At 41.4% G+C, this 60,948-nt stretch overlaps 3 protein-coding genes across 11 annotated transcripts; 1 reads left to right on the top strand and 2 right to left on the bottom strand.

The window, feature by feature from the left end:
* Window positions 1-2,923: 2,923 nt before the first annotated feature.
* LOC138064686 (small ribosomal subunit protein uS12) lies at window positions 2,924-5,117 on the bottom strand. The gene is made up of 4 exons (XM_068928413.1): window positions 4,941-5,117; window positions 4,588-4,747; window positions 3,544-3,664; window positions 2,924-3,121 (listed from the first exon to the last, which is right to left on the bottom strand). Exons 1-4 carry the CDS (start codon window positions 4,942-4,944, stop codon window positions 2,975-2,977), a joined length of 432 nt encoding a protein of 143 aa, XP_068784514.1. The 5' UTR covers window positions 4,945-5,117; the 3' UTR covers window positions 2,924-2,974.
* Window positions 5,118-7,212: 2,095 nt separating this feature from the next.
* LOC104152972 (small ribosomal subunit protein uS12) lies at window positions 7,213-9,975 on the bottom strand. Its single transcript, XM_068928411.1, has 4 exons — window positions 9,780-9,975; window positions 9,338-9,497; window positions 7,749-7,869; window positions 7,213-7,408 (listed from the first exon to the last, which is right to left on the bottom strand). Exons 1-4 carry the CDS (start codon window positions 9,781-9,783, stop codon window positions 7,262-7,264), a joined length of 432 nt encoding a protein of 143 aa, XP_068784512.1. The 5' UTR covers window positions 9,784-9,975; the 3' UTR covers window positions 7,213-7,261.
* Window positions 9,782-34,627, top strand: LOC138064685 (V-type proton ATPase subunit S1-like protein). 9 transcript variants are annotated; one of them, XM_068928408.1, is made up of 9 exons: window positions 10,125-10,208; window positions 10,532-10,595; window positions 12,362-12,455; window positions 21,742-21,782; window positions 22,568-22,629; window positions 24,401-24,642; window positions 28,552-28,602; window positions 30,009-30,252; window positions 31,797-32,413. In XM_068928408.1, the coding sequence occupies exons 5-9, from the start codon at window positions 22,588-22,590 to the stop codon at window positions 32,097-32,099; spliced, it is 882 nt and encodes a 293-aa protein (XP_068784509.1). In that variant the 5' UTR covers window positions 10,125-10,208; window positions 10,532-10,595; window positions 12,362-12,455; window positions 21,742-21,782; window positions 22,568-22,587; the 3' UTR covers window positions 32,100-32,413. The 9 variants fall into 9 exon arrangements, with proteins under 9 accessions (XP_068784503.1, XP_068784510.1, XP_068784506.1 ...); XM_068928409.1 differs by lacking the exon at window positions 12,362-12,455 and having other exon boundaries at window positions 9,937-10,208; XM_068928406.1 differs by lacking the exon at window positions 12,362-12,455 and having other exon boundaries at window positions 10,102-10,208; window positions 10,532-10,614.
* The last annotated feature ends 26,321 nt before the right edge of the window (window positions 34,628-60,948 follow it).

Genomic DNA, 60,948 nt, shown 5'->3' with positions numbered 1-60,948 from the left:
TCAGCTGCTTAAGAATAAGCAAACTGACCTGAAAAGCTGTCTAAAGCAGCATGCAGGTAACACTAAAGAGGCACTGAGCTAAGGCCTCATTCTGAAAGTTATTAAAGGGTATTAAAGTCAGGTTACGATAGAGGGCGTCTTAATTCTGGAATCATGTATGGAAACTTTTCCAGTATTCCCCCACAAAGCTGAAAAGGAACTGCAACCAAACTTACATTCATTTTGACAGTGGCTACAGCATTTACAAGGATAGGGAACCCCAGATTCGATAACGCTTCTGTGTCTGATTTGAAGCAAGGATTTAAAGCCAGATCTCACAATTCCCTGATGACTAAGCTACAAAATATTCAGTGGTAGAGATTCTCAATCTGTTCTTGAATTTGTTCTGTTTTCATATAAATTAGTTGAATACTAATTGGAGCAGAGCCTGTTAGATGAACACACAGATAAATTGTGATTATAATGTGATAATTGTTTACACTCTAACTTCAGCCAAATAAATATTTTGAGTATTTCATTGCATAAAATAGCTCTAACATGAAACAAAAAACCCAACCCTCCACTGTAAAAACTTTGTGCAAAATCTATCTTCAACGGCCCAATTCAAGGTTAAAAAAAAAAAAAAAAGAATGCCAGTATATCAGCAGAATGGAGGACCTAACAACGATTTAAAGGCTAAGTTAGGGAGAATTTGGCCTCTTTGTTGATGAGGCCCAATTATTATTGTATGTTATGTTAGTTCCAGCATCCGTGTTTTAGGTTAATGTTGAAAAAATGGCCAATACCGAGAGAAAAATCATTCAAGATATTAAAAAAAGTCTTGTGCATCTTGATGAAAAACTCAAGTTTTTCAAGTAGTTTGATTATGGTACAGAAATCCTTCAAAAGAGACACACACACAAAGATGCTATTTACAGGACTTTTTCATCTAGCAAAGATAAAGCAAAGAAGCCTTCCTCAAAATTCAAGATGCATTAAAGTCAGTAACACAACAGTTAGATGAGACAGGTAACACCTGGAATGAACTAAAAGAAATGGGTGTCTTCACATCAGGAAGATGTCAAACTAGTTAGTCTTAATTAACACTTCATATGAAAGCAACTGGGTAAAGTTCTGCATGCTGAGTCGGGCAGATCAGATTAGATGGTTTAGTAATCTCTTCAAGCCATAAATGTGAAGAATTGTGTGTCAGGTGCCGTTGCCTGTCTTCACACTAGAAGCTAGAATTGCTATTGTCATTTGGATACCATGAATACGTGTCATTTTCAACATTTCCAGTGACCTTCTTGAATTTGAGGAAGGCTGTTCTCCAAAAATACATCTAATTTCTCCTCCTTACAGCTTTGCTGCTTGAGGGGATATTTTGATTCCTGATGAATTAAGTAGTCCCACAGAAATATCAGGGTTTTTCTGGGCTGACCTAGAAGTAAGAAATTTCATTTCTGTTCCTATAGGAACAGTTTTGTGACTGACAAGATGACTCAAGATAAAATTCCAGCTACACTAGACTGGTGCCTGTTTGTTCTAAAAAAAAGCCTGTAGTCTGTAATTAAGTTCCAAATTACATAGTACAATTTACAGTTAACACAGACATCTCTCAAGCAGTATCTACGTTCAGCTGCTAAAGGAGCAATATATAGTACTTCAGACTTGAAATAAACCCAGCATCGCTATCTGATGATAGCGAAGAACTATTTAGTGTCCAAAGTAGTATAATTATCTAGAAAAACAAAAAAACAAAAAACCTGATCTTTCTTTGTAGAGGTCAGTGATATTTTGCAAAGCTGGAACTCATTGCCTCTCTTTAAAATAAAGTTAAATGACTAGTAAAACATCACAGTAGATATCTTCTGACAGACAGATCTGATCTTGCTGCCTCTCAGAGAGATTACATTTTCTTTTAAATGTTAAGCATTTATATTCCATCTATAGGTATTGGACTAATGCTAAAAGAGGAATATCCTCCCTCAAATGTTTAAGATCTTGGTATAAGAAAATAAAGCAATGAAACCTGTAGAAACCACCCAAATGGGATACTGATTCATGATGATATAGTCCTTTTGGTGCCCCAGGCTTATGATTCCAAAGATATCATTTAACCCACCACACATGATGCATACCTCGACAGTGTCTCAGAACTTGTTAGTGTCAGCTCTGACATCAACACTAAGTTGTAGCTGTTGCAGATATTACTATCACTGCTGGTGCATATAGCACCTGTCAGCTCTGTACTGGACCATATGATGTGTGTCAGGATCATATGATGCCTTCCTTTTTGAACTCTTACAGCAGTCCAGCCCTTGTAAGTTAGTAGACAACGGAGCAAAATCTGGAGACCTTTTCATAATCCTACAGTGTAGCCTACTTAATTACATCAGAGTCCGAATTAGTTCTGTACTACAGTGTCCTACTTGGGCCCCAGCTTCAAAATCTTTACAGTTCCACACAACTGACAGCATAAGAACTCGGAAGTTTAGTTTCATAGGGCCCTTTTAAGGGCAGCTTTTAGGAGGCAGGGTCTATGAAGGGCAGCAGGACAGTTACTTCTTCAGTTATTAGGCAGAAGTAGCAAGCCTTCATGAAGATGCTGGCAATTGTAGATGGTGCACAAAGCTATAAATCACCTTTTATTCTATGAAGTAAGTCTCTAAAGTTCCTGACAGGTAGGTGTGTTATTTCTGCCAAACATAAGGTAAATTTACAAAGGGCTTAAGCTCACCTACTGGTTATAAAGCTGCTCTGGCCTTCTTCTGTCTACAGCAAAGCATTTCTTACAGAGGAAAAAGCTAGCTGCAAACAAACAAAAACAATTTACAGCGTGCCCCAGCATGTTTGAGGTACGTTATTTGCAGCTACCACATAAAAAACAAACAAAAACCCAAACACACACACCACAAACCACCATACATATCAAGCACAGGAGTTTTTTTCCAATCAAAAATTTTATTGATATTCCTGGCAAATCAATCTCAGTTTATGATCTTGGTCTCTCCTTCTTGCCCTTGTACAAGGCCAAGAGAGAAACATTGGCTACTTTGACAACCTTGAAACGAACTCCAGGAATGTCACCAACAGCATGACCCTTCCGACCAAAACCAGCAACGAGAACTTCATCGTTTTCCTAGAATGAAAGACAGTTACCGAGTTATAAACATTCTGAACACTTCTGAATTCATTTACATTAAATTTGAGCCAGGGTGAAAAGGTGAAAGAACAGGAAATACTGAGGGCTGTTGATTGATATACATAAGTTATAGAATATTATCCCCTTATTATCCCGTTCAGTATTTTGGAGAAGGGAAACATAAGCTGAGGTGTTCTTTAACTTGCAGTAATGCTGCTGAGGGCTGGTTTAGCTTAGCAAGTGCAAAGTACAAAGCCACCTCTGGCATTTTTTTCATCTCCCTCTGCAGATACAGTATTAAGATACACACAATTGAAAATGCCATGAACCTAATCTGGTCATTGCCTGATTCCATCAGCTATGCGTTTCTTTACTTTCATGTACAACTTTCTAGAGGTTGTTTCTTGAAAATTATTCACCTCAATGAAGTTTAAGCAACCATCGTTGGGAACAAACGCTGTTATTTTTTTGCCATTCTTGATCAGCTGGACCCTGACACATTTCCTGATGGCAGAATTGGGCTGTTTAGCCTCTACTCCACTAAAATGGAAGCACAGAAAAATACATTAGCAAACATCTATTTCAATAATTAGCAGACATTCATGACAGCACTGTAAATTAGTGTATTATTTTATACTAACTCTAAGTTGCATCTGTATTTCAAACCCCCAAATTATTAGTGATCTACTTGAAGTTATGCAACATCCAAGACTTAATTAGTTGCTAAAGAGGGGAAAATTGGAAGGTGAGTGTCCTCGAGACAAGTACCAGCTCAGGAAGTATAAATTTGAAAGAGAAAAGAAATAGTTTGGAGTCCTCAGCAGTGGTATAAATCATCATCAAAACCTGGAAGCGTCTGAACAAAGATGAAAAACTTCTAACAAAAAGCCAGAACACAAGCAGATACATCTTTGAGACTTGCTGACTGCATCAAACAAACCACACTCAGAACTCTCCCTCCGCACCCAGTAAACTAAATTGAAGTGTTTGGTAAAATTCTTATTTCTCTTTGCATAGAGGATAAAAACAATTTCAAAAACATGGAAGTGTATGAGAACAAGTACCTTTCTAAATTGTCATTTAGGAAAATAAATTAGCATACAGCAACTACAAAATAACTAAAATTGGCATGTTACAGATAGAAAAACTCTAACATATTTAGGAAAAAACCAGCTTCAAGGTGTCCCTTTCTTAAGGTCCCATGCAAGACCTTTCAAAGGTCCCATACTGCCAGGGCTTTTCCTGGTGACGGCAAGGACCCCGGCACTGGGCTGCGCCGGGCCGCGGGTCAGGCACAGGCCCGAGGTGCCTGGGGCACGAGCTGAGCCCGCTGCCCCAGGCCCCCAGCCCAGGCAGCGGCAGGCGGCTCCCCCCTAATCCCCCCCCCCCGCACTCCCCCAACCACCGCGGGGCGCTGCCCCGGGAGGCCGCCCCCGGCCCGGCACCGGGGTAGCTTTACCCACACTTTCTCCAGGACGATGCCCTTGGCGTGGGACGCGCCGCCGAAGGGGTTGGCCTTCAGCGCGGTGCCCAGGTGGGCCTTCTTGTACTGCTTGTCGTGCCACTTCTGGTCGCGGCGGTGGCTGCGGAGCTTGCGGGCGGTGCGGAGCCCCCGGCACTTCCCTGGAAAACACGGGGCGTCCAGAGCGATCAGGCCGCCGCCGCCGCAGCGCGGCCCGCCGGCGGCAGGGCGGCCCCGGGCCCGCTCGCTCCCGGAGGCCGCGAGCGCGCCGGCCGCTCGTCATCGTCGCCGCCACCACCCCGCTTGCCCCGGCCCCGGCCTCGCGCCCGGCCCCGGCCGCGCCGCAGCGCTCACCCATGCTGCCGCCGAGGCTGCCCGGCCGAAAAGAGAGAGGCCCGGCGTGCACCGCGCCGCTTAGCTGCGCCGCGAGGCCCCGCGGCGGGCTGCCCGCGCCGCGCCTGACTGGAAACTCCCAGCGCCGCCGCCGCCGCCGCCGCCGAGGGGGCGGGCGGGCTTGGTGCCGGCGCGGGGCGCCTCGCCGCGCGGCCCGCTCGCGTGTCGCCGCTAGTCGCCGCCGCAGGGCCCGGCCGGCGCCGGCCGCTGTGCGGAGGCAGCCGTTAGCAGCGGCGCGGGCGCGGGCCGCCGCTCCCCCTCGGCGTGAGGCGAGCGCCCGCCGCAGCGGTGACTCTCGTTTCCCGCCCGCAGCCTCTTTACCGGTTTAATTAGCCTTTTTGTTTTTCTTTCTTCGGTCCGGTTGCTTTGGGAATTCCAGACGTCGCTGGGGAGGGGAGCAGGTGAAGGCACCGTTTGTAGTCGCTCCTCACTTCTGAGGTGACAGCGGAAGGTAGTAAAGCTTCTCTGTAGAAACGGTGCAAGAATTAAAGCCGTCTCTCCTGCCTCGTCACACAGAGCCCAAGTCCCGGCCCTCCCCGCGCCCTGGGGAGCTGGAGCCCCGAGTCCTCCCGCTGGTCGGCCCGTACCCCGCTCGCCTGCGTGCTTCAGGCCACCGGCCGCGCTGCCAGGGGACGCGGCTCTTGTCTTAGGGTGAAAGCCGCCCGCCGCAGGGGAGCCTCAGCTCGGGCTCAGCCTGCCGGTTCAGCGTGAGTCGCTCCTGTAGCCAGTGACCCAGAGATACAAAAACGCCAGTTGTAAAGGAGACAGGAGTCCCGATGGCCTTAACCGAGGCTACTCGCGCTCCCCTTCTGTCGCTTGTGGCGTTTTCCATAGTTAAAGAGAAATGGAGAGTAACTCCCACACTCCGTATGAGTGTGGCCTTTGCAGCATTTTTAGGCATGAAACACTTGAAAGTGAAAGGTTTAGCCCAATTATTAGCCTAAGGAAAGAAGTGCACGTTCGATGCCCTTCACTGGTTAGAACGGCATGGTGGCATCACTCCCATTTGGAGTAAAACAGCCTCAGCTGGAACTTGAAAAGGCCCTTATTTCTGCCTTAATGTTCTTACAGTTCATCAAATCGCGCATGCAAGGAAACCCTTAAGTTCTTCCACAGCCTCATCAGATTTATGCAGCAGACATGCACCAAGCTGTTCACAACATGAGCAACAGCAGAAATCTCCAAGAATGGTATATTTAGAATGAACTCGGAAGATACACAAGCAATTTAAATGGTAGCTGCACAAGGAGGATTTCTTACTGCACTTTTTGACTTAAATGCTTGCATTTCTCCTAAATTTTTATTGGATCTAGACCAGAGTATAACTCTGTAACAGAAACAGGCATTTATTAATTCTGAAAGCTACTTTGAGTCAATTCCACCAAAATTTAGCAGTCTGCAGATGCCAAGCATACAGGCACAGCTGCTTCATCAAGGAATCCACTCCCTAAAAGAAAAAGCCATGAACATTCATTTCCCTTTTTGGAATTACTGTGAAGGGGCAATAATTAGATCTAAATGTATCTTTATTAACACAATGTATGTTTACAGCTTAAACAGAAAATACATACTGTGTGTGTTTACGCAGGGCTGTTTTGCTTTTTATATTCAATCTGGACAGAATAAATAAATTAAGTCAATAACAAAAAAACAAACAAAACCAGAAAACCAAGCAACAGTTTCAGGAGCTAACAGAGTACTACTATAAACAAGTATCTTCAGCAAATGCAATCCCAATTTGGTAATTTTAAGAATAGGGAAATTAAGCTAGTAAAAATATTATAGTTTTGCTTTACCATTTTAAGAACATTAGGAACTTTTGATATTTAAAGGCTGACTAGGAAGGAAATAGATGAATTAATAAAATGAATATATTGAAACAGACTATGCCGTTCAGTGCACAAAGCAAACAAACATTCACTAATGTGTTAAGATCTTCCAGGAACAGAGATTTGAGATGATAGTACCGTAGGTTTTGCCATTTCTTGTTTTGATTTTTAAACTTACGTAGGACTTGTGAAAATTCTGGTATAAGGTTTTTTTTTTCCCTTTTGATCATATTCCTCAAAATAAGTTATGCCTCTCTGATCCAAAATCAGAGAAGCACTCAGTTTTAGCGTCATCTATAGCCAAATCATTCACTCAAACACGTCACCCAATGTTTAATAATACACAGAGTGAAGGGTTTGTATATACAAACCCTTCATTTATGACATAGAAAGCCACACAAATATTTATCAAATTAAAACGTTTATTAGTACTCTAGCTGGCACAAAAGGAATTTATGATCTTGGTCTTTCTTTCTTGCCTTTGTACAAGGCTAATAGAGAAACATTGGCTACTTTGACAACCTTGAAACGAACTCCAGGAATATCACCAACAGCATGACCCTTCCGACCAAAACCAGCAACGAGAACTTCATCGTTTTCCTAGAATTAAGCAGTTATCAGATTGTTAAAAACAAAAACTGACAGACTTCATTGAAGTAACAACTCAAAAAAGAAGTTTAAGGCTAAAGTCAAGACTTGCTTTCATAAATTTACATGCATATGTACAATATGGTGTAACTAAACCAAGAGTTTGCTGAAGAGGCCTCAAGCTTGAAAATTCAAGCTCAATTATTTCACAGTCTACATGACTAAGCAGAAGAGCATGGTAGCTTCCAGATGATTAAGATCCCCCAAAGTGTAGGGCCAATAACTTAACTACTTCTAAGCACAGTTGCACCGGGACAGTTATTTGTACTAATTTTGGATGAAAGTTACTCACCTCAATGAAGTTCAAGCAACCGTCGTTGGGAACAAAGGCTGTTATTTTTTTGCCATTCTTGATCAGCTGGACCCTGACACATTTCCTAATAGCAGAATTGGGCTGCTTAGCTTCCACACCACTGAAATTACAAAGGAATTGCTTTAAAAATCGTCAATATACTAATTCACAAAGCTCTAAGAAACTCGGACGGGTTCATTTGACATAGCAGTAAAACTGTACACCAGCAACAATTTCTTCAGGGAACTACAGAAAGTCCTAGTCATCACAAGTTTTGTACAACTAAACTGTTAGTCCCTGCAGGCTGCAGTTAGGCACTGTTTCATTTACCATACAGGAAATTCCCAGGCCCTGGAGCACCACTGTCTTTAATGCTAAACTGTCAGAATGGTCCCTAGCATGCTTTTGACCTCTCCCCACTAAAATTCTCCCAAACAATTCCTCAGCAGAGCTAGGGAGTCCAAAGATTTCAGGGGCTACTTTTAAATGGGGTCTGCACTAAGTGCCCTCTGAGACCCTGGCAAAGACAGTTTCCTCGCACAGCTATGGCTGTTCCATGCCAGTTAGTCTCCGTGCCAAGAATCTCCCTGGGCAGTATATTACTGCGTAAATGTAGCCGCAACATACTACTCTCCTCAGCCTACAGACACAGTTGCAATAATAGGTTATGGCATCCATCTTCTACTTTTTCTTTTGTTGTCATGTTTCTGGCCCCACCTAGGTTAGGTGCTTAGCACTGAAATAAATAATTTTGCAGGGAAGCTGTCATCCATCCAGCGGTAGCTGGGTGGAAACTATTCTTTTCCTTTGGAGAACTCTAGTACTGTTACATAACCACTTCTAAATTTAAAATGTTTCAGTTAGCTTAGCAGATAAGTCCACCAACCCCCTCCAAAATCCCACAGCTTATCTTAAAACTCCCAGTATAATCTGATTTGTTTTCTGTGAAATCTGATTTCTGACATCTGATAAAACCAGCTTAGCTTGGAAATAAAAATCTAAATGTTAAAATTTCAGTAACCAACCTCTTAACATTTGTAATTCTTTCCATGTATCATTAAGTCTTCCCTCACCAGCTCTTCTCTTGTACAGGTCTAAGATTGTAACTACTTTCTAGACATCATATGCTCATGTTAAAGGTGTCATCTGCTTTCTAAAGAAAAAAGTACTTCTTGAGGAGATGAATCAGCATACCCACGGTTGTTCTAAAGTAAAGGTACATTCAAAATAATCCTTGAGAACTACAGTAAAAATTCACAAACATGTAAAGCAACACTTGTGTTTTTTTCAGAGACAAGTTTAGGATTCAGTGAAAAAGACTACCTCACGGTACTGTTCGAATTAGGAGGATTGTAAACAGTAGAAACCAGGTAAAGCACTAATATTACTGTGCATACTTACCAGAGACGCAATGGGAAAGTCAAATTTTGTTGGGAATGTTTTCAAAGAAGCACCCAACAGAGCCAATATTAGAGGCTGTGACAATAACCAGTTATGGCAGCTAAACTGACTCGGGTTGAGAAGATGGTTGTCAGTGGTGCAGCCCCCACCTCTTGGTGTCTCGGGTGAGAACTTAAGACTTCACTTACACCTTCTCCAGGACGATGCCCTTGGCGTGGGACGCGCCGCCGAAGGGGTTGGCCTTCAGCGCGGTGCCCAGGTGGGCCTTCTTGTACTGCTTGTCGTGCCACTTCTGGTCGCGGCGGTGGCTGCGGAGCTTGCGGGCGGTGCGGAGCCCCCGGCACTTCCCTGGAAAACACGGGGCGGCAGCGGCGCAGCCGGAGTTAACGCGGCGACGGGCGGCGGGGCACCATAAAGCGGTTGGGCCGGCGAGGACAACACGGCGCCGCTAACAAGCGGCCCGGGGGCAACTCTCCGTACGCGGAGACGGCCGCGAGCTGCCCTGGGCCCCGCGCACCCCGCCTGGCGCGGCGGCGGCGGGTGTCCCCCTCCCCCGCCGGCCCGGCCCGGCCCGGCCCGGCCCAGCCGCCGCCGGGGGCCTGGTCCCGGGGCCCGCGCCCGCACACTCACCCATGGCGCCGCGTGCTGCTGCCGAGACCGGGCGGAGAGCGCCCACAACGCACCGCGGCGCGGCATCCAGCTGCCGGGCCCGCCCCCCGAGCTGTCCCCGCGCTGCCCGCCCCGCCGCGCCCGCCCCTGCGCTGCGCCGCCGGCACCGGCGCCTCCAGAGCAACGCGAGCGGGCAGCCGCCCCGCCACGCCGCCGGTAGTTCGGGAGGCCGCCAAGGCGGAGCCGCCTTCGAGGCGCGCGGGAGGGGGAACTACAGATCCCAGGATGCCTCACGCGGCACCCGCCATTTTGGCCCCATTCCTCTCTGCTCTCCCTGGGAGGACGGTGACGTCAGCGCCTCGAGGCAGGCGGAGAGGCTGGGGCGCGACCGTGGCTGCCTCCTCCTAACGGCCGCCTCAACCGCCGTGTGGGCGCCCGTCGGCTTACTGGGTAGGGGAGCCAAAGGGGACCGGACTGCAGGCACCCACCTCCCGAGAGCGGTCCCTCTGTAAGCAACCATATTGGCAGCTTTATCCCCCAGCCGTGTCCTCCTGAGAGAAGGGAGCTGCCCCTGGCTGCCCTGCGCGGAGTGGCGTCCTGGCTTCCTCACAGGCGCCCTCCTTTAATTGCTGGAGGGAATGAGTGTGTCTTGTCATTGCTCTCTCCCGCTACTAGTTTCATAGTCCCAGAATTTTCTTAGCAATTGGTATGCAACATAGCCTGTCTGGTAACGTGTAAAATCATTTCGGTGTTTCCTTAAATTCCTCTTCCAGCTGACAGAACAAAAAAATAAAAGGAGCGTTACTGATGTGACTATGCTGGCTCATATCTAAGCATGTGAGTCGCCATTTCAATGGTAAATACTTTTTTTTTTTCAAATCACTAATGGATGTGGTACAAACGCACCAATCTATAACTGCTATTGTTATATTTGCTGAGGGAGTGGAGAAGCTCTAGTGTTCGGCCCTACCTTTGCAGTGGTGTAATAGAAACTGTGCTTTTTTTTTTTTTTCCTCTCCTTCTGAAAGCAGGCCAAGAGTAGGTCTGCCAGTCTGCATCCGCACAGAGCAGTTTGCCATAGAGCGTGACTGTGTATGGAGATTTCTCAGGAGAGGATGGGATTCTTTGGGTCATTAGGAAAGGAGGCGGGAAAGAGTGATTCATAACAGGATTAATGTCTGTAACATCCCAGACAGCATGGTGGAAATTAAAGTTGAAAGGCCTGTGGGCAGATTTTGCCCAGGGAGGTGATTTTACTAGAACTGAGACAAGCTTCTGCTCTATATAAAGACCCACTCTCTATCTATCCATACTTGCGTTGTATTTCAGGGATAAGTTTGTTGCCTGTATCTGCACCAGATGAACATTGAATGTCTTGAAGTACGAGAACAGTAATGATGTATTAAGTGCTTATACCTAGCGCAGTGGTTACCGTCTACTTTGGTTGAGGCATGTTATTTTATGAGCTGCTCAGTTCACGGTGACCTGATGTGTCGTCTGAAGGCAATGGTAAACAATGTTGAAAATAAATCATGCCATTGTCTGCCTGAGGAGATGCTAGCCAAAGAGATAAATTATCTGTATTTGAAATTATGTCTGCAGTCTCATTTGTTGCATGCAAACTCAATGTGTGTATAATCATTGCAGCATCAGGCAGAACAGTTGTCATCTCTAGGTCTCCATCAACATTTATGTAATCATTCTGTTTGACAGAGGGTTTGCTGGACTGTGGTGACACATTCAGGGATGTGTGAGAAGCCAGGAATACTGATTGGCTAACCTGTCAGTTTCTATGATCTTTTGCTTCACAGACCTCACAAAATTGTTAGTCCCTATACCAAAGATAATTGCTGACTGCTTAACTACCTTTGTGCAAGATAGAGTGAAAAAACAAAAAACCTAAGGTTTTAAGCAGAATAAAATTTCCTACTGTATCTCCTCTCTGGCTGTAGTACACTTTGCAATAGAAATGTTTTAACTACCACTGTCTTCAGGAAAAAAAAGAAAAGAAGTGATAGCTGCTTTATCATCATGAGACTTAAGCTGTTCATGAAGAGTGGTCATTAGTGAAAACTTATTGCTAGATAGGGAGAAGATAGTGATAAAACAGCTGTTTAATCTAATTTGAAATATTAGCTAGTTTCAAACTACCCTCCTCTTGTAAGATGTAAACACAATTTTTAAATTCCTGTTGACTATGTCCTTGAGGAAGTTCACAGAATGTATTTATGGACTTGAATGTGTCCCCGTGTGTTCCATAGCACAGTGTTTAGGCTTTGCCCGTGATCCCAAACTCTTGTCATCCTTTGTCCACTGTGTATGTATATAGTTGAAGCATAGTAAGGGAATGACCAGACTTTGCTAGCCTGTTTCATTTCGGTGCAAGACAGGCAAATGTAGGTGGTAATTGGTCAACTGAATCTCAAGAGCTCCTTAAATTACATCTTGTCGAGTAACCTCTGTTCAACCTTGAACCTCTGTTCAAGAGGTTCTTTTTTATAAATTCAGTAATGTTGTGGAGATAGTTGTTTTGCCGTTATTTTTTGCAAGAATGAAGTAAACATTTGGGATGACTTATTTCAGTGGATCTCATTTCTCTTTAGATAATCATACAAATCTGTTCATTTCTGAAGCTCATAAAAAGAACATTTTTAAGAACTACATCAAATGCTTAATACTATCAGCAAGTGTCAAGAGGTAAGGAAAGGCTTTTTCTTCATGCTCTTTTTCTCAGTATTTCAGGTTATGGCTGCTGATTAATGTATTACTGTCAGCACACATAACAGTAGTACTGAGGAAGTCGTCATATTTTCACTGATTTATCCTGGCTTAACCTAGGTTAGCAGTTTGGCATGCATTTTTTCTTTGTTGTCTGCAAAAAAACCCTTGTTTTTGAGCAAATTAACATATACTACGGATCAGGAGTACTGAAAAGTTTAATACGTTAGTGGCTTGATGGCTTAATAATTTTATAAAGGTGTGTGGCCCTTCTGCCTCCTCCCAGGGCTGCCTAAAATTCTTACTTGAGCCATGTCTATTTACTGATGTAATTATTCTGAATTCAGCATCATACATTTCTTGTGCTTCACAGAAATTTTAGAGATTATTCTCAAGCAGTACTTGTGTATCACTGTACTCCCTCATCTCATTTCTCAGGCTGGGATTCTCAGATAAGTGTCTGGATTCCTCCTTAAATTGGATAGAAGGAGTACTATTGAAGACAAGCTGTTGAGAGATTTTAAGACTAGTGCATACTCTGTATTAGTAAAGAGAAATTAATTAAGATGGTAAATCCTTTTTAACAGTTATGATGCTAAAGCCCCTATCTTAATCTTGCATCTGGAATGCAGTAGGCAAGAGCTCTTAATCAGTGAAGTAGGGCTTATGTGGTCACATCAAGCAGGTATCTGACGTTTGCTGACAAGCAAGAAAGTAGTGTGTGTGTCTGGGTATGTATGTGCATGGATATGTGTATATGTGAGCAGACAGCTGTTTGCAGGAGCAGATTGTGACTATCTCCTGTGTGGATATTTAAATGGAAAAGGGCACAGTGGAAAAGGGCACAGTGCGGAAACTCAGCTCAGCTAAGCACTAGCCTGAGCTTTCTTTCAAGTGTAAGCTGTCCATCCTGAAGTCCTTTACTAAGAACCTAATTCAGCCAGGGCCTTGGAGTTTCCTCCAAACCCGGTCATAGGTTCATTGCTCTATTCGTGCATGTGGTCAGGCTGGAAGTGAGCAGGCTAAATATCGCTAAAGTGGCACCTGACCCACAAGCCAATATCCCAGTCCTGTGCAGATGCTTTGAGTTCAGGCTGCAGTTAGTGAGCAACGTGTGGAGAAAGCATGTTGGGTCATAGGATATGGCTTGCTCCAGTCTACCCTCCACATTGGTGCACAGGCAAAGCAAATCCTTCCTCAAGGACTGGGTCATGGACTGTGGAGGATCTAATTTCTTCCTGGTGAAATTAGTCATTGGCTACATGGGAAAACAGTGAGACCTGGGGGAGTGAGCTAGGAGATCCTGGATTTTGCTTTGATTTTGCTATTCATAACATGATCATTTTCTCACAGATAAAAAAGGAGAAAATTTGAGGTTGGAAAGATAAAACCTAATTAGAAGTGTAGCAGCATTTTGCAAGCTAGAATAAAGTGTTAATTCAGAGATGAAAAGGAAGGCAAAGAATTCTGGGGCAGAGGGTGTGGAAATGGAGCGAAAGACAAAAACGCAAGCTCAGGAACAGAAAGACATAAAAGGAGAGGTGCCTTGGAAAGATCATTTGAGGCCAGCTAGGAAGAAAGGAAGTAAACTGAGAAAGTAGCAAGGACTGACAAGTAGGGAATGATGTAGAATATGCAAGTCAAGGCCAGCCTTATGATTTCAGACGTTTCAGTCAAGTGTGTGATTTGAATTTCTGGAGAGAGACGTTTATAGAGAGTTTATGCCTTGCCATCATAGAGCAAGATACAGCTGATGTATATTTTGAGAAGGCTGAATAGGACAACGAGTCTATAGAAGAGGTATCCATGCCTGCAACCCAGAATGATGCCAGTTCCCAGGACCAACCTGCCGTGTTCATAGTGATGCGTATGGACCTTTCAGTTTGACAATCCGAAAACCAAAGTGCTGTAATTCGGACACTTAACAACTACTGTCCTACTTAGAGTTAAGTATAAAAGCAATTGAGCATGAAGTTGAACACCCACAAACTAAATCAGCTCTGAAAAAAGGAAATGGCTTTTGAATATTTGACTTCTAAGGTTCCTGTGCCTACTTTCACATCTGTAAAATGGGGTAATCCTACTACTCTGAAGGTGTTATGAGACTTCTTTAAAATGCATGTAATTCTCAGGTTATCATGCAGAAGAGAAGATTTCAGGTCTGTTTTGAAACCTTTTTTCCCTTCTTTTACGGTTAGGGTCGAGTATAAATAAGAAGTGATTTTCAGTATAGCTCTACTGTGATTTTAGAGCTTTGAGAGATTACCTGGTTCTTTTCTTACTGAGCAGACAGCTCACATCCTGATACAATTTCCTCAAAACTTGTAATCTTCCATCCTTGGGGAAAGTAGAATGTGCCAGCGGTAGGTGTGCACACTCAGTATAAATCTAAGCATGTGAAGAATTTCTTCTGTGGGTAGCCAGTGAAGTGATGAACTGGCAAATGTTGCTTCTGATTGGTTGGATGTGCTGTCTGTCACGTAGCCAGGAGAACACAGGCGCCTGGCTCTCGGCTCCCTGCTAGACCAGAAGAACAGATGTGCTTGGTGTGGAGGGGCTGACTCTTCTCAATGGAAAGAAACACTGCAGTTAGGTTTTTACTTCTGTATTTGTATGTGGGATTCTCAGTGTCTGTGGAGCAAATGTTTGCAATAGTGGATGGCAGGTCAGTAACTGAGCATATTTCAACAAACTATTGATGAAGTTGAGTGCATATTTAAAATGTTGTAGTTTAGTCATTTGTATTGTGTGGGAAGAGATTTGATCATGGTTTAGAATGTCAGGACATGTTTTCAATTTTCTTTTCAGGTTTAAAATACATGGAACTAATACAGAAATGAATTACTTTGAAGTCTATATTGCATTAAAATGTGATTTGAAAAATATTATTTATATATATATATATATAAAACAAAAATGGAGTATTTTCTGGGCATCTGTCTTATATTTCGTTACATTTTAATGATTCTCTCACTGACTTTTCCTGCTCTGTGTAAAAACAGAGTTATAAATAGCTTAACCGTGAAGGTGTGAAAACTGCTCCAAGAAACATAGGTGCTAAAATGTTCCATCTCTCTAGAGTGAATATTTGAAGTGTGGATTCAACGTGGCAAAAAAGTATTAAAATGCTGAAACTACTAGAGATTTGATTGATCATTGTTTTTAGTGCTATTTCTTTCTTTAACAACATTTAATTGGAAGCCCAAATCATAGCAAGGGAAAGTGAGGACTTTCTAAAGTCGAGCATTAGAAAAGCAAAAATAGCTTAAATTAAATTAGTTGAATCATACCTCAAAGTCACTAATAACACATGGATCAAATATGCTGATGAAGATCACAGCCGGCAATAAAATCTATGCATTTAAGACAAGAAGGACACATGGTGATTTGCTTAAGCTTGTATTAAGAGATCTGTTAGTCAGTTACTAATAAATGCGGCAATATGTTTTCATTCAAATAACTTATTTGCTGTTCTCCTCTGCCAGTTTTCAGATTTGTTAGTCCCTTCTTTGTAACTGCACTTTTCTGCAATCAGATGAAAATCTGAGAGAAAGAAATGAGAGGAGCATTACATGAACTTTATTGTAGTAAGGATTAACAAATTAAGTTGTGATCCTGATGCCAGTGACTCGAATGGAGTTTTTGCCTTTGCGTTCAGTGGGCACAGGATCATATCTATACAATGTTAAGCTTCCGGAAGTTCTATGAGCTCAATTTCTTTTTTATATCAAAAAAGAAAGCTTGAGTATCTTGTTCATTCTGATCCAGTTCTTATCAGACACAGTCCATTAAAAGTAGTGGTAGTTTTGCCTGAGTTGGAAGTGTAGACCAAACCCCAGTAGTCCATACATTATACAATAATTATGTAAATCTATCTCTCTGTGTTTCATCACAGGTGAAGCTCCCCAAATATGACACAGAATAAGTAAAACTGAAGATCTATAGAGAAACATGGACTTTGTAGATATTTCTTAATGATGTAATTTAAGTAGATACATTTAAAAATTAACGATGGGGGGGGGTTCTTAGCTAGATTTTGTCCTAATTCTGATCACCTGGGCTCACACATTTATAATTGTAATAACTTAAGTGAAGTTATTTACGACCAACGTCCCCAGACAAGCTACCCAGCCCTCAGCAAGCGTTCACGTCCTTTTACCTATAACATTGTTTTTAATGCATTTGAAGGTTCACGTGCTGTTTTCTGATTACATACTCCATAAATTATCGAAACTACTTTAGCAGCCAGGTAGTTTGCAGCTGGTTAATATTATTAATACAGTGATAATTCTAGAGCAATGAAAATACTACAGTAAAGTATATTTTTCCATCTGATGCAGTTTGTCTGAGCAGCAATATGAAGACTGAAATGTAGTATGAATATGGCTGCTTTTGAAACATTCAACTTGATAATGTGAAAGCTATTTATGGCCTCCTCACCCAATCACTCTTGAGTGCTGGGTTTATTCGCTTGGCTTACTTGAGCGGGCAAGGGCTACTCACAAAAAAGTTTTCAAGGGCTGGAGTCTATATTAACTTTTTCGGATGAATAAGCCAGACTTCATTATCTTATGCAGATGGATAAAGTTATCTGCTAAGAAGGAATTTACACTTCTTTATACTTATAATCTTATTTAATTGGGTTTTACATAGTGATTAGTCATCCCAGTGCTTTGTATTAGGGCTAAGCCAATTTCATTTGGGTTCCTGACATACTTAGAATGGTAAATTCAACATAGAAAAGACATGACTGAATGTATCTGGGCTAGTCATTTACAGATTGGTAAGGAAATACTATTACTCATCCAAACATATGCTACATATACTACTGAATTTGAGGTTATAGGGTAGAATGGCTGAAAAAGTTATTATGAATTTAAGTCTAGTGTACATTTCAGTATGCTAAAAATGTTTTACTGATTTGCAGTTCTAGCCACTCTTTGCTGATAGTTTTGTAGGAAGCGGAGAAGAAAGCTCTAGTGCTGCCTGGTTTCCTGTCTATCATACTTAAGTTTTACATACAAGTGAATTAATATTTTTAATGCGTTATTATTTTTCTATTTTTTCATGCTTTTGCTCTGTGAAACAGGCTCCAGCTGAGGGTAAAAGGTCCTAGCTGCCAGCGATCACCTGTGAATTCCCTAGCTTGCCTTTTGACTAGAAAGGCTGCTGATCTGACAACACAATGGTCACTGAAGGCCGTGACATTCCTGTCATAGATCACATACATCTCTGACACCTCAGGGTTATGCATGTCAGAGGCAGCTGACTGACCTGATAAAATCAATGTGAACTTGTGCTTGCTCAGAAATGCTGAGGGGATTGTTTCCTGATGTCACCGATACACTACCTCTGCTGTAGCAACTTAGTTAGACTAAGAAAAAGCAAATACTGCAGGTCTTGCCACGATGGCTTTCCCGCTCCTTTCTCTGACAGGAGAAGTGTACGGGAGGTAAGGAGGTGGTAGCTGGCATTATTAATAAATAAGGGGTACGGGTAAATCCTTAGACTTCTAGGCAGTCTGCTGACTCATGCTAAGAAAAAATAAACAGGAATACATAAGTGGAGTTATTTGACTTGCATGCCTCCACCTGCCTCTCAAATGTATTAGAAGACTGTCATGTGGCTGATAGTATTTGTCATACTGTGATACTTAGTGATGGTTCCTAGGTCACTCTCTCTACTGCATTCTTCATGAAAGCATGAATATTTCATTAGCTGTGCACATTCATCTATATTTGAGTATCTTCATGCTGAGGGAAGAAACTTGACATTTCTTTGGGGGTAGCATGGCTGTGTGTTGCTGTGTTTTTACATGTAATGTAAAGGAGTCAATTTGTATTCTCACAAGCTCCCAACCTGAGGTCGCGAGGCTGTGACGAGGCTGGTTATGACCATTCTATTCAGGATGTAACCCCATGGAGGTTTGCACAATGACTTTTCCTCATATGTTCATTGTATGCTGTCCTAAAGGCTTGATATTGCTTGTCAGTTAGTATTCCTCAAGGTGAATTAATTGGCATTGCCATGATATTAGCCTTTTCCCAGATACAAAGCTAAATGACTTTGATTGTCAAGAAAATTGATTGTTGAGAAAGCAAAAACAATCCCTCCCCTTTTCAGAGCAACATAAAGACTGTGCAAATCCAGTGAGGGAATGAACTGGATTATGCAACTTTACATCAAACTCCTTACCAATATTTTAGTCTGCACGTTCATCCACTGCAGCATGCCAATTTCCAAATTGGAATAATGGGCCATGAGCTTTTAACTACATGTGTAGTTAAATATAACTAAAGTTAGTATTATTAAATAATCCACATTTATATCTCTTTGATGTGCCTCACTTCTGTAGCTGCTATTATGGAAAAAATGCCCAATGGACTGTGTTGCCTCTTCTGGTCTCAAGGCACAATGTGTTGTGAAAGAAGACTAGAAAGGAAAAATAAAATCATGAAGCCCATATTCCTAATCCTTGAATAAGAGAGAGTTTTACCTGACCAGGAAAAGTCAGTGTGGTCCACTTCAGTCGTTTATCATGACAGCCAGTTCTCTATGATGAAAGTTTTTTTTCCTTGGACTGGACTCTTGGAAAAGTTGAAACCTGCTATGTTATCTGAAGGTGGCATTCTGGCATGGGCTCAGGCTATAATCAAACTTGCCCAGTCTCTCAGCTCAGTGAGAGCCTACTGCAGTTGCAGTTCCCGAGTGGGTTTAGCAAAACCCATCTGCTCCTGCTCCTTCGTTGTGAAGCAATTTGTTTAAAAAAAAAGGGGGGGGGGAGAGGAGGAGGGGGGGGGGGAGAGGAGGAGGGGGGGGGGAGAGGAGGAGGGGGGGGGGAGAGGAGGAGGGGGGGGGAGAGGAGGAGGGGGGGGAGAGGAGGAGGGGGGGGAGAGGAGGAGGGGGGGGGGAGAGGAGGAGGGGGGGGAGAGGAGGAGGGGGGGGAGAGGAGGAGGGGGGGGGGAGAGGAGGAGGAGGGGGGGGGAGAGGAGGAGGGGGGGGAGAGGAGGGGGGGGGGGAGAGGAGGAGGGGGAGAGAGAGAGAGAGAGAGAGAGAGAGAGAGAGAGAGAGAGAGAGAGAGAGAGAGAAAAGGTCATGAATAGGTTCATTAGGGAATCATAAGGTACCTGACTGGCCTTTTGTTACTTATCTATCACAATAAGAGCTTTTTCCACCCATCTCTGAAGGCTGCTCACTCTTGATGTGAAACTTCCACACTGCTTAGAAGCCTGAGTGCCCAGCACTAACCTCTGGCTCAGAAGAAGGAGTGGAGGATAGTGGGACTAATTCTGAAAGTATGCAGCCTCCCTAAAGTCTCTGGGATTTAACAACTCTGACTGAAGAAAGGGTTGGGCTCACTGTATATATTTGAAACTGCCCAGTCGCTTTTGAACAGTGTTATCTTTTATACTTTTTAGTACATAACGTCTTTCTAAGGTTCTTTCAGCTCTGATTAAAGTCACTACTGTGGAGCAGTAGAGCTTAGCTGCCTTTTGTACTTTGTTATATTTTCTCTGAAGAGTGGCTTCTGTTTTATTGCCTTTGGTTGCTGAAGGGACTGAGCAGCCTGCCTGATGGTCTAGAGCAAAGCTGTTCTTCAGGCCTGGTGTTTGAGGACAAAGTGACAAGTTGAAATACAGAGTCCACTTCTGTCTGTTTTGCCTTCTGGGTTTGAGGAGTTTGCAAGGAAATACAACAGATCTGCTCCTGGTAGCACACAATATGCCTGAAAAGAAGAAAATTTCACCGGAGAGATACAGATCAGAAGAAAGAGGATCCTTCCCCTACAGCCATGAGTATAAACAAGATATTATGTGTGAAATCTAGGCTTTGCTGAGCCAGGTTCAGTGTGATCGGATTCCCTGACTGCCTGAGCTGCAGTGACCCAGGCAAGCAGGGAAGGCTTTAAGGCTTTAGTGATGCTGCTATGGCGATTAAGTTGGGGTCACTCCCACAGTAAGTCCTAGTGGGTAGTGTGGAGCTGCTGCACTCACAGATCCCCCTACTCTGAGAGAATCTCTTTAGGGGATAGGTTCATCCAGCAATCTGAGGGCTGCCCAGAGAGACCAAGGCTTGAGCCTGCAATTCTAATATGTTACAATGCAAGTTACATCTAAATATTCAAAACTGCTTGTATTCCTAGTCCTTATGATATATTAGTCTTTTGCGTGTGTCTTTTTAAGCATTTTCCTTTTGTGGTGGCTTTGAGAGCCAGTAAGAAACAAAACAAAAAGAGAACATGGAAGCATATTCTCAAATGAAGTGGGTGTGAGGCAAGCTCTGCACTCTGCTGCTCCACCGTCACTTGTGGCCTGGAAGGCAGCAGAAGGCACTGTACAGAAAGAAGTAGGGTATGCATGTAGAAAGTCTTTGCAAAAAATCCACAGCTCTGGGTGCGGGAGACCTCTTAGCCAGTTTTATCACCTATTGAGGAACGCTGACAGTGGGCATGAGAAATGGATGTATTTCATTGGATCAGTAAATCAGTCCACAGTAGAGAGCTGCAGGTTCTGAGGAAGCTGCCATGGTTTGGAGGCGAGCAGGAAGGGCTGTGCAAGTGTTTCCTGAGATTCGAAGAATGGAATCGATTCCTAATTCAGAGCCTGGTTTCTTGGACTTTCTTTATTTTGTAGGTCTTTTGCTGATGTAAATCTACAGGGCTTGATTCTCCAGCCCAAGAAAATGGATCCTATCTACACCAGCTGAAGACTTATCCTTAAATTATACAGACGAAAAAAACAAAGGCTGAAAACTTCAGAAGCCTGATAATTGTAATTTGATAGGTGTTTCACTTGCTCCCTACCTTGCACATGACTTCTATGGGATTTCGGGTTGTTTGGAACCTTCATGAGTTGTCTTTATATGGCTGTATATCTGGGCTTAGGGCATGCGAGCATGGGACATTTGCTCTGTCCTGCAGGAATAACATGTTGCTTCTGATCCTTACCAGGGGCTGAGGAGGACACAGTGCCACCTGTGTGTTCCCCTGTTTGTGGGCTGGAACCAGATCAGTCACTCTCTAATCTAAAACATCCTGAAGGTCTGTGTGAGCATAGCTGCTGCTGCTCATGGTCTCTGTTAGCAAGTACGACACACGACACGCTCTTGATTGTTGAAAGGGGCCAAAAGGGTAATGAAGCCTTTCACCCAATATTGTAAGGGTGTGGGAATGCCTGAGGGGCGTGATCCACTTGGGGAACCTCTGATACTGAGGGTACGCTGGCAGTATTTACTGTGCAGTAAATATTTTTCTCCTCTCTTCTAGTTCACACGCATTTTCAGATCAAGATCTTCCTCAAAGAAATGGTAAGACTTTCAGTGGGCTGAATGCCTGGACTATTAGTGCAGCTGTAAGATCTTCATGCCCAGATGAGCTTTGTTTGTCATTAGTGTTGCTTCTGTCAAGCTTTTTATTAAAGTTTCTCTCTCTTTAACAAGTACTTTTTAAAAGGTTTTCCTGGTTAAAATAGTCATTTATTGACTCTGAGTTATGGGTGAAATAAAGCAGTATTCACTCATTGTTTTTTAAACCACAAGAAAACGGAGTCTAATGTCTGAAAGGTGGAGCTGGGAGAGTGTTTGTGAAGTAGTCTGTCACCTGTGAAACTTTGTGCTCCTGGCAACCAGTCAGACCTTTTTAGCTTATTTGTCACAGGTTCACATCTTTGTCCAGTGCAGGCAAAGAAATTCCTATTCACAGATACAGGCTTTTGCCATGTGATTCCGTACAACCCCCTTCTGAAGAGTGCTATATGAGAAAGAAGCGGCCTCTTAAATGTGCGCTTTAAATGAATAAATAAATGTATAGGCTGAAACCTGTAATTTTTGGCCACTGGAGTTCTCTCAAGTAAAGGTGGCAAGATATTTAATGAAAAGAACCTTGTACAAGTAAGGCAAATCGGGAAATCAGAAAACGGATGTCTTGAAGGCAATATTCACACTAAAGTAAATATTTTGCAAAACAATCAGGTGGTCTGAAATAAACATTGTGTACGGAGATACTTATTGTTTTCATCAGAACGTGCAGGACTATGCTTTTATAAATGATGAATTGTTTTGTGTGTGTGCTCATAACACACTTTCTTCTGCAGGTCGACATTTTGACAGTGGTATGAAGCCAAAATTTAACGTAAATCAAGTGGCAATTACACAGGTAACATATGAAAGAACTGAATCTATAATTACTTTTCACAGTGTTTTGAGATCTTGTGATTAATACATTATTTAATACAACAATACAAATTAAAAGAAATAGCCAACAAAGTTGTCCAAATGATCGTGGTATGATCCAGATTTACAGCCTGTAGTACAATACATCTATTTTTCTGAGCAGTGAGGTAAGACTTCAGTTGGCGTAGCTGGCACTGACTGGCAATGGGTTTGGGCATAGGGTCATCCTGAAAGAATCAAATCCTGTTTTCCATATTCAGTACAATTCCATCTGACTGCAGTGGCCAGTATTTTGTTTATATCTTTTATATGGTTGGTACTAAAAGAACAGCTGAAGCAAAACTGCTGGTTGGTTAAATTCAGTGGGAGATTTTCCCCTGTCCAGCCTGTAGGTTTTGTGAAAAACTAATGGCAAAAGGCTTTCCTAATAAGAACCATGCAAAAGATGCAATCTAATGTAAATAATTTAATGATTAAATCACTCTCTCCTACACTTCTAAAGAAGACAGCCTTATCTTTTCTGCCAAAGACAATCGTAATGCTGTTGCTTGCTGGCTATTGCATTAGGTTCTCTGACTACTGTCTTACCTTGCTTTCTGCTTGTTGCTGCAAGTATGTAATAATTTTAATTCCTAAAGCAGTCTTGTGCCATCTGTAAGGTCAAGTATCAAAGGGGTCTTTCAGGGTCTGAGCTGGGAGACTTGATTTGCTAATCTTAACAGCAAAAAAAGTCTTTAAGCCAAGACAAAGCTTTGAGGCTTAACAACATCCCTTCTGGAGCCTGGTAAGATGCTGTTGATGACTGAAACTCAGAATACCTCGGTTGTACATGATTTGAACTTACTCTCTCATACTACATGCAAGGCAGCTATGCAGACATAACATGCATTATCATACTCAGATTTGACGTATCTGCAGATGAAAAACAGTCTGTGGTGTATGGAAATCTTAGCTTGGAATATGAAAACAAGGGTTGAATTTTGAAGTCCTTCCTGAGCTTTAACTCACTGTCTCAAGTTACATCGCTTCACAGGCAAATCAGCATCGTTTAGCTGTGAAATTTGACTTGGATAGATTAAGCTTTTTCTGATATCTAGAGAGGACATGGAACCGTCAGTACCCAGATTTTAAATTTATAAATTTATGATTTTATGAAGGCAGGGATCCATACTGAAGCCATCCTGCTTTGCAGCAGGCATTTCTCTTATTTTAAAGCCATCTGTGGCCAAACTGCCTGCAGGTAGATGCAGACTTGGACCGTTTCTTTCACCTGGGCAGCTGTATAACGTGCTTTCCGCACGGTAGGCTGTATCTTTGGCTCAAGCCTAATCCTTTTTAATGTACTACTGTCATGCTTAGAACTGCCCTAGTGAGTCTCCTGCTGGGGTGAGCAGCTTGTTATTCTAGCTTTGCTTCAATTTTTTATAATGGGCTGCTCCACAGTGTGCAGGGATGCAATGAGGGCATGTTAAGAACGTGATTTACCCCAGTGATACTACACCATTAGTACAATTAAAGCTTATTTTGGCTCTCTGCCAAGTTGTGCTGGAGTTAGAAGCCTGCATGGTTCCCTGCCATTCCTGGGGTAGGAAGGATTGTTGAGAGACTTCTCTGTTTCCTCACTTCACTACCACTGCAGCTGAGAACTAGCTTCACAGGTGCTCCTAAGTGCTAGCCTCATTTATTCTGGTAGGATAGAGAGTAATTCCTGAAATGTCTGTCTTCTGATACTGATCTTTTATGTGGTCAATCAGGTTGTCAGCTACAACTTGAGCAGGAAAGAACAGTTGGAAAGAGAATCCTGGAGGCTGTTCACCCACAGCCACTACAGCCCTCTCAACGTCACGGTTAACGGCATCCCCTGCATTCTCTTCTGGGCCAAGAGGATCATGATTAAGTTTAAGAACTATACGCAGTTGGATTTGACGGAGAAGACGTTTGGTGTGCATGCAACTGTGGATGTCGGAGATTCTAACTGCAGTCAAGACAGCGCAGTGTAAGGTGGCATCCTACTCTGGTAGTACCTGATAACAAGGCCAGTAAATAACTACTAGAGGAACAAACCTTGTAATATGTGGTTTGGAGACCCAGTATTCCTATAATGGCCTGATGCTGCAAGCAGCAAGGCAGTATGGCTTATATGCTTTCCAGTCAGTGTTTCATAGGGCACACAGAGGTACCTAGCTGTCTTTATCTCTTTCAGTGGTGTAGCCAGCCTCGGTGGCCAACCAGTTTTGTGACTGGTGTGTGTGAGGCTGGAGCTATTGATCCCCTTAGTCTCTGCTCCTTGGACAGCTTTGGTCTCTGGCTCTTTTGGATGGGTGCTTGGGATAGTGAATAGCATATCCTGTGCTGAATGTGGGGGCTTAGAGGCTGGCTGTGCATGACTATGGGTGGTGGGCTACATTTTCATAGTATTTGTGCTAATGGTTACCAGAAGCAATGTAACCCGTTGGTTCAAGACAGACATCTAGAAACAGTACCTAGAAACAGAATTAGGTGGTCCAAAGTCCCAGCATGTGATTTGCCAAAGCCCAAGGGCGAACTCACTGCAGGTTTCCATGTGACCTGAAGCTTCTCCAGGAACCTGAAATTCTGCATGCCGGTCTGTCACGAATTACTTCGGCACAAACAGCTCACTGTCTTGCTCCTACCAAACCAGAAAAGAGCCATATTTTAAACTGATTGTACCCCAAACCTCCAGTGTAGTGGCCATACTGGAAAAGCATGTGAGTTTTTAATTTTCCTTGTAATGCAGCCAACCACTTCTCTCCTTCCACGTACTATACTGGGTAGCTCATTGTCTACTACCAGGCTGTTGATTCTACTCTGATAGCCAAGTGTCTAAAAATTAGGAGATGGGTACCTACTGTGCAGATGTCGAACATGATCATTGGATCTACTCCACAAATGGTATTTAAATCTATAATGACACACAGAGATTAAAAAAAGAACATGACCAAACCTAGTATTTTTGTTTAGCTTTTGTACAGTATGGTTCATCTGTAGGTCTAAGCAGTATTATGTCTTCCTGATTATACCTGTAGAAAGCATAGTGAAGCTGAGGTACAGTGAAATTTTAGTGAGGTTGCAAGAAAAGCAAAAGTATGTTTGAAAAAGGAGCCAAGCTTTTTCTTTGTGGTATCATAGTATTTAGCAAGTGCTGAATACTTCACATGGCAAAACTCACCTTTGCAGTCAAATAATAAATGATTTTCAGCATCAGAGGTAGTTTCAATTTTACATTATCAGCAAGTGAATAAATGCAGCGCTGTGTTTTGGAAGGCGAGGTAGAAAATGGTAAGTGGAAAAAGAATAACGTTAGTTTTTTTAAAAAAAAAAAGTAATAAATTAACAAACAGTCCCTTTTCTGTTCTTCAATTCAGAGCTAATAAGCTTATTAGTAATGAACATAACCTAGTAGAAAATGTACTCCTGTGAAAGTAAGGGTTTCAAAACACAAAATATAGTTTTTACAGTTGTCTCTAAGGCTTCAAAAATCAAAGACATTTGCAGTGACAGACTGCAAACTCTCTCCTGTTAGTGTGAGTAGACTGTTAAATTTCAGCTTGTTGCTCTGTCTGCCTGTCTGTCACAGGTACAGTGACTACAGTGCTTATAGTAGTGTCAGTAATATCTGATTTAGTAGTATCGGTGTGCTTCGCTCTGTAGATACAGAGTATTGCTCTAAGAAGTTAGGCCTATACGTTCTGTTCTATGTCTTATGTTGAAATTTGGGAGATTATAGAACATGCTATACATAGAAAAAGCTGCAGGAGAGAGCCAGGAAGCAGAAAAGCTATGAGACACCCTTGACATGCCTTTTATCAATGTTTCACCAGATCTCAAGTTTGATCTCATAATCTGTGAGTCCAGAGCCACCTTATCTGCCATGTCTTCTGTCCCTTCTCTCTGTTTCACCCATAGGGTTTTCTGAGCAGCCTCAAACTAGGGACATAGATGCTAAATGCAGGCAGGACTTCTGTGCTTTGAAGCTGAGGTTAGTGGGTTTTTTGCAGGGGTCAAGACACACTATGCCTACTGAGTTTTTTTTTTTTTCCCCCTCTGTTCTATGGACAGAGAGAGGAAAATGCTACTGCTTCCCAGTGGTTGTGTGATTTTAATGTTCTGTGCTTTGCTGATTCAGGATACCTCGAGAAAATACTAGTCTCACTGACTTCCGCGTGAACCCTTTGAACGTACTCTAGACTGCTGATCAAGGAAGACCTGTCTTATTCTGAGCCCTCCCTAGGAGGAATTTGTTGGGACGTTTGGCAGATTCTCTGAACGAATCTGTGGCATCTGTGCTAGAACCCGAGTATCACTTCACTAGAAACTTGTGTCCATGTGCCCCTGTCAGCGCTCAAGTATTACTCCAGGTCCTTGTGTATAAAACCCATGCTCTGCGGGTAGCAGGATGGATGGTCTGAACTCCTTAGACCCAGCGTAATTGCTGAATAGAAGTTGTGGGTTAAGATGCTGAGTCAATTTACATTTGGCTGTAGCTAAGGCAGAAAAGAGAGAAGCTGGGTTTAATTTCCATTTAGCAATCCTTAAACCTGAGATTAGGAAGCAATAAATTGTGCCAGCTGATTATCTGGCTGAGTGCTAACATGATACATTGCCCTGTTCTTCTCACCCCAGGAGAGTCCCTTAAAGTTCTCCCTTCTCCAACATTTTTTAAGACTGCCTTCTGATTTGGCTTTAGATTAGCTTTCGAGTTGCTTTATACTGCCTGATCAATGCAAAGCAGCTAGAGCCAGGAAAAAATACTTGGTCCCTTATGCATGTATACTTGTTGTATACATATTTATATATATATATGTATGTATATATATGTACATAAAATATAATAATCCAGCCTGTTTATTTTTAAATGCACCAAGTCATGGATCAGGCAACTGAATTTAATGCCATGCTTGCATGTGTCTAATCCTTAGCTGTCTATATTTTTCCTTTGTAATAAAACAAGAGAGTGTCTAGAGATTCAGTGTTCTGGCTTATTTGACCCAGTGTTAGTCAAGGTATTAGAAATCAAGATCCCTTATTAAATCATCTGTTTAGCTGTGCTTTTTATTTTTTTCAGCTTTAAGTTCTGAAGTCGTGTAGGTGTCCTCTCTCTGTCACTTCACTGTATTGTGATATCTAACTTAGCCTAAAAAAGTTATGTCAGCAGTAGAAATCTGTTATGCAGCTAGTTTCTAAGAGGGGAAATATTATTGTTAAGCTAAAAATTTCTATGCCACTTAAACTATTGTAGCAGTACATCACTAGTTTCTGAGGCAGTACTAAGATGGTAGAGTGTGCATATGGATACAATTAACCTGCCAAGGCCTTTCACTTTAGTAAATTTCAGAGGTCCATGTTGACTGTACGTAAGCTTTGTAGCGCTGCTTCACAATTAATGTGTTTATATAGCTCTAATGATGCACATGCATGAAATTTGAACTCAAATACCATCTGAATTTGTTATGTTCTGGTATATACAAAGATGAGGAAAATGTTGCTGCATACACATAGCACTTTCTAATAACATATGTAGGTGACACATGACTAAGATATTATTATAAATTAGCCTGATTGACTTGAGAAGGAGAAGACATACCAAGTGAACCTAATTATGCTTATCAACAGATGTTGGAAACAGTGAGATATAAGTTTGTGTGGAATGTTAAGTATGCAGTTCTATTCTTTCCTGTACAGTTTAGGCTTTATTCAAATTAACAACTAAACTGCGAGATTTCGATGGAATAAGATTTAATCCTTTTAATTTTTTTCTAGTTACCTCAAAGGTATAGTGAGGAAAAGACTCTATGTAAAACTGTGCTTAATCTTCTGTGCTATTTTTTCTCTTAATATTTCTCAAGTTTTTATCCAGTTTGACATCACTTTCTTTTTGACCTAGGCTTTCTCTGAAGTTTGGTGACATTGGCAATCTAAAGGGACTTGTTATTAGGTAAGTTTGTATGATAAAATATTAGATTAATATCTGTTGAATACATTGTTATGCAGTTACCTGTGCAATTTGTTTCAAGTGAGTTTGTATAAGCAAAATTGGTTTGATAGAATTGTTGGTTATAGAATCAAGCCACAGAAGAGACTTGCTTTTAATAGGGCTGTCATTTGCCTACCTATTTGACTTTATTAATGCATTTCTTTTTCTCTGTTGACTTTCCTGCTCATGAGAAGATCAGGTCACCTCTTTTGAATAGAACCTTCCCTTGCCTGAGATTTTTGCTAAATCTTGCTAATTTGCTAAATTTTTGTCTGAGAATTCTGCTGAAAGAACTGATAGTGTGGGCTGTTCAGGCATCAGACTGTGACCTACTTTGTTTGCTTCTCAGTGATCCAAGAAAACAGCACTGCTTGACAAATAATACCACATGTGGTATTATATGATTTATGTTTAATCAAGACTCCAAGAATAAACTGAGTATTCATGGGTTTATATTGCTACAACCCTCATCCTTCCACACCTCTTCCACTCTGCCCCACTTATTGTGTCATGTCTAAAATTTAAGTCATAAGCATTTTGGAATATAAAAAGTACCTGCTAGAGTCCTTTGTGAAGCTTCTAGTCTGCTCTGGGACTCAGTGAAGTAATAATATAGAGAGGGTAATAATAATATATAGAGAGTAATAAACATATACTGTAGTGTATGTGACAAAAGAGACGTTTACCTTATCCATATAAGCAACTTGTCATGAGCACCACATTTCACACTGTAACCATTCAGGAAACAGTTTTCATTAACATCAGTAGAATTTATACTGTTTACGTAAGTGGACTTTGGATCATGTTCCAAAGTGAGCTTTGAAGTCTTGAGGAAGCAAAATGCCGTATCATCATAGGAAATACATGTATGTGTTTCAAATGTGTATAACACATGTGCAAGCTGAGTTTTGAAAAACTTTCCATGTCTTTGATGCAAGTACAATGCCAAGATTACATATATATTTTCTCAGTCATCTAGGAGAAAGGAAAAAAATAATTTTTTTTGCTCTGTAGCCAGGTGTCTGGGCAGCACAGACCCAGTAACAGCAAGGCCAGTGCTAGAATGTGTGGTCTTCTCCCAATGCAGCTCCATAGCTGGACATTCACAGTGGTAATGATATCTGTGACTTCCTCACTGTGTGGGAGAACAGCACAGTCCTTCAGCTGTAGCAACAGAGAACTCCAAATCACTTTCCAGAGTCTATTAAAAAAAAAAAAAAATCTAGAGCTTCCAATAATGTGAAATGATGCAACTTCAATAATTTTGGTGAGTCTTCTTAGATTGTTCAGCATATGAATTTAACAGTTCCAGCTCTTAGTTAGACCTGTTTTTTTTATTTGTCTTTCTTCTCATACAATATTTTCAGATTCTTATTAACAACCAGTTATTACCAGCTGTCTGTTCAGAACTGGTTCAGTTTACACAGAGTGCAGCTTCTTTACAACCACTCTGTACAAGCAACGTTTAATGCAACCAGAATATATGCGCCGGCAAGTTACTCCTACCACTGTGAACGTGTGAGCAGCTTGCAGAGATATGATGCACTCCTGATACCCAGCTCCACAGATGATGTTTCAAAGCTCTGGGAAGTCACTTTTATTGATTTCCAGGTAATTCCATGGAGTTAAACCAAATACATGGCATAGGTAGACTGATGGGAAGTTTTGCGCTTTGGTGCCAAGAAAATGTTATGACCTTCCACATACAGCTTACAGGATCTCCATGGAACTTGGAATAGAAATTGAACAGAAAAGAAGATTTTTAGTTATTGTACTCCTGTCAAAGGGGATGAAGGACTATATACTTTTTCTGTAGTCTCTTGGTTGGATTTTCCATTCAGTGTGGGATGTGAATGTCACTTTCTGAGTTACATCCCTCTGAGCTGGGCTCTTAAAACCATCGTCGATAGCAGCATTGGTCACTGAGCATGGGATTCATCTAAGCTTTTATGACTAGGAATTTTAACCTTGTGCCCAGTTTATAGTTACCCCGGTCTGCCTCTAAAGCCAGGGGATAATTCCTCTGACTCATCTTGAGTCCTTACTTTCAGATAAGATTAATCATCTTCTGGAGGTGCCTGTTGTTCTGCACTGACAGTAAGTGAACCTAAGAGGACTGGATTAGGATGTCTCATTTTAGATACCTAAATTAGAGGAGATGAATCTCACCCCAAATAGCCCATTGCCCTGCTGCACTGGACTGTGTGGTTCTGCTCTAGCTCACTTTCACTACAGTGCATACAGAATGTCACTGTTTCACAGCCCAGAGCTGACTGTTCCTCGTTAGGCTCTGAAGTCTGTGATGAAGAATCTTTTTGAATGTTTACTCCAATTTATTGACCCCTTTCAGGGGCAAGAAAAAAAAAAAGCTAAAACTTGCTCAGGAAAAAAATATTTTTAATGGAGGACAAGCAAAATAACTATGTCAGTAAATAAATGTGGGAAAGTAGGTCTTGTAGTGAATAGCTGGAAAAGGGGGATAGACGGAAAGTTGATCTGCATTTTCTCACCATGAGATAGTCGCCCATGGACCCATTTTGGTGAAGCAGACAGTCCAGTTCCCTGCGTGCAAACCTGCTGAAGGTCATGTTAGAACTGAAGCAACTTTCTGTCCTTTGAAACCACAAAGTAGAATTTACTGGTATAGGCCACAGTTGAATACAGCTTTGTGTATTTTAGCTGAGTTACTCCCATATACGCTACACTTCAATCTGGTAATATAAATCTAATACGAGGGTAGGCAACTGAGAATATTTCCTTGATTGCTATGATTAATTTTATACAATTTGAAACAGAGAATCTGCAGATTCTCAACAAATGATCCTGGAAACGCACTGTAAACTAGAAAGGCACGAAGTTTACAATTAAATGTGACTGGGCTATCAAAAGTGATCCTAGAAGGTTTTGTTTAAAATAAAACTGCAAATCCTTTGGGCACCAGAGCCAAGGGGATTCGAGTAACTGGCCGTTTCTAGAAGACTGACCTGGATAAACTCTTGATTGTTAGCTCCAGCTAGCACTGCCAAATACAGTTTTGCAATATGAAGACATTAGGTTAGCATGTCTTACTGGCTTCAGGAACAAATTCATGAAGTAGTTGGTAATGAGGACAGCAAAGATTGTATTTAATGTGAGCCCTTTTGTTTTCTTTGTAGATTCAAGGTTTTAACGTTCAAGAAGGACATTTTGCCTATGCGAAAGACTGTGCATCCTTTTTCTCTCCTGCAATACTTATGGGATTGGTTATGTCACTGATTCTGCTGCTGGTTCTTGCCTATGCTCTTCATATGTTGATCCACTTGAAATCTCTTGACAGGCATTACGAATGCAAAGCTTCCCCTGCCTATTTTGCACAAATGAAAGACAATGACATGGGGGATGAGAAAGAGCCTCTGAGAAGCAGTGGAAATGAATCCTATGAACTTAGAAACCAACAGTTCTGTAAAATCTATATTTAGTAGTATGCATGTGTCTCAGTGAAACAAGTGGTATTGTTTTCTCCTGGCAATGTTCTATTTATTTTTCCTTTGATCAGTTGGTGAAAAATCCGCACAAACTAGGTAACAGACTGTTTAGCCGGTTACTGGCTGTTATTTGTTGATAATCATCTCCAAGATGCTTTGGAAAACACAACAAGATAAAATAATCCCAGTGGAATGAGAGAATTCGTGTGGGGGGAACTTATTCCTATAGCACAAAACCAAAATGCATATCCTTAAAGCCAGCTCACCAAGCCCTGAAAAGAAGAATCAGTAATGGAATCTTTGAAGTTAAATAAAGATACAAAAAAACCAAAACAAAACAAACCCCCCAAAACTCTTGGTGTATTCTTTTAGAAGGCAAGATTTTTCCTTGTTCTGTATTTGGTTCATTGACTCTGCTGTGAGTATGCTGGCAAAAGAGCATCCATTCCTTTCTCAGTATAAATCTCCCTTTTATTTAATTCAGTCATTCCGAATCACAACCACTTTGCTTTGTCTTCCTGAACAGCTTTTCCCTGTTTAGACTTTTCAGAGCCATATAAACTGTATATTCATGTACTACACTGATGAAATGGTGCTGACTGTTGCAGCAGCATCTTGATACTTTTCTCTGTCTAAGCGGGAGGCTTACTCCAAGGATCTGGTTGGAGAACAACAGACATCTGGTCCAAAGGCTTACCCTTAACTTCCCGGCTCAACTTTATGCCAAAAGAAGGATTATGAACGTTATACCCTGTAATTCTAGGTTAGCTTCTTTTCTATCAAATCCCATTGGTCTCCCCTGGAAATTTTACTTGAGGAGAGGTATCCAGTTCTATAATTGAAAATATATATAAAAACAAAGTGGTGGAAGCGCCCCAGCAGTGAAAAGGAGGCTGAAATATAATTTTCATTCTTCCCTCTTCTGGTCATTTAAGATGCTGTCTTGCCAATAATCCTTTCTTCTGTTAGAGTCAAAGTTTGGGGACTCTGAATGAGCCTGTAATTTAACCCTGGCTTCTAGCAAGGAAGAAGGTAGTAATATACTCGCCATAGCGCTTTTAGGTCACAAGTAATACTAACCCCAGCATTTTAGCAAATCTTTTGCAAAGCCCAATTTTGTAGCTAACTGTCTTTTTTATTCTAGATAAAAGAACTAACTAGTTGATTGTGGTCTTTGTCAACTATACTGCAGTGCTCTTAAAACACCTTGAGAGCTATCCAAATACTCCTATTTATTAGCACAGATGACAGTCAAACTAGATGTGGGGTCTGAAGCAATTAGTTCATTTAGGAAAGCACTTCATAGGAAAAAATCACCTTTGAAGAATAACCAGATGTAAGAGACAAACTTCTGGGGACTTGTCAAGGCTGCCTGTGGCCATTTACTGCCAAACGTTATCTGCCTTATAAAGGAAAGGAGCAAAACCATGAACGTCTGAGAACCCAAATGAAGACAGGGTGAAGAGATGCAAACAAAAACGCTGCATTCAACATGGAGTGCCTGAATACTTGTCTGTTTGGTTCCCCTTTCCTTGCACACAACAATGACAATTTTATAGTAATGTCAGTGCCAGGAGTTCATAATGCCAGTGCTAAATAGTTGATGTTCCCTCAGAGTCTGGAGAAAAGTGCTATTGTGTTTGGGATTTACTTGTATATCAGGCAGTAAGCATCTAACACTAATCTGTGATAATCTGGCTTTCGAAATTACCATAATTCACTGATGTAAAATCAGGAGTGCAGCAGGTAGTTGTGTTGTCTCTGCTGGGACCTTCCATGTTGCAGTCGTGCCTGGCAGTGGCTGATGATTCTGCTCTGCTAGGTATATTCAGTATCATCACAGTTCTACTCAGGTGCCATCAAGAGGTAGAAAGGAAAAATAAGTCAATTGCATTAAAGAGACAGGAAATATGCTGTTAAGTCGTATGACTGAAATTATGAGCCATACATTCGTAAATAGTTAATAATACTTTAGTGGAAAAACATCACGAGAAGAAAAAATCATCATCTGTACAGCCGCTGTCTGCTTGCACCGCATATAAAAGAAAGCACCCAAGATTGAAAAGACAAAACATGTTCCCAATTGAGTGTGTTTTGTGTGAGTCATATAAACAATCCTTGTCAAATGCACATTTTGGAACAACAAGGGTGTTCTGTGGCTCTAGTTCTGAAACTAGATGTTCAGTTAAAATACACTGTTTGCTACAAAAATAAGCTACGTTTGCACTAGCAAACTCGTTAACAAAAGATGATCTTTTTTTACATGGTCCACATTCTGTATAATTTTGATGCTGCATGGAAATGCAGTAGCCATTTCAACATATAAACATTAATTCAAACCAAAGCCTTCCAGCATTTTTTCAAAACTGATTTACTGATTCAAATTCAGGGCCCTCTCCATTGCCACTTGAAGGGAAGATTCTCATTTCCTTTGACTGAAGCAGGAAAGATTTCACAGACTCTGCAGCTGTCACTGTGCTATGCTAACACTGAATTGAACAAATAAATACAGTATTTTGTTGTATGTTTCAGCTGCTGTAGTTTAGATTTCTTATACTTGCAAAACTTCAAAAACTTCATACTTGCAGGAAACTAAGAGATTTCAGGTAGTACATTAGCTATTGTTGTTCGACCTAAAATGGTGGACTGTTGGCATTATATTGCTTATGAATGCACAAGGAATAATCCAAGGCAAGTTCACCATGGAGAGGGGAAGAATAAAACATGAGCCCACCAGCTGGACACTGAAGTCTAGCAAGCCAGTAGAAACAGATTTTTTTTTTGTTCAGGTTTTTAAAATGGTGGCTTCCGCTCTTAAACTCTGCCTCTTATTTTTGCTGCAGCAGCACAGTAGGGCTTTTTGCTTCTTAGGCTTCTGGTATCATTTAATGATTTGTGGATTGCAGGCGTTACCTTCATATGGCTGTGAAGAATTTCCCCATTACATTGGAACTGAGGAAGGCCACATCCAAATAAAATATCAGCAGGTCCATCAGTATCCTAATACACTTCACAGGAAATATCTAAACCATTGTAAAAGTGTCCTGACTCAAAGAATAATAAGCAAAAATGCTGGACTAGAAAAATATTGGTACTGAAATGAGAAGAAATCGCAAATAGGTATTCTCTCAGTGGTGGACAGAAAGGACAAATCCCCTTCTAGAGACAAATGTCTTGAAATTCTCCAGTATCTCACGGTGCTCAGCATCTCAAATTTGACAGCATTTTTGAAAAAGAAATTTTGGATGAAAATCTGTCTTTTTATTTGCTCTGGGTAAAAGTCTTTTCCTTCTAAAAATCATAATTTTCAGGATTCAAGAGTTCCATTCATTGATTATTTAAAATCTTATACTTGGATTTGGCCTGTGAACATATGGGTCAAATATGGAGTGCCACTGTCAGAATAACTCAATAGTCAGAATAACTGAAAGTCTCAAGTTTTTCAGTTTTGCAGCAGGATCAAAGAGCAGAATTTAACCTCATGCCTGAACTAGCTACCTGAAGATTTGAACTGGTTATTTAGAGAAACTTCTTAGCCTGCTATAAGGTAAGTAGTGCCACTTGGGAACATAAGGGGATATTGATTTAAGGTGGAAACTCATACAGGTTTCTACCTACAGGTTTTTTCTGTACTTATTCACTGGCTGTAGAATCCTCTCCATCTACCTATGACAGAGCTTTCTTAATACCATCACTGGATGATCCATTTTTCTGAATTAATTTATCAGTGTTCATAATCAGAGCAAAGTACTTTATTGCATTTATTTCATTAAATTACAGGTCAGAAACAGCTCTTTCTGGCTTACACTCAAAAAAGCACCTTTAGAACTATGAGCCCCATCACTCTGCCAGCCTGAGAGAAAGAGAGAAAACCCTTTTGAGAACAAGTGCAATCCATCTTCCCAAGACATCCCCAGCAACACACCACTCCTCAGCAGTGTGCTGCGTCTGGCTCCACAGGCAATCAGTCTCAGTGATCTGATTGGTGATGAAACCTCGTTTAGAGACTGACCTTTTACTCTGAGGCAAATTCCTGTGCTACCAGCATTTAAACGCTCTTTTGTAAAACTAAGTTTTCCAAATAAAAGACTTAAAGGAAGGGCAGGTGAAGTTATTCAAATCAGCTAGATTTTTTCAGTGCATCGTAGTGAACTTTAGCATGTACAGAGCATTTTATTAACACTAACTATTTGATCATTGCAGCCTTTCTCCTTCCTCTGTCCAGGAACAGCATTCTCCTGCCTGTAGCTTGAAGGTTAAGTGAATTCATCATACCTAACAGAAAGAGCAGGAGCACCTTTTTGTTGGCCCCACGCTGCCTCGATGTCTTGAGGGCTACTGAGTTGCCTTTCGCATGCCCAGGGGTCACACTAGCTGCCCAGAGAAGCAGTAACTTCAGCTGCAGGTCTCTGGAGGCAGTTTGAAGCAATCATCAATGGCAGCTAGGTGCTTTCCTCCCTCTTCCACATCCCTTGCCAGTACCATGACATGATCAAGCATCTTCTTGAGAAAACCATGTTTTCTGCATGAGTGCAGTAGAAGGCATTTGTTATCTGTATTCTCTAGCCAAAAAAAAAAAAAAAAAAAGAGAAATATCTTCAGCTCTGGACGTGATTCCTCATTGTTTTCTACCAGCGGAAGACGGTATTCACAGTGAAAAAGGCCCAGAACTTCACAGATATATAAAAAAGCATGCTACTTCCTTTCAGGAATCCTAAACCATAGCTTCTCTAGCTCCAAGGGCCACCTTAACAGAATTAACACCACCACAAATGGCTGTATTTAAAAAAGCCTCTTAAGGAGTGCAATTGTTCATAAACATTCAATCCTGAATATATGAGGCTGAGACAGCTTTTTCAGGTTTACACTTAAAAGCAAAAAGTGGCTGAATTCTCATCAGGCTCTGAAGGGATATTTTTGGTGTTAGCAATACAATGTGGAGGCAATCCTGGTTCATAGGAAGTGGTGCGGAGTAACAGGCTGTGAGAGGGTGGAGAGAAACCCGGAGATGGTATGGGGAGGAGTGGCAAGGACCTGGGGCAGGATTAGGGAGAGCAGGGAAGATCAGTGAGTGCATTAGCTATTTCTACCACTTCACAAATCCTTGTCCTTCTCTTTTGCAGAGCAGAGCAGGCCGTTTCCTTGCTTTGAATAGCAGCTTTCGATGACAGTGTAAAACTCACCGAGCACTTATCCTTAAATTGCAGTATTTTTTCTTGCCGACAATGAGCAGGTTTTTCACTCCCAACTGTAGTTTTTTGCCCTAGAATATTAATCAAGTCTTTTTAAGGGATTGAAAGCTTTGTTCCAGTTATAACTGTGACTTCAAAAATGTAAAGCCTAAGAGAAGGGGATAGTTTTAGCCACACTCCGTGAAAATCTCACGTTCAACCATTCTGAAACCACAGCCTGTGAAATGATGTGCAGAATCACTACAAATCCTGCCTCTAATCAGCATGCTGTGGAACAGAGATTCATAGCTCCATATTTAAGTCTGGACACTAAATAAAAATAGATGTGGTCCAGCCCCCAAATTCCTGCTGGCAAAGTGATGTCTCTGTGAAATATGGGAACGACATGCTGTGATTGTTCTGTTTTACCTTAGATAGAAATATTAGTTCATCAGTATGGCCGTTTTTCACAATAAAGAGACAGAGATATAAAAAAGGGAGGAAAAACAAACCTACCCAAGGAGGCCCAAGGAGGGCAGATAGAAAAGAAAAAAAGTCAAAATAATGGTGGATCTGAATTTGAATACAGAGTACACGTCCTCCACCCCGGACACTGGTAGCTTTGCAGTTATCTCTAAAAGTGCCTTGTGCTGGTTAGGTTTGTCCTGCTGAAGATGACGTGTTACTTGAAATGCTGGCAAGTCCCTTCAGGTCAGCTCCCTTCTATCTCTTTATGGCTATCAATGAGTGGAAATTCTTATCCCTATTTCCAAAGAAGCTTTATTAATATTAATATGCTTCCATCTCAGAGGTGCTTCCGTTTCCATTGGCTTGAAATGACCTGGCTGCACAACATGAGAAAGAGCGTTAAATCCAGCTATTCATCTCATGAATCCCTTTGGTTATCATAGTTTTTGCCTGCAGTGCAAGCTAGGAATGTTTAAGAGCTGAAATGGTTTATATAAATACAGCAAAACTGATGCTGTGCCAAAATCACCTAAGACCCATGGTAAGACCTCTGTTCTCACTCTGTGTGGCTTCTCAAATGTTGCAAGAACTCCCCAGTGATAATTAAAAAGATACAGAGTTACGCATATAATCTTACCTTGGCACTGGGAAGATTAATGGATCACAGCCATAGAGAAAGTGATAGTGTAAATCTCTTCAAAGGGAGATTTTTCCTATGTTTAAAGCAACCAGGAATATTTCCAATCTTCTGAAAATCTGCTTAGTGAATTATATAATGTTCTTATAGGAATTTGTGTGGAAGTGGCTGGAGAGTCGTACTTGCGTAATATCTGAATACATATTTGTCTGAATATGTTTCTTCGGACAACCACTAGAAAGAAATTGTTAGGCTTTTTTTTTTTTTTTTAACAAAAGAATTAAACACAAACGCTGACTCTAGCTATCTAATGACAAAGGAATTATGTGTGTACTCATAACCCGGCATTTTTTTTTCATTTGGAGCATGACAGCCCCCTGGCGAGCACATCTAACCATTGCAACCCGGCTTTCAGAAGGCTTGTCATTCTCAATGTACATGAAGTTTGAATCATGTAATTCCAGCAATATTTACCTCATTTTTTTTGTTTCTGGACAATCAGACCACATTATATGGCCACAGTCACCTTTTCAGAAGGTATTGGCTATTTTATTTGTTGACATGTTATAGAAAAAATATAACCTAATGCTAAAGGTCTTAGTTTTCCAGCTACCACTGATGGGCACAGAATTGCATCTGAACAAGCTATTAGCAAAACATAAAGGGAGGTGTAGGTTTGAACTGCTAATGCAGGCCTTGGTTTTGCAAGCCGCCCCGGGCAGAGGGTCCATTATCTTTTTAAGTCTCACTGAAATCAGAAGGGTAGAGGCCTAGGACCCTACAAGCATTTATGCAAACACAGAGACTACTGCTATGCCCTTGGTTTCAGTGCTCTCTCATTTCAGTGGGAATTCTCACTTTACATGTCATTTGTGCAGCATCTGGGCTTGGAGCTGTGACCCAACACATTTTTCTTCTCTACTTCCAAACTCTCTAAACTTGCAAGTGAGTTAGTGATTGCAATTATTAATGAATGTTTTATGGTCCATTGGGAGGCCTAATGTCTGAGCTGTTTCGAGTTAATAAAATCTCAGTGCTCCAAGGACATACTACAAAGAGGGGACTGGAATTTACAAAGGAAACTCAGGTGATGTTCCTGAGTTTAATTATGGAGAATGAAAAAATAAATGTATTTATACAGCACCGTCCATACCTGGACATCTCAGACACCTCCCTCTTCCCCCACATCCAGGCCTGCCAGGGCTAATGCATTCAGTATCAGACACACAACTGACTCTCCTACATTTCCTGACAACTCTATACATGTGTCTCATGCTGCTGCTTACCACCTGTGATCCAAGATGTGCCAACCAGCACGTGGTACACGGTGTCATGGAGCAGAAGAGCATCTACAGCACTGGAGAGCACTGAGGGCTATACCACCAAGATAGGTCCCTCTCCAAAGAACCTTTTGAAAAGGCCCACGCCTTAGCTCCAACCTGATGTTGCCATTCTATCACATAGTCCTTTGTGGCCTCCAGCCACACAAGCCCATATCACATCCAGTAACAGAGATAAAAGTGTTAAGGGCTCTATACAGAGATTTAGCTGAGTTCTCCAGTGGTACATGAGTCAGGACAAACAAAATATTGCTGTCAGGGTGCAGCAAGGGCCAGCTGCTCCCAAAGTGTGTGGGAGCAGAGCATGATAACGCAGCAGGCAGGGAAGGGCCCTCAGCAGTTGTCGCCCCATCCCATAGCCCCTTAGCAAGGGAACAGGGACTGACAGCCCTGGGCTGAGCTGAAATGGGGTCCAGGCCCATGGGCAGGGTGGGGAGAGGCCCTGGGGGAGGCTTGGCAGGGCCACTAAGGCCTATAGTGCCCTCAGGGCCTGACAGCAGTCTCTTGCTAGTTGTGCTGTTTACTGAAACGTCCACTTTCTTCCTACACTTGTCCCTGGAGGGAAGAATATTTTCTACTCCCTGTTCTCATTAAATGCATGAGAACATCAGGACTAATCGATACCTAAGTCTGATTTGCCTTTTTTTGATCTCCCTAAGATTCTCCTGGTGCAGAGGAACTTCATTGCTTTAGTTAAATATTATGGATTTGGAATTTTTTTTTTCAGGTCATACATTTTATCAGACATCCTGAATTCCCAATAACTTAAATAAAAACTCATGAGACATCACTGAATTGCTAGGCTAGCCTTAGCTTAGCAGGAGCTATTTTGTATGAACAATTATAGAACAATCTGAAATTAATTCTAGGAGGCTAAGTTCAAATAAATTACGTTGATATTGATCCTCTCCATCTAATGACCTGGAAAGGTGACCTCCATTTCTTGTATTAAAAGTCTACAAACAAAACAGCTTCATTAATGTCAATTAGCTTTGCATAGCAAAAATATTTCACTGTGGAACAGGAAAAATCAGCGGAAAATCAATCCTGTTAATTTATGGACCGTTTCTCTGAGATCAGTTTATCTGAACTTCATCTAGATTTATTTTTCACTTCTTAGCTAGGACCATTATTTATTCTTCCTAACCAACTTACAATACAGAAGATACTACCAGTAGAGTATATGTAAGCTCCTAGCGTGGAGGCTAATGCAGAATCTTAGATTACAAATTAACAAGGTAATTCCAAAAGCTTTAATATACTTAGGAAAAGAGCTTTGCAAATCAGCAAGACTCTACTCCAGGCAACTCATTGATACCGATGCTTTCATAATCCTCTAAGTAGCAAAGCCCACAAAACCTACCCCGATGTTCTGTAGCTATGCAAAAGGCTGGGACAGGTTACTGCTAGTGCAGTACTTATACAGTGCAGTCTAAAGAGTAATAATAACACCACCATTACCACTACAATCACAATGACCTTCTGGACGTAAAAATTCTTTTCAGTGCTCTGAGGAAATGTCCGCTCATCTGTGGAGTCAATAACTACACAAAATGTCACATACTGTCAGGTACCTACCTGGGAGAGTGTGATGTTGGTTAAATCCATTATGGTGTCTTCTTGACTGGTAAGTGGAGAACAAGAAAAGTGTTTATTATTGGCATACTCTTAGCACCTGTCACAGCTTTTGTGCCTTTCCAGAAAGCTGAGGTTAAAATATTAGAGAAACTAAAACTGATGAAGTCGTGGTGCTAGTACACTCCTGTCCAGTTGGGGTCATATACAGGTATACATAAAAATGGAGGCACTAGACAAGAAGAAATCCCATTATGTTTATTAATCTTTTGCCAGTACTGCATGGTAGCAGATGCTTTGAGAAAGAAGAAAGAATGTATTCTTTATGTAAGTATAGTGTTATGTCCTTCCCAGGTAAAATCTGGGGAAAGTTTGTAAAATCATCCAGTTTCACTTTGTAGCAATCCTGAGATTCCAGATCGCCAATATCTCCTTCCACTTGTCTTGTAATCACTTTGGACAATGAGAGAACCAAACTATGTGTTCAGACAGATTTTGTCCAGGTACAAATCGCTGGGGCTCCTCCGCGTGGTGCTATCCTCAGGAATTTTTTTATTTTTTATTTTGAATGTCTGCACATAGTCCACTCAAAGTTTGTCTTCTACAACGTCCTTAAAATCCTGATCTCTCAAAGGATAGAAAGTTGTTCACAGAACTGCAGCAGTCCTAAAACTGTTCTATCAGGTGCCAATTTGGTCTTCTCAGTCATGTATTCTGATAAATTTTTCAGCTTAATATCCATTAATAAAAATACCTTAGCAGAAGGATAACCTGGCTGGGGCCAGCATATGCTTGTGCCAAAACTACATGACAGACAAATGATATTTAAAATGAACAGGTATGATTCACTTCCCTATTCTGGAAACAGATTGCTATTTACACTTTTGCTATATCCAAATTCAGTAAAAGATTGTTAGCGCATAATGTGAAAAGGATCCTAAACTTTCAGAAATGTTCTTTTGTTTCTTTCAGGCAATCTCCCTCCTACTAATGGGTATTTCTCAGCCAAACTTGTGGTTTTGTGTCATTTGCATGAAGGTAGTGGTTGGAGGTAGACATCCGTCTTTTCCCGAAAGACAGATGTAGTCTTCTGATAACTCCTCACAGGTGGTTTTCAATACAACAAGCATCTCTGCAGACTCGCCTGAGTCAAGACTGACAATGTTGTTTTGCCATTTGGACATTCTTGTAAGACTTAGGAAACTTGGATTCGAGCTTCTGTCCCACAACTGACTTTGGAGGATAAAACGTTTCTCTCATCTCTCATGGAGGTTTTGGTGAGTGAATATATGTACGAGATTGTGATATATTCAAGTTATTGAAAACAATGGAGGCTGCACAAGAGTGTGTAAGCCAGGTTCTGCTTCATTTAGAGGCTCTTTTGGTCAATCTTGAGGTGGAATCGAACCTGTCTGTAGAAAAGAAAAGGGACTTAATAGACCCAGGGCACTTCACAGGTGACCTATCTCTAGTGCTGGCAGGAGAGATCTCTTTTCTCCAAAAGATACTTGACTTCAGTACCTGTTCCACAGTGTCTGCCTAAAGCCACTTGCACTTGCAACCTGATAATGGAAAGGCAAAACCATCAAGAAAAAAAAAAAGTATTAGCAGCTTTCATCAACATATTGAGATGCTTATAGCTTTTTGTTTGTTATAAAGAAAGAGCAAGACCTGACTAAATGTATTTTGCACTTTTCCTCAAATTTGATCACTGTTTATCTTTTTACCACTTACAGAGAGACAAGGATCCCTTATCAGGTTGCTTCTTTGGTTGAGTCTTCAGTCTTGTAAAAACCTGCTCAGCTGTTCCCTTTTCATCCCAGGAAAACCAAAAAGATCAAGTTGAGAATATGAAGTCCTGCTCAAAAATATTCAGTAGCTTGTTAGTATGAACATCTCTTCAAAGGATCCTAGAACTGGACTCCTGCAATAAGCTTTTAATGATCTCTTTATAACCAGGTAATTTCCCTGCAAAGCCTATTTTCTTCTTTTGGACTATGAAATAAATAAGCAATGGTAAGCCTATCTATATTTATATTGGCTAAAAACTATTTTTTGTATTGTCTATGCCAGGCATTGGATTGTATTTCAACTGCACAAAAATGTGTACCAGATTCACTTTTGAGCAGAATTTATCAAGATGTCCCAAAATGCAGGCTTTCTTCCCTCTAGATTGGAGGTTTGTGGTGAGGTAGCTGCCATCTCCTTGGAGGACTACTGTATAAGGAGGGGCTGAGACAGGGTTGAAAACTTCTCGAAACATTCTGTAGAACAGCAACAACAACAACAACAACATCTGACAGACTCTCCACTTGTTCGTTGTCACCAAGGACTTTGTAGTGGATATAGTGCTTTTGTTTCTTCCAATCTATATCTCAGATTCAATGCTCCAGATTTGTTGATGATGAAATTACTGTACTATCATTAAGTATGGACTCAATCTTACTGCCATTAACAATTTCCTGTTGCGTTTTGTGGGAGCAGGACGACACATGGGAAAGTAAGCATATGGTGCCAAGATCCCACATTCATGTAAACAATGAGAAAAGCCTTGATAATTAGAGCCTGAAAAAAAGCAGAAACACTTGCCATAAGATGGTATACAAAAGTAGATTTATTAGGGTATTCTTAAAAGTTTCCAGAAGATATCCACTCCTTGAATAGAAAACGTGTCTAGTAAAATATTACATACCACCTCTGCCCACCAATGCATATTCTCTACAGCATTTAGATTTTTTTATAAGCTGATGAAATTGCTACTTCAGCACTGGAAGTTCAGACACATGGGATCAGGCTGCACAATTTTTTTGTAAAGACTGGCATTTATTTATTATTTTTAGAATGTTTTCACTTTGCCTTTTTAACTCTGAATTTAGAAACTAAAGAGATAAACAAGAACTCTGTCACAGAAAGGAAACAGTTTCTTTTTTCTGACTAGTTAAATGAAGGACAGGAAGGGAAACTGACCCTGGCTCTGCTGTGTGTGAGAAGTAAGATTAATTATGACTATTTATTTATTTGCATTCCAGTAGAGTCCAGAGACCCCCATAGGGAATCAGATCCCTATTGTACAGTACATTTTAGCAACACCAAGTAAAAGGTACTTTATGTCATTTAGAAGGTCAGAGTTACTTTATACGATCTATGAATCTTTTGGCCCTGTCCTGTAGTGTTTGCATCAAGTAATTTGTCCTTCTGTGCGTTGAAATGACTGTCTTAAGGCAAGATTTATCCACTGTCTTGCTTTGTACCCTTTTTTCAGCCGAGGAAACTTACCTAGAGTGCTGAAATTGCCTGCAATCCTCTCTCCTTTGGGGAAGGATTTGAACCAGCCGGTGTGGCTTGTGGGACAGGCTGATGAGGAGATGTGGCCAAGGCAACTGAGAGCTGCAGAGCTTGAAGATGTCTTATGGTTATCCTCCAGAAGTTCATCTGAAAGCTGTCCTCCCTCAGTAGAAGCACCAAGCAAGGGATGAACACCTCCTCTAGCCCAAGGGGTTGAAATTGATCCTTTTCTGAACAGAGAGGAGTTTCATCTGCCTACTGTAAACAGAACATGAAAACATACTCCGTCAGCCTCTGCTTGTGTGCTGAAACAAGCCCTCAGGAAAAAAAACTAGGCAGCATTTGAGTATTTCAGCAGATATTGGTGTTATTTCTAGCCCAGACTTTTCAATTCAGCACCCTGAAAAAAATTTTTGTGAAGACATCTGAGTGATAATGTACTTTGCACCTATCTTGTAGTTGCAGTGTTCTTCCATCCTCATTGTGGCTTCTTATAGCTAACAGGATTAAAAATAAATATATTTTTTCACATAACAGCCTTGTCCCTCTTTGTCTGACAAGTGTCTATGCTTAGCAAATGCCACAATCATTTTTTACCTGCTCAAAAGGCACTCTAGATACGAACACCAGTTTTATTCTGAAAAACTGCCTAATGGCCTCGTTAAGGGATACAAGATTTTTGTATCTTTCCTTGTATTAGATAGGAAACTGGACAGTGTAATTTGTGGCTAGAAAGCACCATTCTAATTTGGGGAAGCACACAGAAAGATGGCAAGTTCCTGCTCTAAACAGATGGGATGAGACCACACCTGGCATCATGCTTGCAGTTTCTAGGTCCCTTGAAACAAGAGACAAGGAGAGATGAACTCAAAACGAAGAAGAAAAAATGATTGTGAGACTGAAGTCCCCTTCGTTCCCTGCCCAGGCAGAACCTGCTGCTGCCTTAGTCCTGCCACATCAGGCCTAGACATTTCTTCTGTCAGAGCCATTATTGTTCGATGACCCTTGTTGGATCCACTTCTAGGAAAAACCCTAACAAAGCATATACCACCATCTAAAGAGCAGGCATTCAGAAAAGAGGGTGGCTTGTTTTGTCGGACTCTGCATAACACTGTTTTGGTGAGTCAGGTTTTCAGCTGATGTGTATTCAATTTTAGATGATAGATGTGTTGCTTTGTCTTATTTATTCTGACTATTTCTGGCCAAATGCTCTTTTAGAAGGTAGGAGCCTAATCAAAGTACTAGGAAAGCCAATGAGAATTTTTCCAAGGATTTTATTGGACTTGGAGTTGGCACGAGTAGGTCAGACCACTGCTCTATTCTCTATTTTTCTCCAACAGTAGTAGATAACAGATGATTTAGGGATTAGATGAAACCTAGAGTGAACCCAGTAATCTATGTTGTGTTGCATGTCTGAGGAAAATCTTGCCTGACCTCCCATAGAGGAGCAGCCTGTGCCCTGCATCAAGAAGAGGAGCCTCTTTTCAGTATTTACTGGGGAATTGTTTTTCTCTCTGTGTCGCTCCCCTCTTTACTTGTTCAGCTTGATTTCTCACAATATGATATTTCTCTGCTTGCTGTCAGTCAAGAAGATAGGCATTTGGCTTGTGCAGAACGGTTCCCTTAATTAGCCCCAGGAGCATCCTACTTGTGGTCTTTTTCCCTTTTCTGCATCCTGCCTCTCAGATCATCTGTGAGAACTCTCCTGTTGATTTTTGTAGATGCCCTTGCCATATGGTTCCTACTTGACTTTTCTTTTTTTTTTCTCTTTGCTATCCAGCAGTTCTGCTCGAGTATCCCAAATGACTAGCTCATCCTTTGATGGACCACCTTAGAGAACAATGAAGAATATTCTCCTTTCTGTCTCCCTCTTTCTTTCCCCTCCTCCTTTTCTTCCTGATATTCTTTTAACTACAAGAGGTTTTAGACTTAACAAGCCTGAATACTGTTTATGCCTGCCCTCCTGTAGATTCTTTCCTTAGGGTTAGCACTTCCCCTGTTCATTCCTTGTGGTTGTCAGATGTGATTTCCCATGATCCCTTAAAGAAACTTAGCAAAGCAGAAGAGCGATCTCAAGCCTCAGGCACATTTCCTCTTCAGAAGAGGGTCAGGTCAAGGCTGGCTGTGATTGCCCGTCTGATGAAGGCAAACTATTTAATAAGGGGATGCAGATGCTTAGGGAGAACATAGCTCTTCTAAAATTTCCACTCAATACAATTAAAGATGTGGAAGATCTTTTTCCTCCTCATATCCTGAAAAGCTTGTGGCAGATAACTGGCTCTCACCGGAGAAGAGATTAAAGGAAGCTATTGTACAAGAGAGGAGTCCACAGTAAAGCAATGAAAATTATCCAATGCCTGGGGAGGAGAAACCACATGAGGAGAACTTTAAAAAGACCAGAACTATTTAGTATGGAAAGGCTAACAGGAGGAGGAAATATGATAGTGCTGCATATTTTATTGGAGGGTATAAAGACAGGCAAACAAGGGATATTTTCTTGAATGAACCCCTTGATCTTAGGACATACGGTCACTTTGCAGTAAGGACCACATGTTTTAGACAAATCAATGAAATTTATTTTTCATGTGTCTGTGCAGTTCAGGATGACACTAAGAAGTCTGGACATGTAAATGAATATGACTGCTCTGCCAGGCCTTGTGTGCGGAAAGTGAGATTCACGTAGCTGGCTCTGATTTTGTGCATCCTTGCAGCCTGGTCTGTACTGTGCACATGTGCAGCACTGGGTTGCAGCCCTCTCCTCGCTTCCCCCAGATGTAAACTGGCTGTCTGGCATATGGGATCTCAGAGCAGGAGAGGGACTCTGCTATTCTGCAGACGGATATAGGCCGTCTGGAAGGGCTCTGTTGCTCCCCTGCCCAGGACTGCACCTTCTCCTTTGTCATGCAATGTCTTTAGTCCTTTCACATGCTAGGGAAGAATATGCTTGAGAGGCTGGAGTATATCATATAACCGCAGGAGGTGCGAGTATACATGGGGACCGCAGTCCTCAGTGTTGATGGTCCGTAGTATCATGGGTGTGTGAGTATGTGCAGGTGAGTATTTCACCTCTTAGAATTCTTTTCTAGGTATAACGTAGTGCTTATGATTTCCTCTGTGCTGGGGCTCCCTGGAACTATAGACTGCTGTGGAATTTAAAAGCAGCAATGTCAAACAGAAAAATTTAGTGGTGGAAAGAAGCTGCTTAATTTTCTAAGGCTGTATAAGGGAGGGGTATGGCTTTGTGGTCAAATAGATCTAAACAGACACTGACTGAGTTTGCTGAGAGGTGAGAATTTACCAGCTAAGCATCTGATGCAGATCTCGTACTTCGTTCTTAATAGTATGATGACAATTGCCAGAAATGTAATTCTCTGTATGTATTTTGGTAGCTTTATCCAGAGTAATGATGAACAAATGCCTTGCCTTACAGTGAAAGAGATTCCTCCACCTAGCCCTGGTCATGTTGCCCTCTTCTACTACCAGCCCCAAAACCCAGAAAGGCTCAAACCAAAGTCAAAAGCTCCATCTGAGCATGCAACATGCAGAGGGGCAGAACCACAGGCCCCTGCACAGCTGCTGGTATCCTCTTGTGCGAAGGGGTGAAGGTAAGGTGAGTGGGAGAGGGGAGGGAGGGAGCCCAGATGTCACCCTTCCCCTAGATGTGTCTGCCAGTGCAGCTGTGCGGGGCAGAGAGGAAGCAGTCAGTGCCAAACACAGGGCTGGCGTGGTTTATTTCTCCCCTGGCACAAAACAGGAACCAGAGCATGATTCCCCCTTCCCTAATTGCCTCTGACTTTGGGCCAGATTGTAAAATCTTGGCCATGCCCAGAAAAAGCCTGTGCAGCTACTTCCATGTCCAAGTCCCTGAATATATTGAATTGTGTCCCACATCTGCATTTCTGAATAGGCCTTACCAAGCAGTGAACAAACACTGTCTCTTCCTGGATGGCTGCAGCTACCTAGAGAGGCTTTAAGAGCAACTGGAAGAAAGCCAGGAAGCAAAGACCAGAGTCAGGAAAGTTTGGCATGATCCCTGGTTAGAGTCTAAATATTCTGTTCAAAACAGGATTTGTCAGTATTGCCTGGAGAAGCACAAATTCCCATTCCAGCCTCTAAGAGCTCTTTCTCTCTCTCACTCTTCTTTAGGCACTTCAGAGTGGTTTGGGTTTGGGATTCAGGTTAATAACACATACTGACCAGGCCATATTGCAAGGCTGAGTGGCAACCAGAGTGATAAAACAGCAAAATAATTTGCTTGTGAGAAGGCATAGGGAACGCAGTCCTGGTAACTGATTGCTGCCTACAGCCCAAATCTGTGAGGCTTGACAGAAAAAAGAAACAATTGGGCAAGAGAGCAAGTGGGGACTCTTGGAGGTTTCCAATTTACTGACTGCTTTGTTTTGAGGTGCTGTACCCTACCATTCTGGACCAACAGAACCACGTGAGGGCAGTGCTCAGCCTCTTGCACGTGGGTGAACATAATGAATATTTAAAAAATAGCCTCCAGGTTATGTTCATATGCTATTTTGTCCTTCCTTACAGACTGCTGAATTATGTTTGCAAACCTGGAGTCCCGTACCTTCTTCCTTATTTTAACTTCTGTGCATCCACTTGAAAACATATGCTACAAAAACGATGAATCCATTTGAAGGGCCGCATCCTCTGACCTCTGCAGCTTCCCTGAGAACCTGGAATGCTTAGGAGTAGCAGAACTCTTTTCCTACAGAGGGAAACATGAGAAGCTCATTATTAACAGAATTTGATTCACAAACTGCTCTCAAAACAGTCCCTTATGGGATTCGATTACCAACAGTTTTATGACATATCAGAGGAAGCATCTGTAAACCAAGAAAATGACTTACAGCTTATGACACCAGTCTTTAAGTTCCAAAGCTGTAAAACAGTTTAGAACGCCTCAGTTCTGAAATATGGAGTGAAGCTGGATTACATTGTATAAATTATACAATGCTGCATGATGGAAGGCATAGACAGTAAACAGTCTTTCACTGTTACGGAAAGCAGGTGAGATTACAGAAAGAGCCTTAGAAGTGTAAATCCAAATAATATTTCTAAAGGGTGCTTAGAAAGATCCCTGGAGATACTGTTGCATTTTCCATCTTAGAGCAGTTTGAAAATAGCTCCCTTTCTTCATGTCTGTAACTGATGTTATTCAATAAGCCTGTCTTGCAGTATATAATAGTTTCTGAATATACCCATAAATTGTGCGTCTAATTTCACTCCTACTGAAGCCAGTGGGAGACATGCAGTATATTTAACAGGAGATGGATTACCCCTGGCCTCATTAGTATCATTTTCTTTTACAGCTGTGGACCAGGTTTGCTTGTGCTGTCACAAGGAGGTAAAAATTAAGATGTGCTGCATCAGGGTGATCTGCTATACCTTGCATGAATTTCCCTCTCTTGAGTCTTCAGTATATTCCCCTGTGACTTTTGGCAAGGCTCCACAGAATATTCAGGAGAAAAGAATACATTAAGGTTTCTCTGACTGACTACCTAACCCTACTGCCCCGGCCACTCTTTCCTTCAGCCTTGCAGAGCAAGGCCAACTCCTGAAATTGAGTGGATATCTCCCCTCAGGGAATTTACACAGCCTCATGTAGCCTTTCTGAGCATTAACAACAATGTCCCCATGACAATTTTTTTCCTTTGAACTTTAGAATGATTACTGTTTTCCTGGTAGAATGAATTTCCTAAGTGACTTGCCTTTTCTAAGAGGGTATGCTCCATCTCACACTGTGGATTGGCAAGTGCTCTAAAGATGAAGGCATGCTTGAATCCACGCAGCTCCAATCATGTATGTCATTCGTGGCTGAGGTGTCCTACTGATTAAATCTCCTGCTTAGGGGAAATTACAAAACCAGTGATATTGCTGAAAGAATATCTGTTTCACAGAGGTAGTCAGGAGTCCTTGTGTTGGTGCTGTTTGTGCACAGTTACATTTGTGCGATATTAACATCCACAGTGGAACACACTGCCTTCCATGTGAATGGCCAGAAGACAAGTAAATATGAGTCAGAAAAGCAATGAAGAGACCAGGAATAGACCAGGAATGAATAGACTGCATAGTGCTGCATCAAGTCTAAGACTTTGGTAAAGCGACAGTGTTCGCTAGATGTTGTGACTTCAGCATTTTAGCAAGACATCAGATGAAACACCATAGTCTATGGCAGCTGTACACACAATTATGGAAAAATAAATAAGTAGAGAAGCTATTTTGAAAAGACGAGTGTATGGTCCTTTACAGTGTTAAATTTGTCCGCATTGCCAGGAAACACTGAACTTTTGGCAAAGTGCTGGCATTTGCGAAATAACTATTTACCTTTCATTTGGTCCAAAGAGAAACTGGAATGCAAGATAATAAAAGTTAAACAGTTAAAGTATTCTTATTTTGAACACTTTGAGCAGCTGAGAATTCACATGCCATGTTGAGATCAAAGCAACTAAACCTTAAAGAAGTGTATATATTTTTGACAAACTAGAGTTCCTATTGGAAACAACCTACTCTTAATTAAAACATTGCAGCTGCAGTACTAGAAAAACGGAAACACTGAAAAGCAACAAAATCTTTCTGCTGACTTTGATAGGCTTAACATCAAGATTCTGCAGAGAAAAAACAGAGCGTGTTTCCAGAAGTTTAGCCCAAGGTTGCCAACAAAATCTCCCTTTGCCTGAGTGGTATGAAAAGGGTAAAAGATCGGGGAATTCACTCATTAGTCTTCTTAATCAAAATGCTTCATGTAGCATAGTCAAAGAGGGAAACTTGGAAATTAGGAGTAAGGAATATTTCCTCTATTATTCTTTGTTGCTGAATAACGTATTGGGAAGTATAAGATACGGTGCAGAGTGGTATATTAGTGAGATCTGAGATGGGCTGTCCATCATGAAATCTGTATGATGCATTCCTCTGAGTATTTTATTGAAAACTACAGCCCTTGATTTTTGATATAGTCTGGCTTACTCCAAAGATAGATCTAAATCTTGCACCAAAATGGACCTCTTTTCTAAAGTATTCCAGAATAGATTTACTGGTATTTGGTGATAGCTGGATGTGTTCATGATCACTGTTTTAAAACTTGAATAAATTAGGGCTACAAAATAATAGCCTTGGTCATTGCTGGGAAATAAGCACTACCAAAGAGTAAAGGAAGACTGAATTTGGAACACTTAAGCATATGAAATTCACAAGCCCATAGGACCAGACAGGATGCCACAAGGGTATAGAGGTGGCTAGTGGCCGTCACTGAGAGGCTGTATCATTTCTCTAATCATGGTCTTGGTGATTAGGGGAGGTTTCTGATGCCCGGAGAAAGAAAATTGTTGCACTCATCTTCAAAAGGGCAAGAAGAATGATTCAGAGAACATCATGGTGGTTTGTCTCCCTTCAATCCCTGGTAAGATTATGAGGCAAACCCTCTTGGAAGCTATGTCCAGGCACAAGAAGGACAAGAAGATGTTTGGGAAAAGCTAGCACATGCTTTTCAAGGAAAAATCATGCCTGATCCTCCTAATTTGCCTGTTACGATGACCGGCTCTGTGGATGAGGAGAGAGCAGAGGATGTCATTTGCCTTGGCTTAGCAAGGCTTTCGACACCATCTTCTGTAGTGCCCTTGTGGCAAATTGTGAAGGTATGGGTCAGATGGGTGGAATATAAAGGTGGGTGAAAACCTGGTTGAACCACTGAGATCAGAGGGTAATAGTGATCTCAAGTCTAGCTGGTGGCTGGTTATGTGTGGTTATGTTAACCAGCTGGTATCTGGTTAACTCTCGAGTTGGTACTGAGCTCCCTGTTGTTTAATGCCTTCTTTAATGACCTAGTTGATGGGAGGAGTGTACTCTCAGCAAATTTGCAAATGACACCAAATAGGGAGAGGAGTGGCTGAGTTGCTGAAGGGCAGAGCTGCCATTCTGAGGGACCTCAACAAGCTAGAGAAAAGGGGCAATGCAAACCTCACAAAGTTCAGCAAGGACAGATGCAAAATCCTGCACCTGACACAGAACAACCATGCAACAATACAGGCTGACTGCTGACGGACCGGGAGGCAGCTTTGCAAAAAAGGGGTCTGGGGGTTGTTGTGGACAAGTTGAACATGAATCAGCAATGCACCCTTGCAGTGATGAAAGCCAACCACATACTGGGCTGCATTAGCAAGTCTGTGGTCAGTAAGTCAAGGGAAGGGATTATTCCCCTCTATTCAGCATTCCCGAGGCTGCATTTGTGTTTGGTTTTGGTGACCCCAGTACATGAAAGACAGTAACAATGTGAAACAAGTCCAGCACAGGACCACCAAGATGATTAGGATGCTGGAGCACAGGATGTATGACGGGAGGCTGAGGGAACTGGCTTTATTCAGCCTGGAGAAGTGAAGGCTAAGAGGGTAACCTAATTGCCATTTTCATCTACCTAGTTGGTGGTTATAGAGTCTTTCTGGAGATGTGCACTGAAAGGAAGAGAGGTGATGGACACAAGCTACAGAAAGAGGAATTGCAGCAGGCTATATGAAAGAGTTTTTTCGTAGTGAGGGTTGTTAAGCATTGGAACAGGTTGCCCACAAAATCTGTGGACTCTCCATCCTTGGGGATATTCAAAACAACTGGACAGGACCCTGAGGAACTTGACCTCACCTTGAAGTAGGCCCTGCTTGGAGCAGGAAGTTGGACTAGATCACCTCCGGAGGACCCTTCTGACCTAAATTGATCTGTGATTCTGCAGCTCTACAGAGTGAATGTTTTTTTGCAGTTTGGAACTTCTTCAGCTCTTTCTTACACATCACTGTTAGTACTGGCCTGCTCCCTTTACAGATCATTTCTTGCAGTCAAAGAGTTGTTTGTACAATGTGGAATCTCAGCAAGTAATTACTATAAAGCCTTTTCCATCAACTATGTTATCCATCAACCTTATTATAAGGGCAGTTCCCAGTTCAGGGAAAGCTCTAATACTAGTTAATTCACCTCTACTGGAATCAGATCTGGTGCTCCGTAGCAGGATTCTGCAGACTGAGGTCACAGTTGTCTCCTTTTGAGGTTATTGTTCCAACTCTCGTAGCAGCGTGTTAGCAGCCTGCCGCAGAGGACCAAAGGCATGCTCCTGAATCACAGCTATGTTGGTTTTGTTCTTAAGACACAGCGGAGGAAAAGTGTAACAAGCCTTAAGCATCACTTTGGATTTATCACAGGGAGAGTTTGCCAGAACCATACCTCAGCTTAGTTACAAAGAGTCCTGTCCTTCTAACATTTATAGTAGATATCCATCACAGCCAAACATATTAAGGACCTTAAGCATGAAGCCAGAAATGTGAAAATAATGAAAAAGATATATTAAAAAGATTGATCTAAAAGACGCTGAACTCCTGACATATGTTCCTCAGATGTTTTGCATAAATAGGGAGACAGGTGCTGAGGAAAGAAGAAATGTCTCATTCATAGTGCCCCTGATTTCATTTCCAATTACAAGAACTCTTCCTCCCCACACCTCAAAGAACTTCATGCAGTGTAAGTTATTGCTTGTCATAGTATTCTTACAAAACAAGAGCGCAGTTGAAATAGAGCCTCTATAAGTCCAACCTGGGTACTGTTATGAAGAACCTAAATCCTTTTTGCCAGAACTGTATAGAACAAAAACTTCAGGTGGCTGGAAAGACATACTGCATGTGGCTCCATGGCTTTTTGTGTTTTTGAGCAGTCATAACCTATGGATAGATAAAATTCCAGGAGATGAGTTTTTATTAGAGGGATAAAGACAAAGTGTAGTGTCTACCCTTTTACCAAGGGTTCTGGTGTGTCCATGTGGCGCAGTGTGGTGTGTGCATGGATGTTAGCATGGGCCCTGGAGGGAGGATAGCCCCATCAGCACAGTGCTGTACTTTGGCTAATTCATCTGTCTTTCAGTAGGGCCTGTGCTCCGCACCAGCATAGAGATCCATACAGCGTGCTCCATCATGCAGAACAGGCATATGGGGGCAGAGGACTGAGCTTCTTGAAGTAAGTGTTAGTTATACATAGGTTTTGTATATTTGGGTTTAAATCTTTTCGTGAGGGCTCTGATTTCTTTTTAATGAAACTATTAAAACCATGAAACCTCTAGCATGAGTGCTGTTGTTTGCAGAGCCTTGCTTTGGGATAGCCTTCCCTCATCCTGTTGAGGGCAGAGCTAGTGGTATGAAGCATGTTTGTACTACGCATTGTCTTTTTGCCTTGAGGAGCTGGTTGGTATTCCTGGCTTTACAAAACAGCTTCTGTGAGGAGGAGATACACACAGATCAAGCTGGGGTTCTCTAAGGCAGCCCCAGTCAGCTACCAAGGGAGACCTCAAAATTGTTCCTCAAAACGTACTGAAAATAAACAAGTGCAGGCAGTTTCCTGGCTTTTACTTAGTTCTTTTTTCCTTTTGATTCTTTGCTCCCAGGAATTCATCTTCCTCTCAAGCAAGGCTCACAATAGCTTCATTTGCTGTTAGTTTCCTTTCTGCCTCCCTCTTAATTACAAACCAATGAACAGTTTCTTGAAGTGTGGTTTCCTGGGGCAGCCAGAGGCAAATTAATAGTTTACTGCTCCTGAAAGGGGGCAATCTGATTGCCCTTCTCACCTGTAATTCACCCTTTACTTCAACTGACTTTGGTGCTTACTGATATCAGGGTAACCTTAGAGAGCAGAAGACTAACCCACAGATTTCCTGGTTACATATAAATTAACTACTGTTAGGTCTCCTGTATGTTCGTGTTTGCATTGGCTTAGTAAAACCAAAGCAATTACATTTCTGCAGTTCTCTGAATGAGTGTTGTTTTGCTTCAAAAACACATTTAATTTTCAGTTACTTGAATTTGTACCTAACTAATTTAACATTAAATAAATCTGCGGTAAATAAGAATATCCAGCTGTTGGGGAGCAACAGCTTTGGTTTAAATGTGACAGCAGGGAGGTGAATGGACTCAGCTGCAGATGTAGTGATGTTAGTTCAAATCTTCTGCTCAAAGCCTTTCCAGTTAATCTAACTTCCCCTGTGCCACTAGCTGCAGAAACTTCTATGTTGTTTTGCTGTGAAAACGTAACGGGCAAGCTAGATTCAGGTAGATTTGTGACCTTTGAAACAGCCTGTGTGTGTGGACCCGGTCACATAGAAAGGTGGCATAAACTTTTTTTTTTTTACTGACTCCAAGGTGTAAGAAGCCAAATGTTCTTAGATTAGAGAAAACTCCCAAGAGCTGCTGAAAATAATGCACAGTCTGGTCATTTAAAACTACAAATGCTCACGTAATGCACATTACTATTTGCAAGAGTACATACAAAAGGCATTTATCAGAAATAATGAGGGCTGCAAGCTTATTTCCGTGGGATATTGATAGATGGGAAGCAGATGCTCTTTTCTACATGACGGAACTTCCCTTGTGTCCCATGCAGTGCCGTCTGATCAGGCTTCGCTGCAAGGACATGTAGCACCTGGATTTAGGGGATTTTTAATTAGAAACTATAGGACATGCAACTTTAGTAAATCCAGGAACTTACTTAAAATATGTTCCAGCTGTTGCATGATTAAACCCCTATGATTATAAAATTGTCCTTTCCTTCTATTTTTGCAAATGTAATTATTGCTGGAGTGCCAGCAGGATGTGTGAGGTGCTTAAAACAAACACCAGGAATGCCATCCCCTACTTATACTCCCTGTTTTGGCAAAAAAAAAACCCAGTGGGATCCTCTCTCAGAATTTTTATGTTACTTTCTTTCTCCTTTTAGAAATAGGCTTCCTTTTGAGGAATACAGATTTTTCATATGGTGCATGCTGAAAAGCTAAGTCAGTGATTCCTATGCTATACCTGGTTGGCTGGTTATTTAGTGTTGGGCTTTAAATCATATATTGGAAATCCATAGATAGCTTGTTCGTCGTATGCTACTATCTTCCAACTCCTACAGAGACTTGCTCTTCATCATAGAGAATTTCGAGAGGTGGAAGAAGCTGTTAGTGAAAAGAAGAAAACAAGTATATTATGATCTACAAAAACATGCAATTACTGGGGAAAAATCATTTTGGTTTTCTGAAACAAAAGGGGAAGGCAAGGCAGAGATGTTTATGCAAGGGAAGACAGAGAATGGGGATGCAAAAAGGGAGTAGTCTATAGTCAACATTACCAGCTTTGTTTGGGAAAGAAAAACCAAGAAACTTACTGGAAGAAGTTTATTGCTATGAATTCCTCCGCATAACTATAAATTATTTGTTGAAGTTGTCCAATGACTGCCATATGAAGATATTTTTGCCATTAGGGCCAGCTCTAGAAATAGACAAATAAACAACTGCCCTCAGCAACAGACTGCTAGCTCTGGAGTGGGTAGCAAAATGGTTATAACTCTAATGTCTTCTTTCCCTGTGCCAGAGCCCCAGAAGAGCTCAGGGGATGCTGAAAGAGGGGTCAGAGTGGGTGGAACAGTGGCTGCTAACTAGAGGAGAAGATTTGGTCTCCCTGCAATAGAAATTGCCAACCATATCTCTGTGAAAGTGGAAAATCTGCAGCAGTGGAACATGGTCCTCAGTTAGTGGTGATGCTATGCATGGCCTGGATAGGAAAAGATAATAGATGGAGAGTCTATATTTAAGAAAAAAGCCTATATTTAGGCAATGTGCTAGTGGGTGAGGGAAGAAACAGCATGCTTGCCAGATCTGGGAAAAGATAATGTGAACTGGGGAGTCAGTACTTTATCAGGACAGTGTGCAAGCTGACTAGAATACACAGTTCTCAAAAATAAGTGTCTGAAATATGCATATGACAAGCTTAAAACCGCAGGTCTAATGTATTCTGTCTTACAGTAAGTGTGTCACATTAGTAACAGACCAGTGTCAGTGAAAAGCCTGGCAATAATAGACATCAGTTCTTCTTACTAGGAAGTGCTGGAAGTGCCATTGCACACAGGCTTGCTGTCAGGAAAGTCATAGGTTCCCTCTGGAATCTGTGAACGTAGCAGGGAATAAGAGCACCACTTTTGAAAACGGTAAGAGATGTACTGTCCTCCAGGCATATGTCAGTGTTGGTAGCATGATGTGTCAGCCTCCTTTAACAGATGCATTACATGATCATTTTAAAAACAGGAAGCGCACTCTAGCTATTGGAAACTGAATCCCAGAAAGACTTGTGCCAAGGGAGTGTCAAAAGGGACTAGAAAGTAGAGAGAAAATTTTTGTGATGCTGTATTCTCCTCTTCCATTCACCCTTTGTGTCTCCTTGGTTTATCATGTGGAATGAGAGTTCAGTGTGATTAGCTGATTGGATTCTTTGTGTGATCTCTAGGATTTTTGTCAGTTAACTCTCGTCTGAAAAACAATGCATCTTTAATAAAAAGCCTCCATTTCTTGATTTGCAAATTGTCAGTGATGGAGAATGTGTTATAATTCACGGTAAATTGTTTCAATATTTTTCTACTTTGAATTACTTTGATGCAGCTTCTAGCTACTGGCTACTTGTTGCCTCTATGCCTGCTCATGGTAAATTTCTATTCTCCATGGAGAATAGAATAAGTATAGAATAAGAATAGAATAAGTAGGCTAAAAAGATGAAGCTTCTCAAGCCCTTCTCTCTCCCTTAATCATAATTTTCCTCTTCTTCATTCAGTGTTAAGACTATACAGTTATGCCAGTCCTCTCTAATTTATCAGTATCCTTATTTATCAGATGACAATGGAAACGGACATGATTTTCCAGCAGTGGTTGCCCCAGTGCTAAGTGCAGAAGTAATATAAAATCACTATCCCTAGTCAATAGTCCCTACCAATGCACCCTAAATTCGCGTTAGTTCTTTGGCTGCATTTAACATTAGCAAGTCATGATGCACAGATTACCCATACTTGAATTCTTTAAAATCGTTGCTTCCCAGAAAGAAATACTATAGCCCGCAAGCATGATGTCCCGCAAGCATGATGTATATTCTTTATCCTACATGTATGATTTTATGTCTGCTTAGACTCAGATGTGTATTGTTGGTATTTGCCAGTCCAGATTATTCTCACTCAATATCCTGTTCTCTCTTTGTTATTTACTGTTCTCCCAGTCCTGCCATCATCTGCCAAGTTGATCCGGAACAATTTTATGTTTTTCCTCTGGATCATTCATAGAATGTTATATAGTGTAGGGTCAACCACTAATCTCTGTAATTGCAGTAGAAGCACATCTACTTGTTGTTGGTTGTCTGTTTACAATTACCCGTAGAAATCTGTTATTTAATGTGTGCCATGTGTGGGTTATTTTCATTCTATTTTTTTAATTAAATGTTGTGTGGTATCAAGTGAAATGTCATGTAGAAAAATATTATTACATCAGTTATATTATTAGAATGGATGAATTATTTTGTATTATTATTTGAAAATCTAACTTTTCTGTTTTTCTGTTGAACAAAAGGCTTTGTGAATTTATGATTAATTCAACCAAGAGTTTAGTTTCAGGCAAATTTTAAAAAGCCAAAATATTTAATAAAGATTTTTTATACTGGAACATTTAAAATTGGTGTTAAAACAATGCTTTGGTACCAAAATATGATTTAAAAAAGATTAAAACCTCTCAAATCATACTGGAATATGTTGTATTGTACTGAACAAAATATGATCCAAAATGAGTCATTTTTTTTCTCTAGTGGAAAAAAAACCATCCTGGCTCATGCACTTTTGACAGGCAGAATTTATTTATCAGCCTTCACAGTTTTGTAAGGGGCAGAGGGCTCATGGTTGATAGTGTAGAAACTTAAAAAACTTTGGAAACGTGTTGTCCAAATTAACTAGCAGGTGAAAATATCAGGACTTTAGTTGCAATGTATCTGAATAACAAAATATAACAAAATAATATAACATGGTTAAGAGAAGCCAATAGTAAGGTAAAAGACAGAGGATCAGAAAGGGCTACTTCATCAGGCTTAGACTTTATCATGGCAAGCAGCTCTACCATATTATCCTGACAATTCATTCATTATATACCGATTTAAAACTTCCTAATTTCTGCCCTTCATTGCTTCTGCTGGAAGGAACCTTGCTGCTCTGATGTGTAGAAGCCATCAAATTTGAGATTCAATAATATTCATAGGTAGTTTATACCCTTTTGTTGCTGTGCCAATGCTGTCATTTAGTTCAATGGCCATTCTTCCTTCCTGAGGTTTACCCACTTGTGTATTTTTGGAGATCAGTCATAATCCCTCTTGATGTTCACTTTGATATGCTAAACAAGCTTTTCACATATCCTCTCTAAAATCAGCTCTCTTTTCCCCGATCATCCTAGTAATCCAACTCTATATCTGTTCCAGTTGCAGTTTGTATGTGAACACAGATGGCAGAACTGTGCGCAGTTCCAAAGGAGGTTCTATCCCTGCTTGATGAAACTGCATTAATGGCTTACCTGTCTCCCGGAAATACCTCATCTTATGTTCAGAGGACTGCATTTACCTTTTTCACATTAATTTGATGATCTAGGAGGTCAGATGTACTAATCAGCACAATAGACATACACATTTGAGTAAGTGACTCTGATCCAACGTATAGCTTGTTCCAGCTATACAACAGCACTCAGATTTTATATTTTTATTAAAGCCCTTGGCACTGAAATTGCAATTTAATGTGGCAATTCTGGTATTCCAGTATGGAGATATTTTGTCTCTCTTAAAACATTAGGTATATGGACTTTTGTTCTGCTGGTGGCTGATGGCAGGAACATAGCAGAAGCCATGCCTTTTATCTAACTGGTTTCATTGAGGACAATGTATAACACTAAGCTATAACCTGAATGGGACTAGATATGCTGCGGAGCTATACTGCCCCAGTGCCATGTTAGAGGCGGGATACTTGTGTTTAACGAGGATAAGGCAGACCACATGAAGAGCTGACAGCTGTAGAGGCCACTGAATAAAAATGAGGTTGCTCGATTAATTGTCATGGCATATAGTCCAGGTCATAAGGGAGATGCAGAAATTTTACAGAAGCCTGTGAGTAGATGTGACTGTATTGACAAAAGACAGGTCTATAAGAAGGGCTTACAGTTTCAAGCACTGAGAACTGTAAGAAGCTAGTTGGTAGAGGTCTGATAAGGTTGAGAACTTGAGCAGAGAAAATCCTTGGAGTTCTAAGTCAAAGGTGCCAGCCTGTTTAGGACTTGCATTGCTAATGAAGGATAATAACTTGCAAAGAAAGCCTTTAAATCTACTCGGATGAATAATCACTTCAAAAAGAAATAAGGGGAAAGCAGAGGTTAGTAAGGAGTTGAAAAGAGTTGATCAATAACCAGCAATAATCTGAAGACACAATGAAGGAATCATACAAGTATTAATTAAAGTAGAATTGTGTTAGACTTGGCAGTAATAAGGCAACTGCACTTCTTTAACTTGAGAAAC

Source organism: Struthio camelus, chromosome Z (genome assembly GCF_040807025.1).
Source record: "Struthio camelus isolate bStrCam1 chromosome Z, bStrCam1.hap1, whole genome shotgun sequence".
Classification (NCBI taxonomy): domain Eukaryota; kingdom Metazoa; phylum Chordata; class Aves; order Struthioniformes; family Struthionidae; genus Struthio; species Struthio camelus.
This window is presented reverse-complemented; position numbering and strand designations above follow the sequence as displayed.

Excerpts from the sequence above, each read along its gene's own strand:
- LOC138064686 (XM_068928413.1), bottom strand. Across the intron at positions 3,665-4,587 it reads GGCATCGTCCTGGAGAAAGT|TGGAGTAGAGGCTAAACAGC; the intron begins GTGGGTAAAGCT and ends CTTCCATTTTAG. Across the intron at positions 3,122-3,543 it reads GTTGCTTAAACTTCATTGAG|GAAAACGATGAAGTTCTCGT; the intron begins GTGAATAATTTT and ends CTTTCATTCTAG.
- LOC138064685 (XM_068928402.1), top strand. The coding sequence starts at position 9,782 with ATGGCGCCGCGTGCTGCTGCCGAGACCGGGCGGAGAGCGCCCACAACG. Across the intron at positions 10,267-21,741 it reads CTCCCGAGAGCGGTCCCTCT|TTCACACGCATTTTCAGATC; the intron begins GTAAGCAACCAT and ends CCTCTCTTCTAG. Across the intron at positions 30,253-31,796 it reads TCACTTTTATTGATTTCCAG|ATTCAAGGTTTTAACGTTCA; the intron begins GTAATTCCATGG and ends TTTTCTTTGTAG.
- LOC104152972 (XM_068928411.1), bottom strand. Across the intron at positions 7,870-9,337 it reads GGCATCGTCCTGGAGAAGGT|TGGTGTGGAAGCTAAGCAGC; the intron begins GTAAGTGAAGTC and ends TTGTAATTTCAG. Across the intron at positions 7,409-7,748 it reads GTTGCTTGAACTTCATTGAG|GAAAACGATGAAGTTCTCGT; the intron begins GTGAGTAACTTT and ends GCTTAATTCTAG.